Consider the following 70,938-nt stretch of genomic DNA (forward strand, 5'->3'; position numbering starts at 1 on the left):
CCATATCGAAGCGCCGTGCCCAAAAATACCATCAACAAATCCAGCCAATCAGCACAGCTGGATGGTAACCTCTGCAAGTTGGTACCCAGGGCAGTTGCCCTGCTCATCTGCCCCTATAAAATGGCCATGAGTGCTTGGTGGTGCTCAGTATGGAACCCTTTGAGGAACAAGTGAGGGTAGGAGGTTGGGAGAAGAGATGGGTCTCTCAAGATGCAGCATCTAAGCAGATAAAAAGTTTAGCAAGCCCCTTGCTGAGCAAGTGTGAAAACCACATCTGGTAACCAATTGTGCAGAAGCTCAACTGGTGTCTACCCTGGTGGGTGCTCCAGACTAGGTTAGCCTGGCAGCTTTATCACAGGGCACATAGCCCAGATGGTGGTTAGGGGAAGGTGGAAAGCTCCCCTGTATTTTTAAGCAGTACCTCCACACATTGTGGAAATACACACGCAAACAGCACATACACTGCAAGCAGAATGTTTAAGGTAGACATCTGAGCATGAATGCAAACACCATGTATTCTTTACCTTAAAAAAAAATCCAAACCCTCCTCCCTCTCTCAAAACCACTCCAGCAGACTTGTTTGAAAAATTCCACTTTATTTCTCTCCATTATAAAAGCAGGGTTTTGTTTTTACATTTCTGTTAAGTGTCCAGAATGTTTTCATTATGTTTTCACAGTATCTCTGCAAGACCCCAAGGACGGTTCATATTGCTGCGGCATGAATGTGGGCAGAATGCTAGAGAAGAACCTCTGCTACGGGGTCTAAGGTAACCCTTCTCTCCCCCCAAAGCACCATCCTAATCCGACTGCTTTTCTCTGAGCTGCCCTGGGTTGAACTGGTCTTCCTTCCCCTTGTTCTTGAGCAGCATTGCAGGCTCTCTGCTGCTTCTTGCCATGCTCGCTGGTGCATACAATGGAGGAATGGAATCCACGTGCCATTGCTCACGTGGGGTTCTTGTTCACTAGCACACATGAAGTCCTGCCTCCTTTCAGTGTGTGAGAGATGGAAGTTAACGTGAGGGACCCCTTGCTATTTCCATCTTGGTCCCTCCGCAGCTCTGCCCATCCTCTCTCTCCTGACCTGCAGCAGAGACTGACCCAATCCTTCCCCAGCAGAGACTGGCACATTTCAGCTCATGCAGTGGTTTGGGGCTGTAGAGAACTGCCCATCATGAGAGGAGTAAGATGGGACCACCAGAGCTACCACACTCGTGTTGTGCACCAGATCTGAACCGAGAGTTGCAATGGCTCATGTTTTCAGCAGTACCCAACGTTAGCGCTGCACTTTCTTCAGGACACGTCCGTCATACAGTCCCATCAATTGCTTGGCTCCAGAGCACCCAAATAGGGAGGTCGCTGTATTTCCTTCTGCTGATTGCAGCCACTTAGTGCAGCATGAGCTGGTGCCCTGAACATTCAAGTACCAAAGGAGAGGCTAAGTGCTATCCACAGCAATTCTAAATATATGGCTATTGAGTTATTAACCAGCCATATAAATAGTGGTGTGCATAGCACTTTCCATTTCCAGCAGCCACCTCTTTTGTGTTGGCTCAATCTGTCCTCGGCAGGTTTGTAATGAAGCAACATTGGAAAAACATCACTATTTAATCACAAAGCATGAAGTCTCTAAAAAGGCAGTGTCCTTTTTCTACCCCCGCGTCTGACAGCACAAAGGGAGGAGGGAAGGATGTTTCCAACAAGGAAACGGGAGAGGCATTCTTGGGATGGAGTGAGAGTTAAAGGCCTTGCAAAGGTCATGCAAAACTCTGACCCCTGACATGAACCTTCATTCTCACATTTACGGCACAGCCAGGTCTACTCAGTGCAGCAGGACAGTCTTTGCAAAGAGGTTAATGTCAAATTGCAGGGGTGTATCCAATCCAGCAAGATAGGCGGTAGGAATCTGGCTTGTTTAATGTACCCAGAGACTAAGCCTAACGCCATGCTAAATGGAATACGACCTGAGGATTCCCTGAATGTGATTTCTGGTGAGCAGGAGAAGAAATCTTTCCTCCGAACACTCCTTCATATAGCTAGTTAAGACAGTGGGTTCTGATTTTTTGTTCCAGAGGTGCTGAGAACCCACAACCTGTACTGAAGTCAAAAGGAGCTGTAAATACTCAGCACTTCAGAAACAGGCTCAAAACAATGCCAGGCCTGAAGAACACCTCCCCACACGCGCGCACCAAACTTTGGGGCTGCTGAGAAATGGATGCAAGCTTCACCACTTGCGTCCATCCCAACTATCACCAGTCCGGCCGCAGCAGGAAGAGGTTTTGCTGTATTCAGTGATTTGCTATTGCATGGTATTGCCCAGGGGAGGATATGGATAAGTCTCAAGGGTCTGTACAAGTCAAGCTATAGCTGGGAGCTGATTAGACATAAGAAAGGGGAACTCAAGAATGGTGGAGGCAGTTGCCGTGCACACCACAAGGTCTCACAAGCTTGATTCATCATCCTCTCTAGATCTAGGGCCTGGGTTTAAGCCTTCTTCGGCTGTTCATTGGCAAACTGCTTCTCATGAATGGCTCCCTGAGTCAAATATCTGCCTGCTGGGAAGAGTGCAGGCATCCGTGGACAATCCCATCCGGAGCAGTCTCTCCCAGAATGCCCATAAACACTGTTGCTGTTGGGAATAAACTCTGAGTCTGGTGGTGTGGAGGATGACTCTGGGTGCTGTCATGTGGGATGCCGGGGCTTTGAAGCAGACACTGAGGCCTCTGGTCCCTGGGTGGGAGGGTGGCATTTGAGCATCCTGCCAAAATAAAGTGGTTGGACACAACTAGGGAGGGTCCTGGTATATCTAAGGCTGTCTTGCTGGTGAGCTCTTTAAAGAGCGTGCATGGAGGCTGGCTGCAATGCTAGCAGCTAGCAGATGAGTGGGGGGGAGAGACAGCTGCTTGGAGCATAGCGTGGGAAATGGCAGATCCAAATGGGAGTCTTGGGGAGTCCCAGTGAAATCAGCTGAGCAGGGACCAGCCAGGTACAGAACATTTGAGCACTCTTAGTCCCTAAGCAGTTCCTCCGTAAGGGGAAGTGTCACTATCTCCATTTTACAGGTGCAGAGGAGAGGTGAGGTGACATCCCTGAGGCTATACAACAAGAGCTGAAAACATAAGGTAGGTCTTCTCATCCCATCCCAGTTCCAAACAGACCTGACTTCCCGGAGCATGCTCCCCGCAGGATGCAGATTTTGCAATATTTACACCTTCTTTTGGGTTGCCTGCTTACACATGTATGCTTCTACCATATCTCTGCAGCTATGTCATCACCTACAACCCTTATCACTGAAAGCCATCTGAATCCGGTGGGACCATGAGGCTGGTTCTCCATCAGCACAGGTGAGCACTAAAGCTATAGTAAGAGGAGACTTTTTTGTTTTCACTGTTAATAGGAAGGGTGCATATTATTTTCACAGGTATAATTCTTCCTGAGTCAGAGACTCCAGTGGACAACAGCTTTCCTCATTTACACCCATACAGCCCCAGTGATTTTAGATGGGTCCCTCTGTATCTTGCTTCTCTCACCCCACCCTGTTATGAATTCATTGGGGTTTCGTGGGAGTAACCGATGGCAGAATTTGACCCCACGTATATTACAGCTTGTGTGTGACCCACCAGTCACGATGCCCTAGGGGAAAATAATTGTGTGCTAGTTTGGAAGGCGAAAGTCATCTCCTCAGGACAAGCAACATGAAACTAATTCCCCTGATTTGCATTTCTTTTTGAGTACCACATCTCCAGTCGTTCCCACCACTGGCTGGATTGTTCCGTATTCTCGTGCCAAAAGAGGCTCAGCTCAGAAGGCTTAAGCAATGCAAGGTTGTGACGACCCCTTCTATCGAGCAGCGAGGGGCCCGGCAGCTCTCGTCCGAAGACATTTCTATAACACACTTGTTACTTGCATTGCAACTTTGTGTGCAATACTAGTCCCATTTCTGCTCATACAGCAAAACAACGGGTTTTGAGCTGGGTTAATTCCATGCTTGCTTCTTCCATGTTTAAAACCAGGAAGGTTTTCTTTTTAATCTGGTTTCTTCCATTATCATTCCTTCCTCCTCATCCCTTGATACACTGACAATCTATCCCTCGCTCCAGAATGCTTCCCCTGACCCTCCCTAAAATCCTGTAGAAAAGAGATTCTGCTTGGTGAGATTAAATTTTCTTTCAAACACAGCTTTAAGGCAAAAGTTTGGCAATGCAAAGCAAAGTCTACATAAGGCCGCATGACTTAAGTTTGCAACTCAGAACCTTTTATCATTTAAAAAAACCCCATAATAAATAAATAGCATTTAGCTCCAGGAACTTGAGTTTCATTCTGGAGAGAAAAAAAATCCCTTTCCTCCCACCAAATATAATAAAATCCCAGATAAAAACCTTGTTTTGTTCTGGACAATCTGGGTGAGCTAATGAGACTGAAGTTCAAACAATAACTAAAGTCAAGAAGAAAAGAAAGCTACGGAGCTGGAAATAAAGTTTAGTTTGTTGATTCCTCCCTTAGGAATCAGGTGACGATACAGACCCTGGTCAAGGTCTTCTCTTTAGCTTTAGCACAGTGAGATCCGTCCCAATGGGAGAAGGTAGAATGGTTGCATTTCTGTTGAATGAATAAAAAGTGCATCTCAATTTTGCTTAGATTCTAAACGTATCTAAGTGCAGGGTTATTTTCTTCCCTTCTGGTGCCAGGATGCCGGGTTGCTATTACCGATACTTGGAAGGGATCACCACTAGTGGTGGCCCATCCTTTGGCCTCCACATGAGTACCTGAGCATCATTGGCATTGGGTTTCACAAGGGCACTGGGTGGTATTGGCTCATTCTTGTTAAGGACCTGGGGCTGCTCTTGAGCAAAGGGTTGCCCCAGCGTGGCACGCTGCCCCAAGGGTCTGCTGGGATTCACCTCTATGCCCAACCTCATGCGCCACTTGATAGTCTGCAGGGTCACCATCTCGCTGGTGGCTGTGTTGGTGGCAACCAACCAGGTGGTGAAGCTTTGATCCCGGTGGATGCTCGTGAGTTTCGCCACGTTGCTCTCGCTCACAGGTACCGCCCACGTGACGCTTGGGTAGAAGTTATCATTCATACTGATGGTGAACTTGGATTCCTTCCTGGTGGGCCCCACAATCATGCACGTTTCTGTGGTGTTGCCGTACCAGGGGTAGTTCACGCCATCTGAGTCACTTATGGCCTGGATCTTGCCATCTTGCAGATCCGGGAGCTCCCAACTCGACCTGCCGCAACCAAGAAGGAATCACAGTAATTGATTAGTGCAGGGACTCACTGGGCTGGGTTTTTTCATTGTACTGCCTGAGAGCGGGGGCGGCTTTGAGTGTGGCTTCCCTGTATCTTCCTCTATCGGGATTTGTGCTCACAATGTTCCTCTGCAATGAGAGCTCATCCCTTCTGTTAAAACAGCATTGCAAATGCCAAGGCCCAATCCTAGAGGTGGGGGGCACCACTACACTGGTATCACACAGGATTGGAAACTCAGTCTCTAGGCTTGGTACCAGTGTGGTCACAACTTAACTACTGGGTGTGCTCTCAAATATATTGGTGTCTCTAAACTCCTACAGGTGGCCCATTATATCACTATCAGAGCCATGAGACCCATCCCAGTTCTCTTTTCTCCTGTCCCTTAAAAACCCTTTATTGCAACCGATCTTGTGCTGCTCCTTACTCAGCCTCTTACTCACTCCCTGCCTCCAGGACAAATAAGCTGCCTCCAGTTTCCTGGCCTCTGCTGGTTTTAAGTAAGAGCAGGAGTCAAACCCAAGTCTCCCAAATAGGCAGAGCTGCTGCCAAGAAGGCAGGCAGGCAGACTCCCAATCCTAGGGGACAGGTGGAGCAGCCTCAAGTGGTGGGGAGAGGAGGTCCCCAGTCTAATAGCTTTCAGCGGGCCCTGCCGCTTGCTAAGTCCTGAAATAAATACTTGAGTTTAGCAGGGACCTTCCTATCTTCATTCAGTCTCTAACCACACACCACTGTTCAACGTTCTGGACAAGCCACTGTCCTCTCCATCTGCCCCTGCTATATACCAGTCATAGGTAGGGCCCTCCAAATTCACAGTCCATTTTGGTTAATTTCACGGTCATAGGATTTTAAAAATCATAAATTTCATGATTTCATATATTTAAATCTGAAACTTCTCAGTGTTGTAACTGTAGGGGTCCTGACCCAAAAGGGCATTGTGGGGGGTGGAGTTGCAAGGTTATTGTTGGGGGGTCTTGGTATTGCCAGCCTTACTTCTGCGGTTCTGGTGGTGGGGTGCTGCCTTCAGAGCTGGGCACCTGGCCAGCAGCCACTGCTCTCCGGCCGCCTAGCTCTGAAGGCAGCACAGAAGTAAAGGTGGCAATACCATGACCCCCACCCCCACACACAATAACCTTGCAACCCCCTTTTGGGTCAGGACCTCCTGTTTGAGAAATGCTGGTTTCGCATGTGAAATCTGTATAATAAGGGGTAAAAATACACAAAAGACCAGATTTCACGGCCGTCAATTTGGTAGAGCACTAGTCATGGGCAAGGATTGCCTTGTCCAGCATCCAGCACAATGGGGTTCTGATACGGACCAGGGGCTCTGGACACTACTTCAATACAAATTACATTAAATAAGGCCCAGCCTCTCCCTCTACCCCTTCCCCAGTCCCTCCACTTTAATCTAGGGCAACTTTCTTACAGCGCAAGACTTGATTGTGCAGCTAAAAACCCAACCAAACCAATAATAATGAGGCAAGTTGTTCCAGTGACCCTTGGGCTGTTACTTTTGCAGTTCAGCTACAACAGAGCAGCCTTCCCTGTGGGGGTGGGGGAGTGGTACAGCTGGGCCGATTGTTCTTAATTAGGCAGCTGGAGAGTGCAGGGAGGTAAATGGCCCCACTGGCAAATTAAAAGGTGAGGTGTGTCTGTTCTGCATTCAAAAGGACCCCCCCCACCCCCATCAGAGCAGGAGGGCAAATGTCACTCAAGGGAAGCCCCACCTCCTCCACCTCTGCCCCCCACCCCCGTCACTCCCAGAGTGTTGCCATTTATTTTATTGTGGCCAATCAAAATGCAGAAATTCAGCCCACACCCCCATCACCCCATTTCCTCATACGCCAAGTCTGCTAAAACATCTCAAAACTCATCACAAGAGAAGCAACACTAGCATTTAAAATATTACACCACTGGCTGGAGGGTTGCATGCATGCTGGCTTTTGTGGTTTGTGCGTTTTGGTTTTTTTTAAGTCTGTGGATTGACTTACACGTCTAGAGGATCTGAGTAGAATACTTTGCATTTCTAAATTCAGGGTGCTCACTGCATTTTCCAAACGCTAATAAGCACCGTAGCCCGCCTCCCACCTACCTTGTGTTTTATCCATTTTACAGATGTTGAAGCTCAGAGGGGTGAATGGTCTGATTTTCCCCCCTCCAAGTTGCAGAGCACTTGCAGAGCCCACTGATGTTAGTGGCGTCTGGGAGTGCTCAATGCTTCTGAGAATCTGGCCCTAAATGCCTGACCCAACATCACAGCAAGTTAGAGCGGTGAGAGAGAGAGTGCAGTCCAGCAGTTAGGCCCCTAGAGTGGGACTCAGGAGACCCGGATTCTGTTCCTCCGCTCCACTGCTGACCTCATGGCTGAGCTTGGACAAGTCCGTTCCCCTCCCACCTTTTTGTGTATTTAGCCTGTAAGCTGTTCAGAGCAGAGACCTCACGTCTGTGTGGTGCCAGGTACAAGGTGGGTCCAATTTTGGTTGGACCCTCAGGCACTACCTACCAAAATACAAATGATAAATGTTAGTGGCAGAGCTGGGAAAAGCACCTAGACGTTCTGACTCCTCATCACCTGCTGTCACTGTTAGACAAAAGTGCCACACCGCACACCCAAGGGTTTGCAGGCTATCACAGTAACCACAAAAGCAAAGGCTAGGTGGTTCAATGCCCTCTAAACTGGGAGGGGGAGGGGAAAGCAGCTGCAGTCTTTCTGATTGCGAGTTTAAACATAATCACAGGACTCCAACCAAAAGGCTAGTGCTTTCTATTGAGGAGATGAACAAAAATGTTCCTGCCCCATCTGCACATCTGACGTCAAATGCTGGAGTTTTGACGCTTCCAGTTGGATTTTTCAAGCCCATTATGAGAAGCTGATTATTGGGTAAGAGGGACATGATGCCAGAAATAGCTTAGCTCAGCTGAGAGCCCGTTTTTTGGCAAAGTAAACCCCACTCGAGTGACCACAAATGCTGACAGGAGCCCAAAGGCCAAGATGAATTCTGGAGGCATGCTTTTACAAATTGGGCTGGCAACGCTGGTTCTCCTGTGCACACTGAATTCCTACTGGCTATCACACGCCAGAATTACTGTGTTTTGGGGGGATTTTCTTGCACTTCAGTACAAGTCCTATGTCCCAGCCTTAAAACAGCCTTTGGAGTAAATCAGAGAAATATGCTTTGAGCACAGCACTGGGAGAGGGAGACTCTACAGTCTAATCCAGGGGTGGCCAACCTGGGGCTCCGGAGCCGCATGCGGCTCTTCAGAAGTTAATACGCGGCTCCTTGTATAGGCATAGACTCCGGGGCTGGACCTACAGGCACCAACTTTCCAATGTGCTGGGGGGTGCTCTCTGCCACAGGCCCGGCCCCCACTCGCCGCCTGCCATGCCCTCGCTCCTCCTCCTCTCCCTGCTCCCAGAGCCTCCTGCACGCCACAAAGCAGCTGATGGGAGGGGGAGGCGCTGATTGGGGGGGGGCACTGGGAGCAGGGTGGGGGAGCTGAAGGGGGGCTGCTGACGTATTACTGTGGCTCTTTGGCAATGTACACTGGTAAATTCTGGCTCCTTAGGCTCAGGTTGGCCACCCCTGGTCTAATCCAAGCTTTGGTATTGACTCACTGTGTGGTTTTGGGCTAGTCACTGAACCTCTCCTTGCCTCAGTTTCCCAATCTGTAATGTGGGAATAATACAAGCTACCTCTCAAAGCTGTTCTGAGGACTAATTAGTTTAGAGGGAAGTGATAACTCACTGGTTTGAGCATTGGCCTGCTAAACCCAGGATTGTGAGTTCAATCCTTAAGGGGGCCATTTAGGGATCTGGAGCAAAGCTTGGGGCTTGGTCCTGCTTTGAGCAGGGGGTTGGACTAGATGACCTCCTGAGGTCCCTTCTAACCCTGATATTCTATGATTAATGTTTGGAAAGCCCTATGAGATTTCTCTTTCACTAGTTAGCAGCAGACGTTTGACTCTAACCATCCTGCGGGGTATCTTTTACGATCCGAGGTTAGTTGTGGTCTCCTTGGTTAAAAGCCTTGCACTTGTGGTGCTGCAGCATGCTGTATATGGCGTGGCTGCATGTCTAGTGCTGTAGTCTGTACAGTCTACAGGGGTGTTGCAGGATGGAAGACACGACATCAAAGGAAAATATTCAGTGCAAAGCATTATTTTAGGAAACTGCATAGGGCGTGAAGATCTGGGGTCAAGATCTTAAAAAGGGACTAGCAACTTTGGGTGCCCACCTTCAAGGAGCCTCATTCGCAGAAGGCAGGTGCTCATTACTTCCTGGAAATCAGGCCCCTTTAAGGTGTCTCAAGTTGGGCCCCTAAAAATCACTAGTCACTTCTTTCAGAGTAGCGGCTGTGTTAGTCTGTATTCGCAAAAAGAAAAGGAGTACTTGTGGCACCTTAGAGACTAACCAATTTATTTGAGCATAAGCTTTTGTGAGCTACAGCTCACTTCATCGGATGCATTCAGTGTATTTTCCACTGAATGCATCCGATGAAGTGAGCTGTAGCTCACGAAAGCTTATGCTCAAATAAACTGGTTAGTCTCTAATTTGAGCATAAGCTTTCGTGAGCTACAGCTCACTTCATCGGATGCATTCAGTGGAAAATACACTGAATGCATCCGATGAAGTGAGCTGTAGCTCACAAAAGCTTATGCTCAAATAAATTGGTTAGTCTCTAAGGTGCCACAAGTACTCCTTTTCTTTTTACTAGTCACTTCTGAACATCCTGGCCTCAAAATGTCCAGGCCACAGAAACCTGGCATCCTGACCCCTGCCTGGTAAGTTCAGTGCCATGTGATGTTATCAGAGCCTGTAGGGGTATATAGCCTGATTCGGTTTTTCATGTGCTACAAACCTACTGGCTAACATACTGTCTGCGGCAGTTCTTGTTCTTCCAAGTATATTGCCAACGGACAGAGGGAGTCCTTTTCCCGAGAGCCACTTCTGACCTAAAACTGTAAAAAGAAAACCCGAGTGGATTCTAGCCATAACCCCTGTGGCACAGGGGAGACTGATTATGAGTGTCTCAAACAGCAAGGAGTCATTTCTCCCCTATGCTCCTCAACAAGGGATGAGAAAGAAAAGCTCTAGGGATTTTTCAGTGAACTCTTCCCTGCAAGGGAAGATGAATTGGAGGTCATGTACTATAGCAACAGGTTTAGCCCTTGCAGCAGAGTCTCATCAAGTGTGATCTCTGAAATACTATATGGGAATCCTTTCTCTCCCTTTCAGCAGATGATTTAGGATTACTTTCCATTCACATCATTGCTGATGCTCAGCTTGATTGAGGCCTGGGGACGAGATGTGACAATTTCCTGGACATTCCTATACATTATGGATGTGCCCACCGCTGAGACGCTGGGGCTGTATAAACGTGGGCGTGCCACACTGGGACATCTCGTTTGGGACTCCGTCCGCTACTTAAGGTTTGTAACTGAATCCTGAGCTGTTTTGCCCTACCCTTGCCACAGGCCAGTGGAAAAACAGTCTGGCTGAGGATGCCACTGGAACTGTGAAAACGAGTTAATTGGTTCCACCTTAGTGTCTGATGGATCTTTTGTCTGCATCCCAAAACCATTATGTAAGAGTCTCTGGTCAGGAGCAGCTTTGCAAAGGTTGTTGCAAGTCAGGACTGAGAGGCCTAGACAGATCGGTGAGAGGTTTTTCGCAGGGGTGCGTGAGATTCTATGGCCTGCGTTGTGCAGGAGGTCGGACTAGATGATCATAATGGTCCCTTCTGACCTTAGTATCTATGAATCTGTGCTGGGCCCTGGATTAGACCAGTAAGGAGTGTTGCCAATCAAGAGGTGCATCTGCAGAGTTTAGGGAGAAGGCTAAGGACTCAAATGGCAAGGGGTTCTATATGGCTAAGGTGCATCGGTTTAACTTTATAGACGGACTCGGGCTAGGGGTGGGGGATTAGGAGTGGATGCTGCAGGGCAGGTGAGAGGTTTGGGGAGGAAATTTGCACAACACCTTATGGCTCCATTCTTAATTCTAGCAAGCGTGACTAATCCTGAGGATTTCAATGAGCATCAAATTTACTCGCAACTGTTAGCGAGAGGAAGAAGTAGGCCTTCGTCATCATCCTGTTACTGGAGCAAAGGGAAACTAAATAGCATAGCTCATGAACCACAAACCCTGGACTTCCTGCCCCTTGCCTGCTTTTATCAAAGATCCCTTGCCACGAGGGGTCATGACCTTTGCTTGTGTGGCTTGTCCATATGAAGTCAAATAATTCTCCCCCGACCAGCCATTTTGACGTGATCAGAAGATGGTGCTGCAGAATGCCCAGTTGCTGCAAACGGATCTCTCTGGGATTAAAACGGTGCCATGGAAAGCCCAGAAACTTGCACTGTAAATTCTTCGACCCCAGGGAAGCTGTGTGAACTCCCAAGCCTGTCTGATTTCAGGCTGAGCTGCTCCAGAATCAGTGGTTCTGGTTTGTAATGCTGACAGGTTTGTGGTTTACTCTGCTGCTCGGTTGTCCAGAATCACCAGAAACTAGGGTAGCTGAAAAGCCTGCTTTAATTTACCACGGGCCCTTTACGAACACACACATACTCTTTCAGCTACATCTCCGTGGAACAATGGTGCCCAGGCTGTAGCCTGTCAAGCCATATTTTCCAGCCTTCCTAATCTGGGTTCTGACCCCCTCCCAATTTCCTTTTGAGGCATGTTTCTTTCTATTCCCTAACGAGGGGACCTAGTCGCTGGTTTATACAATCCCTCTGGATGTTCCCCTGCAGTATAACATGAGGCCATAAGTACAGCATTGTGTGCAGTGACAGCAAATTCAAGCAAAGTGACCTCCAGCTTTCCGCAGCAAGCAGGATGACATGGGTGCATTAAATTTAACCTTTTCAGACAGGCATAAGGTGCCATCAGTAAACACTCGGATGCTTGCTCATCCTCGGACCTCAGTGCTTGAAGCCAGACCTTAATTAGTCACAGGACATTATGGCCTTGCATATTGTTTTTATGATAAAAGGGGTGCAGCTTGCATCAGATCTAGACTTTGCTCTGCACGGATGCTCAAGGAATCCATTTCGGGGAGCGGGGGGGCAATGCAAAGCCATCCTGGGCTTTCCACCCATCCTTCCCCATGATTCATTGTGACTAACATCACCAGCTAACCAAGTCTGTGCTGGTGACAGAAACAGACTGGCAGCACTGTCCATTAGCAACAAGCGGGAATGATCCTGAACTGGATTTTTATGGATTTATACCCCTGATCCTCCATGTTCAATACAACGCCCTTTATAAATTGGCTTTTACCCTCTACCTCACCTACTTCAGCACTGCAAAGCAATTCAGTAGAGCTCCTGGTAAAGAACAAGAAGTGAATGAGAAAGTGGAATGGGGACAGACTTTCATGCATGAGAGTAGCAGAGCTGTTACCGCTTCTAGACTTTGGGGGAACCTCAATGAGGTTTTTTTTTTTTTTTAAACAAATGTTGGTTTGCTGCACTCCAAAAATGTCACCGTTCTTTTAGTGGATTAGTCTCCAATCACATTTCTCCTCCTGGGGTCTTGGAAGTTTATTCTTCATATAGGCCTGTTTTTATAGCAGAGATGAGTTTAATTCTATTTCTGTTGTAGGCCCTGGAAGATGCAATCTTTAAGGCATCTCTCTTTTAAAATTTCAGGGGACATTGTAGAGATAAAAATCTATATACAATTTTATTTTGAAAAGCCTTCGCAGATGACTCGAAAAGTCTGATTTATTTATCACAGTCTGTGTTTTGCTTATCACCATCTGTGCTGTTACCTGCACTTTACTCCATGGAGACAGTAAAAATAACCTGGTTAACTTCACATAAGTTTTATATTCTTATTTGTATAGTGGTAGCACCTAGGAGATACAGTCATGGCCAGGACCCCACTGTGCTAAGCACTGTACCAACACAGAGCAAAGAGATGGTCCCTGCCTCAAAGAGCTTACAATTTAAGTAGGGCCTGACCTTGCCGTCTCTGCTTAAGCAAAGCTTTCACTGCCTGATTCTGATCACCCAGTTGAGTAGCACCTTGCTCGACGAGTAGTCCCTCCTACAAATAGTGCTACTCCGGGTAAGCAATGGTATCAGAACTGGGCTCTCAATGCAACCTAATAAGCAAGTTGTCTGCAAAAGGACAGCAGAATAGGAACAGCAGGCAGTTTCACTTCGTAGTCCTTGTGCTCTGTTGCTCTGCTGTTTGTTTTCAGCTCATGACACTGCAGGAGGAATCTTCATGGCCAAGGAAGAGTTCAGTGACTTTTTAAGCAATGGCATTTCTCTTAGCATTAGGTTTTTCAAAAGACCACCTTTGTCTGTGTGTAAAACCTAAAAATGTGGCACCTAATCCCCGAGCTGCAGACATCCTTTTAAACAAGCGTGTGTTTGAAGGACTGCCTCTCTACCTCTCCTCCATCTAGTACTGAGGGGTACGCACAGCTCAGTCTGTTCCTGCGGTCCCCAGCCATGCCTTCCTTTTTCAGTGCAATGGGCAGTGTATCGATGACTGAGTGACAACTTCAGGATGTAAAAGCAAAAATGCTTCAGAGCCTGGTGCGAAGATGAGGCTCCCATTCTCAACCTGAATCCTTCCCGTGCCATCAGACTTCATTCAGGGCATGGACATTAATTTTTGTATTCAGTCATTAGAGCCTGTTTTAATGGTCCGTTGCAACAGTGATTTTAAAAAAAATCCAGTTGTCCCTATTTAAGAGGGAGTGTTCCTTGAGCCAAATTCTCCACTGCTGTAAAACTCCAAAAATGGAACTCTGCTGATGTACACCAGCAGACGACCTGGCCCGTTCTTTCAGCCAGATTTCCATTGGCAAAAAACTCTTGCAGTCCAATGTACTGCAGTGGCATTAAGAGGTCTTTCTCCCCAAATGCCCTTTTTATAGCCTTATCATGTGGCAGGTCTGGGGGCAACCCTCTAAGGAAATGGCACGGAGAGGCCAACAAACTTTTAATCATGTTTTTGTAATGTATAAAATCAGCTAAATATGGCTGACCCCAGAGAAAAGCATCTCTTTGCACACATACAATGATATTTTCATCCCTAAATTTGCATTGTTTACTGAATTATAGTTCATTGTTCCTCTGTATGTGCTGAGCTTAATTCCAGCTGCTCTGATAATACTTAGCTCTTATACAGAACTTTTAATCTACAGCTATAACAGCATTTTAGAAAGGAAGGTCAACATCATTATCCTCAATGTACAGATGGGGAAACTGAGGCACAGAGACAAAGTGACTTGCCCCAGTTCTATGTGTGTGAGTGACAGTCGGGTATAGAATCCAGCTGCCCTGTTAGTTTTGTTTTACTGAATACCCACCTATATTTATGTACCAGTGGATTTTGCACCTGATCATCTAGGCTAAGATTGTCAAATGTGGCTATGGGAGTTAGGCACCCAATTTGTTTCAGCTCCTTTGAAACCCCCAGCCCTAATTTCCTGTTGCTGGGCACTACCCTGCAGAACCCCTTTTAAAGAGCAGACAGTGAGCCCAACCTTCCAGGGCTCAAGGCCCACTGTGTGCTTTAGAATCAGTAAAATCTTACCCCTTCCCCATCCAACCTAACTCCCAACATTTGGCTGTTGCCCATGTGTTGGTGAGGGAGCGCTTTCTGCTTGGGCAATGAACTGGGAAAGGAAATGGGGACAGAAAGCAGGAACTGTTCTCCTTGGCAATCTGCTCCCCTGGGGCACTGGGCCTGTCAGGCACATATTCGCTTCATGCCTGAAATATCAAACTTGTGTCATTAGGCTGGGCAAATACTGTATGTAAGCTTGCTCTCTCTGGGTCCTGCAGTGCTCCTGGAGGGGAGAGGCACTGGAAGGTAGAGTACAGCAGAGATGCAGTTGGACCTTTTGGGAAGGCAATATGTTAGGTTCATCTGCTCTCTTGTTCTATCCTCTGTCCCCCTTCTTTTCCCTCCTCCCCACCTTTCATTTTGTAGTTGGCCTGTCTTTCCCCCAGCTAGGCAAGCATTTCCCTCATGCGGTGTTCGTTGAATTAGCAATCAGGAAAGTTGCTTAAGCCTGACCTTTCCATCCCATCTTCCTCTGTGAGACTGGACAGCATCAGTGTGTCCAGTCACCAAGCCATCTGCCTCTCCTAGCCTACGCTATGTTCCAACTTCAGGCTCTTGTACTGCTGGCTGGGCAAACCACTTCCGCTGCACCATGAGTCTTCTACTAGTTTTACCCATGAGCCACACACTTGCTATTCTGTGTGGGGGTGTGTGTGTAATAGTTATTTATATATATATATATAGGTGGAGCTGCATTTCCACTTACATCACAATTTGGAGGTAGAGAGGTGTGTGTGTTTTTCCCCCGTTCTTTTCGCTTCTTGTTCTTACATGGTGTGGATGGGGATGTACATTTTTAACCGCAGGCCCAGGGTGATGCACAGTGTTAACCCTTCACTCTTGCAGCCAAATCCTGCTTGCCTCACCCATGCAGACAGCCTGTTGCAATGAGCAAAGCAAACAGGATTCAGCCCCCTAATGCTGCTGTACATTCATAGTTGGTGTAATGTCAAGCACTCAGCCCTGCTGATAGCACATTGCAGGAATAGCAACCCAACTTGTTTACAACAGCAGAACGCTGTAAGTGTCAGCATTTGTTTGCATTCTGATTTGTAAAAAAAGCACCCTTTCCTTTTTTTAAAGGGGGGGAGCATCGGCAAAGATCTGGCATGGAAGGGACTCCCTTTTCATATGAAAAGCAACACCCTTGTCTTCTACCATATCTGCAATCTCGTGGCAGGGGTGACTTCTGCTTTCAGGATTTACAGTGTTGCTGGAACCCTCGGACTACCCTCTGTATAAATGGTATTGCATTTGGGTGGCTACCAAACCAAGCGTTTCTGTTTTAGGACCTGATTTTGTTCCCCTGGGAGTCAATGGAAAAACACCCACTGCCTTTAAGGGGGCAAGTTCAAGCTTTTATCTCTCTTTTAAAGAAGTTGTACAGTTTTAATATTAGAGAAGCTAAATCAAATGGGCTAAATGGTGCTTCACCAACCAAGTCCTGCTTCCCCTGCTTCAATACACACACACACACGCTCTCGCACTCACTGGAAATACTTACATTCCCTGCTCCCCGTAGTGGTTGTAAAACTCCATATGGCTACACGCCTGAATCCAACCCACAATCCAGGTCTCTTTCTTAGGGATAGGGGGTACCAAGACCTGGGCAGAGGCTCGAAAGTGAGGGGTCCGGTATCGCAGAACCACGCTGGATGACTCGTCAATGCTGGTGGGAACGGGATCGATGGAGGCTTTCACTTCAATCACTGAAATACTTTCCCGGAAAACTTTGGATTTGCAGCTAATACTCTGAATACAGCCCATGGCATACAACACCAGTGCAATTCCTAGGACACTCCAGCAATCCTGGGGAAGATTAGGCATTGAAATGATAAGGTGCTAGATCAAATATAGATCTTCCTGCTTTGTAATCTCAAAATTGATATCCATAGGATAGAAAATTCATCATATAAAGTCTTTATTTGAATTTCAGTATTATCGCTGCTGCTTCGGCTCTTATGGAGTTAGCTGCACTTCAGAAGCAGAGGGGCCTTTTCTTATTCTCCCGTTAATGACACAAGAAATCTTTCATTCATATCTTCTTTGGATTAAAAAAAGTCTTGAGTTCAATAAATAATCCTCTCCTTTTTTAAAGATGAGATATTTAGTCCTTCCTTTTTCTTGAATGCCATCTGTTCACCATGAAACATCGGCAAAGCGAGCATTTCCCTTTATTCTTTGGATGAAAAAGCAGAATGCTGATAGACACATCTATATAAATAATAAAATACTTCTGGTCACAGCTCCTGTAGATTTCCACTTCCGGACTTGCAGTTGTTCATAACTTCCTTTTGCAAAGAAAAATAGTACTGTAATTAAAAAATCAAGGTGGAAAATGTTAAATCAGCCACACATCTCTGATTTGCAGGCTTTTGTAGGTGGCGGAGATATGGGTGTTGCTGATATATATATTTTTTTTAAGTAATAGCTTAAATAATAAACCACAGGTCTTTGTCACACATCACATTCCCCCAGCTTTGCATTTAGAAATAAAACAGGAGGGGAAATGACGAAAATGAGAGCAGTTCCCAAGGAGATATTTTAGCTTTTCTGTTGCACCACTTCGCTGATTTCTGTTTCAACGTTGCTCTCCCTTCTTCCCTCAATCACTGCGGATTCCAACTGCAAAAACATCACTGGAAGCCCGGCAGACGCCCTGTCTCCTCCCCTCCTGGGCTTTCCGCGAGCTGTGGGGAGGGGGGCTACCCCGCCTGGGTTTAGTCCTTCCACCTCTCCTCTCCGGACCTGGCTGCGGGATGGGGAGGAGCCGGCTCTGAGATCTCTAGAAGTTTTGTCAAACTTTCTCTGAGGCTACTGGTAGTTGGAGCTGCTTCCTGGCTGCTCTCCCCCAGGTCACGATCCGCCGCGCTGACCCAGCCTGCAGCGAACAATCGCCTCCCGTGACATCGCCACTCACCCGCCACCTGGGCTGGGGAAGGATGCGAAGCCGGGAGGATGCGAGCCCGGCGGTGGCTTCGCAGCTTGCCCCCACCCCTCCTCCTCCTCTTCCAGCGCTGGGCTTTTAGTTCGCTGTTGCAGTGGATCGCATGTCACGCCGCCTGTGTCCTCGGATGTCTCGGCAGCCCTGGCTCCGCAGCCCGCCCTCCTCCGTCTTGTCTCTGGGGACCAGGCTCGCCGTCACCCCCAGGGAATCACCTGCAGGCATGGGGCGAGGGTCCTTTGCATGTGTGTGAACAGAGAGAGAGAGAACAGCCTTCCCCCCAGTCTGTGCTTCCGGATCCTTGTGTCTTCAGAGCTTCACAGCATCCTGCACCCTGGGGGGACTTTGCATTTTCACAAATGCACCTCCCCTCTTCCCCCCCCCCCCGGATAAATGTCATTCACAGTCTCAGATCGCTTCGGAGCTGCAGCTGCTGGGGGCTTCTTGGTGCCGGGACAGCAGCTTCTTCGTGCATCCGTTTGCCAGGCTTTTCCAGCCAGATCTGTATTTGCGTGTGTGTGTGTGTAGGGTCGGGTTTTTTGTTTTTTTTGCTTTGTCTCGGAAGGTGAGAAAAGCAGGAGCGATTCCCCCTCGCTGCTGCAAGCTTCCTCTTGTTGCAAGAAATAAATCAGGGGGCAGGATCTGAATTGTATTTCAGCCTCTCCAGTGGATCAGTCCTTTGGACGGTGGGGGAACAAAATCCTGCTTCAGTTTCTGCTGCAGCATCAGAAAGACAGCCAGGTCAAACTTTGCAAGAAACTCATTTTCATGCCCGTGGCATTCTCATGCAGCCCAGCTGTTCTTGCAGGCTTTCCAGGGAGGGAGCTCTGTGCATGACAGCTTCTTTCCCTCCGCCCCAGTCCAACTGCAGTATTATTAGCAGGTCTCTCTCTGCCGCTCATACCTCCCTCCCTCTCTCTCCCAACCCTCCCCCTGTATTCCTCGCTTAAACTGCAGCTGTTGGAGCGAAACCTCTTTGCAAAACGGCATTTCCTTTCAACAGCTTCAGGCATTCTGGGTAATGTAGTTTTGGTTTTTTAATTCCACCTATTTAAAAAAAATGCAACGCATTTTCTGTCACTTTAATTTTGGCCCTTTTCTTTCCTCTGGAATATTTGCTGGCTGAAGTTTGGTAGGTGGATTCAATCAGGGGTATGATATTCCTTTAGTCCTAGGCTCTCTGGGCTGGGTGGGGATTCTGGCAATGGAAAATCGAAGGCTTTCTCTAGTGGGAAAAGGACTGAGGAGTAGCTGGCACAGACAGAAAATTGAAAGTGGTTGTGAGGAAGCAATGGCTGGTGGAAAATTATTACCTTGTATTATTGATACTTGCCATGGTCTTGTTGTATAGCCAATGGCTAAGGTTGAGAGTTTTCCTCACTGTGTTGGGTGCAGAGCTCTGTGAAGATCTGAGCATGAACCCTGCTGGGTGCTAAACACAGCTGCAAACCTGGCGGGGGGGGGGAAAGGGGGTGTGCACACGTGTTTATAGAATTATTATAGGTCTTAGTGCTTTTCATCTGTAGTGCTCAAAGCTCTTTACGAAGAGGGTCAGTATTATTATGCACATTTTATAGCTGGGGAAACTGAGGCACAGAAATGTGAAATGACTTGCCCAAGGTCAACCAGCAGTATAGTGTATTATATCAATATAATAAGACGGACACTTGTGTGTTATTTACATACACAATTTAGCTCAGACAATGTGCTTTGCACTGCAATCTACCCAGGTACAATCTCTGCCCTTGACTCTACAGTCTTCTAATAGATACACGGAAGGTTAGGAGGCAGAGGGAAATTCAGACACGCAGATGCCTTCGGGACAGGGCGAGGTTGTATCTGCTCCTTGTGGGCAGTGCTGGAATTGCAATGGAGCCCATTGGATCTGAGACCTGAGTGAGAACACAAGAATTTCCCTGGGGTGTGCTGGCATAAAGTCCTGCCTCCAATACTCAGTCGGACCAATCATGTTCAGCCTTTCCCCACTCCTCCTCCTTTTCAGCCAGGCTCCCTCCTTCTACCTTTCTGCTCTGGAGAACAGAATGAGGTGCCTCAGCATGGGTGGGATGCTGAGCCCACGCCCCTTCCTTGGCCTGCTCCCCCTCTTCATGCACCTTCCACTCTTCATGCAGAATGGAGCAGAACTGGCCACCACACTCAATAGGTTGGGGCAGAAAGAGCCAGGGAGGGACAAACAGGCCCAGAGACCACCACAGAAGGAATTTCCCTAGCTGACAGGGTGATGGGCTGATGGGGAGGGGAGTGGTGAGCTGCTAAGCAAGCCCATAACTGTACAGGAGTGGGGAGCAGAGACCAGCCCCAGATGGAGCAGGCGAGATCGTGAGGTTGCTCCTATTTGACTTTAAAAGTCATTTACAGTCTACTCTCTCAGCAGAGATCACCTACAGATTAGCTAGGCATGAACACAGGCTTCCACGTTTTGCAGCCACACCCTGTTGTCTTGTGAAATTGTCAAATTAAGCTAAGCCGGATCAGAGCTGGTCAGTCTTTGGATGGAAGCTTCCAGGGAAACAGCTGCTAGAAGGGGGATTCATTGATCATTCAGCAAGTGGTAATATTTTCTTGCTTTACATTTTTCAAAGTGCCATGCAAACATTGGATTCATTACTGATTATTACTATCCCTGCAACAGACAGGGAAACAGAGCCGCACAGAGCATGCAAGGGAGTGATTTGCCCATGAGCTCACATCAAGTCTGGTGGAGGGGGAAGTAGAACTCAGAAGTTCTTGACTCCCAAGAGACTTCTTTCTACCAAGTCAGTACTGAACCAGTGCTCTGGACATTGTGATTCTGGGACTGATGTTCTGCAGACAAGACTTAAAACAAGGTAATTCAAAATCCCATTGCACTTTTTGCAATAATTGAGTAGAGCTGTGTGGCCAACAGAAGTTCTGTTTTGTGCAGGATTTTAAAATCTGGCTTCGTTCTGAAGGGGAACAGAAACTGAAAATTTCAAAATATATTATAAAATTAAAAAAAAGTTGAAATAAAACCAAAATGATTCCATTGACCCAATCCTAATTTTGGGGGGAATTTTTCTGCACTAAGAATCTCCAATTTTTGAATATCTATTCCAATGCAGAACTATAATTTCAAAACAAAAAACTGAAATGTTTCATTCTGAAAATGTTGACAAGGGGACATTTCGACCTTGTTAGATTCCACCCCCCCCCCCAAGTGTTCTTCTGAAATGAACCCAGTTTTCAAGAAGCATTTTGATTTCAATAGAATCTGGTTCTGTTACAATTTCGCTGAGCCTGTTTAACTTTGCTGTCTTCGTTGATTTCTAATTTGGGTCATTATAGTCTACCTATAACTCCAAATCATCTCTGCAGCTTCAGTGGGATTCTTCTTCACGTTTAGTGGTACGTGGCTGCGTAGCATGCTGGGGACTGTTAAACAATTGCCATGTTCCACTCCAGCAGTGGCTGCGTGTGAGGACTGGGTAAAGCAATCCCTGTGCTACAGTGTGGAGAAGAGCTTGAAGGTGAAAATGTTCACGCTGAAGGCCAGCCTTTGAGGCCCAGCCATAACCCAACATAATGTGGCGCTTGGGGATATTTGCTGATCCCTTCGGTTGTCTATGCTTTTCCTTCTTAAATCTGTTTAAGTGTTTGTGTGCCCCAGTCTCACATTATAACATGCCCACTCTCCACTCCTCCTGGGGCTATTTTCTCCTAGCAGCAGGGCTGATATACTGCACTATCACCTTGTTTCAGCAGAGGATGACGGAAATATAGCACCTTCTTTTATGGGGTGGGGGGAGGAAATACTGCAGTATTCTCCACTAAAGGACTCAAATACTGCAGCTGGAGCCAGCGTTGCTGTAGCATTTCGGGTTAATATTCCAGAATACTGTCATGTATTTTAAATAAGGTTCCTTCCCCCACCTCCCATTCATCACCACCACCACCTCCTTCACTGCCACCTCCAAATCAAAAGCCTACTGAAAACCAGTCCTATCGTAGGAAGGCAGAAGGTTTTGCTGTTGAGCAGTTTGGCTGCAAGTGTCTGCTGCTGCTTCTTGGCTGTGGCTGCTGGAGCTTGGGGTGTGCTGAAGGTGTCGGTGATGCTGGTGTGGGTGGGGATGGGGAGGTTTCCAGAATCATGGGGACAGAGGCATTGCTGTTCTTCCCTGACTGCATCTCCAGTGCAGGCTGCGCAGCTGGGATTGCCAACTGAGCTGATAGGCAGCAACAGCTATGCAGGGGGTTTGGGCCGTCAGACCCCACCAGCCCAGGGGAATGTTGGGCCAGCCTGGGAGGACGAGCCTGCTGGTTGGGGAGGGAGCTGGCAAGGAGGGGAAATGTGCTGGGCCTGGGCAGAGGCCACTCACAGCAATCGGCCACCTTAGGCAAAACTTCAGTCTGCTGCCCTCAACCTACTCTCCTAGAAGTTTGCAACAGCCCCTCTGCGCCTCCCCCACTGCTGCTACCTCCCAGCCCTGAGCCTCATGCAGCCGGGTCAGAGGCCTCTGGGACAGACCCCAATCTGACATCCCAGTGGGTTGAGCTGGGCCAGGCCACCATGAAAGTCCCCTCAGGCCTGTGCCCTAGGCCCTGCAAGCTGCCAAGACCTGCTCTTTGGGCCCGCAGTATCCCTGCCTGCACCACCCAGCCCACCCCCTGCACTTTTCTGGATTTGCATCTCAGTGTTGGGCTCGTAGCCGTGTCAGTCTCTCCAGAGCCCACACATGGGGGAGTTGAAGCAGAAGGTGGAGCAGGAGCCAGGCACTGCGTGGGCAGCAGGGGGGTTAGCTGCCAACCTGAAGCCGGGTGGGGCATTGCACTTGTGGCTGAAGGCCTAGCAGAACCTGCGGTGCTGCCAGGAGCAGCCCCAAGCCGCTCAGCACCGAAGCCACTGCTGTGACCACTATCTTACCTGAACTGGGCTCAGGGAATAGCGGAGTGAGGGCAGGAACACTTCCCCAGCAGCTCAGCTGGGGACCGCTTCCTGCTTCGTGGAGCCACGGCTGGTGGCTGCCCACATGTCTGGGCAGCCCCTCTGCCGCCACCACCAGTCTGCCGCCTTCCAAAACCTGCCATCCTAGCCAGCTGCCTAGTCTGCTATAGCTAGCAAGGCCTCTGAACTGTGGCCTCAGAGAAGGGATCTGGGGAAGGGAGCTGGAATCCATCAGCCTGGGAGTTCTCCAAGGTGCTAAAATAAACCCAGTGTGGATCAGATTGCAAGACCAAAATAACCCAGCAGCAGCCTTGGAAATCTGAGCAGGGAGCACAGCGTTCAGCGGAACGTGTGTGAGGGAGGGAAGGCACATTTTAATGGTTTATTAATAATATTTCAAAGCCGTGTATTTCTGGTTAGCTTCCAAAACATGGTGTGCCTCTGAGAACCCTGCTTCACCTCTCCTGACATGCAACATGCAGGTGCAACATGTGTCGGTGCTCAGGGCAATCTGTGAATGATGCAGCCTCAGTGTGATCTGTAGGAAACCCAAAACTTTTCTCTTGAACTCTCCTTCCCCTCCCAGGCGATGGACCATTGCAGCCTTCCTAGTTGTAGGGCTGCTAGCAACAAGCTGCTAAAAGCAGAGTTCCCTGCCCAGTCCAGTCTTACCCCTGAAAAGGGGGGAAAGGGATGAGTTGCCGCCTCTCCTCCCTTTAGGAAGAGTGGGAACCGGACAGATAATTGCCTTCCTCTCCCATCAAGCTGCTAGGAGGAGGACATTGGGAAATAAGCTGCTAAATCTGTGGGGTACCCTAGTTAACCACTTGTGCTTATGTTTAAGGCTGGGACCCTGATTAGAGCTTGTGAAATGTGTGTATGTGTGAGAGAGAAAGAATGTCCCCCCGTGTACTGGAAAGTAGTTGGCAGGAGAGAGACCCGTCAGATTTAAAATTAACCCCAAGTGTTTGCTTTCAAAGTATTTTTCCCTGTGATTACTCCACTGGGGAAACTGCCCAGTAACAACGTCCTCCTCCCCACCCCACCCCCCCGCCATGGCTCAGAGAGTCAGAACTCTTCCTCCTGATTGTTAGGACCATTGCTACAAAAACAACACTTAATTGCAAATGGACACCCCCCCTCCCAGAGCAACACCCTTGCAGCAGGCAGTAGGAGTGTGTGGGCCATTCAGAGCAAAAGTGACAGCTGTCATAAAGTTAAAGCAGTGACCTGTCTAGCCTATGGCACGTGGGTGGTGATTTTCCCATGCCATGGAACCTCAGCACAGGGTAATGGCAGACCAGTAGTAACAGGGATATTGACCGCTCTGATAGCGTAAGAATGCAGCTGCATGACTCTGATCAAATGGGACCTACTGCGTGCCTGTGGTGTACTACTAACAGCCCTCCTGTGCTGCCTCTTGTCTGTGTCTGCACGAGTGTGTGGTTGTGTGTATTGTATATGCATATAAGTAGTAGCTGTCTTTACAAGTCAAGCTGGGGTGTGGCTCCTGGGATGGGATAGGTGTGTTTGGAGAGGGGAGGGGACAGAAAAGTTTGCTGCAACGCAGTGAAAGAGCTCTGTCCTCAGCTGGTCATCACATAGCAGTGGTAGATCCCTGGGGCAACAGAGGCTGAGAAGCTGCATTAGACTGAAATACATTCCCTCTCTATGGATAACAGGTAAAAATATATCTGGTGGTCTGAGAAAGAGGCTAGGAGTTTGGACTCCTGGGTCCCTTTATTACCTCTGCCACTGATTTGCTTGGGCACATCATGGGCTAACCTCTCTGTGTCAGTTTGTCTGTAACAAGGTCTTATACCGCCTCCCTCCACAGGGCTGTTGTGATGCTTAATTAATTCGTGTGACACACTTTGAAAGACTCAGATGCAAGGTGCAATAGATGTGTAAAGTTTTATTATTTATTTTATTATCCTCCAAAGCCAAAACCACCTCCTACAGATGGTTTCAGCTCTCCCATGCAATGTATGACTTAATGCTTGTATTGATAAATAGCACTGGAACCAAGGAATGTGCGTGCCATAGGGCAATGGTAATCTTTAATTGCACTGCCTATCATCTGAGGATTTCAAGGCCCGTGACAAAGATGGGTGTGTATTATATCCACTTGACAAATGTGGAAACTGAGGCATGCAAAGAGGCCTTGTGGCTTGAAGGGCAATCCTGAATACTGTCAATATTTCTCCTGTCACCATCTGGAGGGGTCAAAGTAGCAAAGGCATCTCCTCCAAAAGACTCAGCCTGGCCTACAGGGCTGCAGAGAAATGTCCCTGGAGACACCCCCTGTTCCTTTCCAAGCAGTGCCAGATTAAGCACAGATCCATTGAGCTGTAGATCCAAATCTTACATGGCAAAGGCTCTAGTCCCAAGAGCATTTAGATCTACTGAGGTGTGGCTACCACCCGCACAAGGGAAGGGGGGGACTTGGTTGGGGGCTGGCCCAAGCTGTCCTCTGCTGTCCTGTTTGTATTGCATTAGGGAGCTTGATCTGAGCCCCTATGCAGATGTGGCCTGAAGCAAGAGTAGGGAGCTTGCTGTTGACATCTGTCGGTGAACAGGGAGAACAGCAGCCCAGAGCTGCATGAGAACTCCAGTTGGACAGGAGATCTAAAGGGCAGGGAGCTCTCTGCTGGCATCTGTCCGTGAGCAAGGGGAAATGATTGAATGGGCCAGGCCTCATTTGCATTTCAGTTATGTGGCAGGTTGGTGCATTTTGGTTAAGACACAGTTAAGTTTTGAGTTTGGGGGCAGTAAAATGCTGTTGTCCGTGATGGGAAATGAAGGGAAAAGAGAACTGCATCAAATGTGCCTAGGGTGAGAAGTCACCCTAACCGCGATTGTGACCTGGCACAGCTGAATAGCAGTTACTGGACAAAGTCTAAGTAAGTAATTTGAATGGATAGACTGGGCTCTATCTTCTGTTGAGACGCCCTTCCTGGTGGTAGGGGCTTTGTTTAGGGATGCTATATGTCATTGACTTTTCTCTGAAGACTCCTTACGGAGGTAGCTTCAAGACAGTGGTTGGCTTTGAGGTGGTGGACAGAGGTAAACTGAGGTGCTTCAAGGCTGTGCAGGGAGCTGAGGTGGCTTGGGCTGAAGCCACAGAGAGCCGCAGCTTACCGGAGGGACTTTGGTGCAGATATCTCTACCTAGCAATCAAAGCTGAAATCGCTTCCGCTGGGTCAGGCGGTAGAAGACCCTTCCCCCTCCCCCTGGCAACCCAGGCAGCACTTCCCTTAGGGGCTGACGACTGAACTGAACACCTCCAACCCTGGACACCAAACTGCAAGTGGGGGAGCTGCGGAGGAGAGAAGTGGCCAGAGTGCATTAGGAGGACTGAGTTTGGAATTTCTGCGAAGACACCTTGGGGCAGGGGGGAAGAGTCTTGCCTAATACTGTCCATTTATTAACTGCTGCCTTTCCTGAGGTCATTCTGTTGCCCCTCTTTCCTCTCTGCCCCATAAAGTACTCTTTGTTTTAAACTCTGAATTCCCCATCCCTCTCAAAGCTATGCAGCATCTGTTGATCTCCCAGTAACATGCCTGTTACCTATAACCACTTCATCACACGTCTCCGTAATAAATCAATCGCGTCCTATTCCCTGAGCCTGTCAGTTTTCCCATACTCCATGCTTCCCTTTGAATCTCGTGCCTTGTAGTCTCTCTGGTCACACCTTGCTCTGCTACAGATGCTAACTGCATTGCAATCTTCCACGCTGATTTGAGTTTGCAGGTGTCGCCTGCTGGGAATCAGGGTTCTGTGATTCTGTGCGATGCAGTACAAACGTGCTACAATGAGGCGGGCGGGAGAGAAGGGGGAAATCATTAGCAATCCAGCATCTCTCTTAGTCCAAAGACAGGTGCTGCTACACCTATGGCCCAGAGGCGAGCGGGTTGGTGGAGCAGTTACTGCAGGAGTTTAGAAAAGGTGGCTGGGTGTTGGGAATATAGGACTAGTGATATTTGAAGGCAATTAACACCGAGGAGTGATGGGAATTATTTAGGGCAGCACAAAGGGGGACAAGGGGGCCAGTTATGAGCCATGGGCTTGAAACTAAGTGAAGGAAAAGAACCGGAGAAACTCCCTGACAGTGCCCCAAGGAAGCCTCCTCTCCTGAGACTTCAAACGCAGGCTGCACAACAGCCTGCAGGGATCAACCCTGCCCTGGTGGGGTGTCTTTGTGTGTGTGTGTGACGTTTTCCAGCTCTAATTCCTCCATTAAATCAAATGGAAGAGCACGGTGAAAAACTACATTTCCCAGTCTCCCCTGCAGCCCTGGGGATATAAGCAATTGGAAGATTTAAATAGACCAGGCCTGAAGCAACCAACCTTTGGCACATAGAATTTCCCCTCCTCTTCTCTGTATCCATTGGCTGTTTAACCTTTTTTCTGGTGTTGGACTGGCTGCCCAGCCTGGCATTAATTTTTCTTCCAAGCTTGCTAGGCCCATGAAGTAAACAGCCATGTGCATTCCTTGCTCTATATTTAACAGCTGCAGTCTGTGCTGGGGGAGACTGCACAAGAAGGGAATCTGTGTTGCTTACCAAATTCATATCTCTGAAGGGGGGCGGTGGGGAGAGCTGATTGGAAGGGAAGAGGGATTTCTCTCCTGTACGGTTTTTTGAAAGCAGGTTTCATCTAGGGAGACTCCACAATGCCAGCATCCCAAAGCCGGGCCAGAGCCAGAGAGCGGAACAATGTCCTGAACAGGGCTGAGTTCCTCTCGTTGAACCAGCCCATGAAAGGAAACCAGGAGACCAGAAGCTCCAGCAGAAAGCAGGGCAGTCAGTCTGGTCTGGCTCCCACCCAAAACGAAGGCACCAAGGAGCGGAGGCAATCTCAGCAGCTTCCTGAGGAGGACTGTATGCAGCTGAACCCCTCCTTCAAGGGAATTGCCTTCAACTCCCTGCTGGCCATCGATATCTGCATATCCAAGAGGCTGGGGGTCTGTGCCAGCCGCGCCTCATCCTGGGGCAGCGCCCGCTCCATGATCACACTCATTGGGATCACAGGGCATGGTGTACCCTGGATCGGGTGCACACTCATCTGCCTGGTGAAGAGCAGCACGCTGGCGGGACAGGAGGTCCTCATGAACCTGCTGCTAGGTGAGTAAAATACTCCACCTCCTGCACTCAAAGCCCAGCCCCTAGTCACAAGGGACAGCAGGCTTTCCCCCCTCCTCTGTCTTTTTCATCCATCTCCAGGGTTTTTAAAGGAAGAGGGAATGAACTTAAATTCAGAAAACTTATGTTTATGGGGTTTATGGCATTTATTGGCCATCTCTGTAGATCCAGGGTGTGCTGGGATACCCCGTTGATGAGTGCAGTAGGGTGCTCAGATACCATGGTGATGGGCGCAGGAAGGTGCTCTGATACCATGATGATGATGGGCACAGCATAAGGACCTAGCGGGCACGTGCTAGGTTCTGTGTTTTCCTGCCTAAGAAGTCCAGCTGGCTTCCATTTGCCTACTCCTGGAGTAAGGACCTGTGCAATGTGAGACTAGCAGAATGAGACCTGGAACGGTTAATGACCAAACCTGTGGGCAGGAAAACCTTATGGCTTTGATGCTGTCAGCCAGATCCTTTATTTAAACTGCATCTGTCTCCCTCGGAGGCTTAGTTGGGACAGATTTAAAGATGAATTATGATTTCAGTCGAGGGTGGTTAAAGGCAAAATGGGAATCAGTCACCCAAGTTCGGTGCTCTCTCTGCAAATGTTTTGTGTCCCCCTTCCCTCTACCTTGGACAGACTCTGGGTCCTCTTGTCAGCTGCCCCAAGGGGAGTCTCGTCTCCCGCCTGCTCCTGCTTCTTTGATCTTCCTCCAGCAGGTGCCTGCCCTGCACCATCACCTGCTGCTCTGCCTTGCCTTACTGAGCAGAGAGAAGCCCCTTTTAAAAGACTATGAGGACCAACTGGTGAGGAACTAAAGGCCCCTGGCAGGCCTGTACAGATATCCTGTTCAAGGCTAGCCTCTGGGGCCCAGGAAGCCTGCGGCTCTGGGCCTCTAAACATTTGCAATCCAATGAAGATCAAATGCTAATTTCAGCTTTCACATTTTTCCCCCGTTGCTTGCCCTTTTCACTGCAAAGCTACGATTCTAAATACAAAGCAGTCCCTGGGCTGGCCCCCTTCTCACAGGTTATTCACACTTAGCCATGCAGCTGCTAGCACCTGGCCTCTTGGGAACACAAACCCACATTGGTAGGTCCCCTCAGTTCTGAGGTGGTGCCCAAAATAGCCTCTGCTGGGCTTCCCCCAAATCTTAGCTCAGCTCCCAGTGACCCACAAAAAAAATCATTATTTTTGATCTTGTTCTTTTTCATGGGAAACGTAAAGGCTAGTTTCATCCCCTGTTGATCAAAGGATGGTGTACTTTGTCTAACACCCATTGCCATAGTAACTAGGCAGTTTCCAAATAGGGGCATATTAGGGAGATTGCAGGAGACTTGGAACAAGATGCACGGGGACATTTCTGTCCCCTGCGACCCCCTTGTCACATTTCCATCATCTCCCCTCGTAGACTTGCCATTATCATGTACAAGGGGGTGGCTGATACAATAGAAGTGGCCAGTTAAATGCCCAAAATTAGGAGGGCAGAGATTGGCCTATTTATAGAGTGCCCATTGCAATAATATCTAAGTGCTGTCAGGATAAAAGGCCATACTGGGGATGTGTGGTTGGTGGACCTAGCCAGTGACAGCAAGAACCATTGCGCCTAAGAGAATGAGACGGGCATAGTATGGCCAGCGAATGTGTGTCTGCCGGCTCCTCTGTTTCGTGAGTTGCTTCTCACCAAGAGTCTGGGATTTTTCCCCCAAGACGGATCCTTGAATATTTCAGTGACCTTTTAAATTTCTCTGCTCTCCTTCAGAAGGAGACAGGGCTCCCGTCACAGACTTTACCTCCCCGCAAGAAACTTGGTTTGCTGATACTGTCCGACATCCTCTATCACCCTTTTGTTTTGGCTCAGCCCCATATGCAGTTCAAATCCAGCAGTACTTGGTGATAACAAAGCCCTTCTGGGTGGGGATGGGTCCGAGGGAACGAGCTCTTCCCACTCTTGCCCTGACCCTTTGGAAGGGGAAACAGCAAGGCTGTTCACCCCACTTGGCTTTCCTCCCTTCCCCCAGCCCCCTCAGAGTCTGATACAGCGAGCAGAATTTCTGATGCAGTCTCTGGGCAGGGAGCCAGCTCATCACAAAGCGCTTGTTTAGGATTTGTAATCAGGCTTTGCAAAGGGAAGGAGTAAGGAGAATGTTGAAATGGGACTAGGGACCTGGCAGAGGCACAGCTGCAGATGGACAGCAGGCTGCATGCCCCTGAGCTGTGTGCTGGGTGAAAACTTCCCGGTGGTATGATGGTCTATTTGGGTGGGGGTGCTGAAATCTAGCCCTGCGTCATCCTCTTCTCCCTCCCCATAGCATGGATCCCAGCTGTGGATCCCCTCCTTAGGCCCAATGGACCCACGTTGGCCCATACATTTGCCGTCCATGCTGGGATTTATTAATTCACCTCTGTTTCATCCCCAGCCACAAATGCCAAGCAACCAAAGTAAAGAAGCAGAGTCATGGCCTGTCGCTAAGAGGAGCGTATCTGTCCCCATTATAAGGGCTCCGCTGCTAGAACACACTTTCAGGAGAGCGAGGCCTGGGTGCTGCCAATCTCATCTGTTCAAAAATTACGAATCAGGCCCCCAAAATCATGATTGGCTTAAAAATCATGAGATTTAAAACCGTACAATGTGGGTTCATTTTATTTGGAGCATTTAGAGGTCACATTTTCAAGTTTTTCTCTGCAATAAGGAGGGCTAGAAACTTACATTTTTAAAATCAGAGCTGAGATTTTCAGATAATCATCTGACTCCAGCAGCTGGAGAAAATCAAATATCCTGGGACTCACAATAAAATTGCCACAGTTGGCAAGTTGGGGCCAGTGCTCCGATCCAGATCCAAACTTTCCCAAAGCTGAAGGGGGATGGGATCTGGTGTTCTGATTCTAATCCACCTAACAGAAATGGGCCTAAATTCATAGAATCACAGATTATAAAGCCAGAAGGAACCATTATTTAAGCTCAGTACCAATGTGGACACAAGAACAAATGGATATAAACTGGTCATCAGGAAGTTTAGACTTGAAATTAGACGAAGGTTCCAAACCATCAGAGGAGTGAAGTTCTGAAAGAGCCTTCCAAGGGAAGCAGTGGGGGCAAAAGACCTATCTGGCTTCAAGACAAAGCTTGATAAGTTTATGGAGGAGATGGTATGATGGGATAACATAATTTTGGCAATTAATTGATCTTTAACTATTCATGGTAAATAGGCCAAATAGCCTGTGATGGAATGTTAGATGGGGTGGGATCTGAGTTCCTCCAGAGAATTCTTTTCTGGGTGTCTGGCTGGTGAGACTTGCCCACATGCTCAGGGTTTAGCTGATCGCCATATTTGGGGTCGGGAAGGCATTTTACCCCAGGGCAGATTGGCAGAGGCTTTGGGGTTTTTCGCCTTCCTCTGCAGCGTTGGGCACGGGTCACTTGCTGAAGGATTCTCTGCACCTTGAAGTCTTTAAACCATGATTGGAGGACTTCCATAGCTCAGACATAAATTAGCGGTTTGTTACAGGTGTTGCTGGGTGAGACTCCATGGCCTGCGTTGTGCAGGAGGTCAGATTAGACGATCATAATGGTCCCTTCTGACTTTAAAGTCTATGATTCTATGTGATCGTCTTGTCTGACATCTTAAGTACCATTGGACGTCCCTGAATTAATTTCTGTCAGAACTAAAGCAGATCTTTGGAAATGTTGGCAGTTTAAGTGATAGAGAATCCAACACTTCCTTTGGCAAGTTGTTTCAATGGTTAATGACTCACTGTTTAAAAAAAAATGCACCTTTTTTCTAGTGTAAATTTAGTCTTGTCTAAATAATGTCAATAGCTTCAACTTCCAGCCTTTGTATCATCTTATACCTTTGTCTGCTAGACTGAAGAGCCCTCTGTTATCAAATTTCTCTTCCTCATATAGTTACATATAGGTTGTGATCAAGTCATCCCTTAACCTTCCCTTTGTTAAAACCAAACAAATTGAGCTCGATAAACTGATGCTCTTTCTGGATCCAGAAATCTCTTAAGCCTGAAGAGGCTCGGTTCTGCTGCCCAGTGTTGGGCCCCTTTTTGTTCGAATGCAAGCTCTGATTCAAAGGACACTGCCTATTGGGCCCTTATAGTATCCGTTCCATCTTCACCCCTTTCCCCTATTCACAAATCCTCTTTAAGGGTAAGTGCTCCAGCTCCCTGGTAGTGAGTCAGGGAAGGCACTGGTTTTAAATCATTTCTTCCTGCAGAACGCCGTACTTCTGGGGATAATAATAGAATAGTAATAGTGAACCTTCTTGTGGCACCGTTTAATGCAAGGATGTTCAAATGCTGTACCAATATGAGTTTGTTAGTTCTCAACCCGGTTAGGAAGGAAGGAGCTGGTATCATCCCCACTTTATCACTGGGGAAGCTGAGCCGCCAGAGAGAGGGGAGCTGACTTGTCCAAGGCCATACTGAATGGTTGTCAGGGGCCCTGTCCATAAGGGAAGTTTGCTTGGGCCCAGGGAATTAGGTAATTCCCCCAGCACCCAGAAGTGGCTGATTCTGCTCTCGTTTACACTGTTGACTTCAGTGGAGCTACTCCTCATTTACACTGGTGTGAGTGAAAAGAGAATCAGGCCTGAGGTGTTGTGAAGGGTCTGGGCTGGCTGGTACCAGGGCTTATCCCTCTTGGAGATCTGGGGAACACAAAAGTCCTCTTTTGAAGGACTCAGCCTTTGGCTGCACAAAGCCCCCCTTTTGATTAATTTCATTTAGTAACCAGGCTGGGGGAGCCTGATGAACCTTCAATGTAAAACTCTGGCTGTGGGAAACCTGGTTTATTATACTGGGTTCTGTAACATCAGGCTGTTTAGCTTCTGGGGCCTGATTCTCCATTGGCTTGCTCTTGGTGCAGTCCTACACACCTGTGCAAGGCGAGTGGCAAGTGCTACTATGTGGATTTGGTAGCATTTTGCACTCGGCTTGCACAGGCATAAATGCTTATACAAGATGCATGTCAGTGGAGACACCAGCCCCCAGGTTCTGGGGCATCGGTGCCACATCTGATTGTGGCTTGCTGGACGTGCCACAAAAATCCAGGGTCCTGATTCCTAATCCCTTGCTCTGCCCATTAGTCTACACTGTCCTTCCCCCTCCTATCCCTCAGCATTTGCCTCTCAGCCCATTAGGAGTCAACTGGATTGTGTTATTCTTGAATGAGGTTTGGTGGTGGTCAGAGTTTTACCTGGTCCAGAGTGGCATGGCTCCACTGACTTTAGTGAAGCGACAACAGTTGGGGACCAGGCCCTCCGATTTTAAATACGATGTTACCATTCGTTACGAGCCCTGCACGTTGTATCTAAGTCATACGTTGGCTCCTTGGCTTTGTCACAGGGGGTTTATCGCTGTCAAAGAAGCAGCACTGAATAAAGTGGCAACAAAAATGATTAGGGGACTGGAACACATGAGTTATGAGGAGAGGCTGAGGGAGCTGGGATTGTTTAGCCTGCAGAAGAGAAGAATGAGGGGGGATTTGATAGCTGCTTTCAACTACCTGAAAGGGGGTTCCAAAGAGGATGGCTCTAGACTGTTCTCAATGGTAGCAGATGACAGAACGAGGAGTAATGGTCTCAAGTTGCAGTGGGGGAGGTTTAGATTGGATATTAGGAAAAACTTTTTCACTAAGAGGGTGGTGAAACACTGGAATGCTTTACCTAGGGAGGTGGTAGAATCTCCTTCCTTAGAGGTTTTTAAGGTCAGGCTTGACAAAGCCCTGGCTGGGATGATTTAACTGGGAATTGGTCCTGCTTTGAGCAGGGGGTTGGACTAGATGACCTTCTGGGGTCCCTTCCAACCCTGAGATTCTATGATTCTATGAAAGTGGACAGATCCTTCGTTTCTTGGCGTCAGGATGAGGATTCACTGTCTGCCTGAATGAGGGTGAAAGGCTGGGGTGCAGGGATTTCCCCCTTCATAAAAGTAAGCAAAAGGTCAGAGCACGCTCGCTTCAGTCTGTTCCCTGTATACAGAGCCAGCCTTAAGATCTGTGAAGCCCCAAGTAGCCAGGACTGGTGGGGAACCAGGCTGTAACGTCCTGGGGAAATCCCCTACAGATTCCTGACCAGGACTTTGGAACAATCCTACAAATCCATCCCTGACTTTATACTGAGCCCGGTACATGCAGGGACAGGACTCTGGGAGTTTAGAGAGTACTAGGTGAATACCCATGCAGTGCAGACAAGCTCATTGTCCGTGTATCTGTGGGTATGTCTACATTGGAATCAAGGGGTGTGATTGCAGCGCGTGTAGACATACTTTTGCTAGCTTGGGTGCCGGTAGCAGTGAAGCCACGGCCACACAGGCTCCAGAAACTCACTCAGAACCCTGGTTACTCTGCTCCGGGACCTGAGCAAGCTCAGGTATGTCTGCGTGAGGTGGAATCACGCCCTGTGACTGCAGTGTAGACGTATCCTTTCGGTCGAGTCTCAGGGCTCAGTAACCTGGACACATCCCAAGCAATGAGTTACCTCCTCTTCCGCTCTAAGGGGAGTTGCATGGCCAGATGGGCCAAGTCTACACTACAGACCTATGTCACTATAACTACGTCACTCGGGTTTGAAAAATCCACGCCCCGTAGCAACGCAGTTACCTCAACCTAACCCCTCATGGAGACAGCACTATGTCGATGGCAGCGCCTCTCCTGTCAATTTATAACCACTGTCTGTCTGTCGGGGAGGCGGATTAACTCTGCTGATGGGAAAGCTCTCTCCCATCAGTCCAGGAGCATCTTCATTTAAACACTAGAGCAGCGCACCTGCATCGATGCAGTTGCGCCGATGCAGTGTTTTTAGTGTAGACCTGCCCAGGGTCAGTATATAAGCAGCAGAGTTTGTGGGCCCCAGGTGGGATTGCCTGTAGGCCAGACATATTGATTATTATTTTTTAATTATCCCCCCGACATGCTAGGGAGCATCTGAATTAAGCAGAAACAAATTATGTTCCAATGGTGGAGGAAACCGCTTCTGAAGACCCGGCGGCTTGCATGTTCGTTCCCTGCTCAGACACTCTGTTCCGAGGTGGCCCCATCCCCGGCTTGTTACCCTGGTATGCAAGGGAGACCCTTGCTTAGCCTCCCCTCCTGGGATCTGCTCTGCTCGCTGAAATCTTGGCAAGTTTGCAGCCTGTCTGCGCAGTGAGGCGGAAATTTTTAAATGTCAAGTGGGCTAATGTGACTGGCCCATGGTGGCTGTTGATCGGAGGTAACCTCACACACATCCACCTCCAGTGCTCTCTGCATCCCACATCCACACCGCCTCAAACTGGGAGTGAACATTCCTCTTCATCACCCGTCATGCTGCAGATCTCTCTCATTATCCTTCTCAGGCAATGCAGTAAAAGCCCCAGGTCCTTTGCCACGTGTCTCCCTCCCCTCTTGTCCTATCCTCAGTGATGAGTTCAGGCATTGTGGAATGGCAAATTGCATCCAACTTGCTGGCTTCCCCTCCTACTTCTCTCCCCGCCTGCTTTAGTTAGAGCAAATATGTTCTGTTAAAGAGCAACTCTGCAGTGTCCCTGCATATAGTGGCAGGCCTGGTGACACACTGGAACCTGCTCAGCTGCTGCAGGAGCAGAAACCAGGACCTATGTAGGACCCCTGCCAGAGCACTGATCCAGCTAGCTTAGTCAGCTATCTCAGCCATGACTAAGGCCCAGCACTTCAGAAGAAGGTGGTAATGCAGGAGCCTTAATAGCAAGACTCCCAGGGAAAGCTGGCAGGTAAAATGCCCTGAGGCCGAATGTGGATTCAAAGCAAAGGGAAGTGCTGTGGTTGTTAAATGGGGGAGAGGGAAATTGGCTGTATTTCTGTGCTACCCTACAGGGGACAGCTGTCTGGATCTGCCTCACCCAGTTCTGAACTCTAAGAGGCACCCTTGGAAGTAGGTGTTCTCAGCTGAGATGGATCCTGCTCCTGCTGGGAGAAGCCTCAGTGATGGCTCCCGCCCCAGGGGCAATGTGTGTGTGTGTGCCTCTAATGCAGCTTGACAAGAGAAGTAGTTGGGGGAAAGGAGGACAGGAGTGCGGATTCCGATTGCTTTCTTTAAGGCTGCCAGAGAATTGGCTGGGAGTGTTGAGGGGCAGGAGAGAGGGGCTCAGGGACTCTTGCTGTCAGTCTGGAGTAGGAAGTAAAGACAGTATTAGAGGTTTTCTTCTCTTCCTGGCAGAGCCAGGCTGAAAAGCTCCACTTTGTTAGAGGATTTCTTAGATGTGATTTCAGGTATCTGCTCCTGGCTCCCCTTTATCACTCTCCCTGGGGCACTGAGAGGCCCAAGTCCTCAAGGTTCATAAAGTGCTTTGAGATCAACAGGTGGGAGGCACTGTAAATCCTCCAAGGCTATAAAAAAAATCTAAGAGGCTGATTCCACTTTCACTGAAGCCAATGGGACTTAAACGCATGCTTAAGTGCATTGCTGAACAGGGATAAGCTGAAGCATGGCTTCATGTTGAGCACGTGCTTAAGTACTTAGCTGAAGCTGGGCCTTAATCATGACATTATGGGTTCCCCAGGCGCTCGGCGTTGCATCACCAGTGGGTGAGCAGCACAAAGTGCTTCTCTTCCTTCTCCCCACAGGCAAAATGTTCTGCTTTTCTTTCATTTCCACACCTGGCCCAAGCCTTCCCTCCCATGAGAGACACGGACCCCAAGTCAAATCTAGTTACGCTGATGCAATGGTCTCATGCGATATGCTGTCGTTAGGGGTTGCCTGTGCACCATGCTGTCTCATGCTGTATGGTGCCATTACAGGATGCATTAGCACTGTGTTGGTATGGTTGCCATTATGGGATACACCGGTACTATTCTGGTGTCATTATGGGTGCCTGGGTGTTATCACTGCAGTGTTTGTGCAATCTCTATCCAACCTAGTGGCACAGTTGGGAGAGAGGTCTCCTGGCGCGTCAGCTCGCCGCTGCACATAGCTAGCAGGATCTGTAGGCATCAGATCCGCTTCAACCCAATAAACAAGATGTTCAGAGGCAAGTGCCCCGCAGAGGCCTAGCTCCTGCATAGCACAAGGTTTTTTCACTGTGCTCACCCTTTGCTCTTCTCTTCTCCAGAATAGTTGCAGAGCCCGTGCATGGCAGAGCAAATTTGGGAAGCAGCCATGCTAAGTAATTGGTTCTAGGATACAAATTGCCTAGCTCCCAGGGGCATCTTATATCCAAGGGGGGGCTCTCTAGGAAGCCTGTGGTTTCACTCAGGGCTGTTTTCTGATAAGCTAGGAGAGGGAGTCTACTTTTTTAAATTCCAATGACCCCAAATTCCTCTACTATGTTATCCTCCTGGGACCCCATGTTCCAGAATCCTTTGTGTTGTTTTGACTGAAAAATAACCTCCCCAAAATGCTGCAATATATCATTAGTTATTGTTTAAGTTCATTGTGCGATGTGTGGCCACTGTCTCCATTGATGTGTGTGGCAGGTGAACCTGATCATTTCACATGTTAGAAAGAATATTGAGAAGTAGCGGGCTGGACTTTCAGAGTTGCTGAGGGCCTCCCACTCCCACTGACCTCAGGGCTTTAGAACACCAGGCCCATCAATTTATATCCTTGTTGGGAATGGTATAACTTGCACATTCCCCAGGGCTACATGTTCAGGGAAACTAATTTCTACAGCAGCTTACACTTGTGATGTTTTCCACACAAGCAGTAGGTGCTATTGAAATGCTGTGAGTTCCAGAAAACAGCTTTACGAACCATCTTGGAGCCACAACTTCCAGGAGATGAGAATCACAGCCTTGAAAGTGCTTGGTTTGAGCTCCATCTTCGACCTGGTGTATTACCATAGCCGTGGCTCCTATGAGCTCTCCAGGGGGGCAGTTGTCTTTTCCTTTATGTTTGCACAGGGCCTAGCCCAGTGCGGCCCTGATTCAGATTGGAGCCTCTGCGTTCTAGTGTAATACAAGTAATAAATAGGGGTTAGCCATAATGCCCATGCCCTAACATCTGTAGGGATTGGTCTGAGGATAGGGTTTTGTCTGTGGAACTCCCCGGTATTACTCTCTGGCTGTTGTCTGAGCTCATTGTAAGCTCTCCTGCTTGAGTGAGTTTCTCTCCACCCATTTCACTTCCCCTTTTCACATCTACCCCCATGACTGGCAGGTGGTAATGATGCCTGGGGGGTTACTAGCTGAACCATTGGGTCCTGGCTTGTGATTTTTAGTTTGATATTTATCCTAAAGCCCTTACTGCCAAGAGTTGTCCTTGTCATTTGAGTGGTTCCATCTGAGTATCTGCAGGAGCAGCCGAAGCAAAAGGCTTTGGGACTTTGTCTTTTTTTAGTACTACACCCAGGCTGTTCAGCAGTAATCATTTGAGAACTTATTCATATAAACATCTCCCTGGCGCATTGCCGCATCCCTGGAGTCGCTTCTCCAGCTCCAACCTATGGGAGTCAGTCAGCGAGAGCTGCTGCCCCTTTAAGATCATCACTCCTGAATCTACTTCAGAACCCTTTCTTAAAGGGACAGCAGCAGTGTTCACACCTCAGAACATAAGAGAGGACAAAGAGGGAAATCCTTTTATTCAGTCTTCCTTTAATGGTGATATTAGAGGTATAGTTTTTGAAGACATAAATGGAAATATTAACACTTCTAAGTTTGTCCCTAACCTGTCTCTGCAGGAGGTTACCTCTCTGCTGTTACTGAGCTGCAGCTTTTAAGTGGTTCCTGAATGCAGTAGGAACAAGGTAGATATATTTATCCTGTCTCTGTTAGCAGAGCTAATAGCTACCCATGTGACTTCCGTTAATTTCAGTGAGAATCCAGTGGGTGAACATCAGAGGCCAGATTTTAGCAATTTAGATACCACCATGACTTATCATACTAGAACTCCCTAGATAGGTAAGATTTGGCCCTCGGTTTTATGTGCTGAGTAGAGTTGTGAAACCATCTCGTTTCGCACTTTGGGAGATTTTTGCCCAAGAAATCTTAGGTTTTCACACTTTTAAAAAACATTGGGTCACAGGAGAAATTGAGCACACACCATTTTCAAAAAAAAAAAAAGAGGGGGGGGGAGCAAGGGAAGGCTTAAACCTAAAGGGAAGAAAAGGAGAATTGATTCCTTCCCTTGAAATATTTGATGTGCTCCTAACATTATGTAGTGGCACCTAGATGTTCTGCTGATGGGCGCTGTTGCAATAAAAATTCAGCTCTGCAGCCAATCACACTTTTGCCTCAGGTGACATTTTGCCATTTTTGCTATAAACCCGAAAAACTCCTCCCTCTGTAGGGAGCAGGGGCAAGTGCAGTCTGGAGAGCCAGTTTCAGGCTCTCTTCAGAGACCTCTGCCTATCCTGGATAGGGTAGAGTCACAGGGGCCAGATTTTCTACAGTCATCAAGTATCTGGGCCTGAAGATTTTACCTGTGTCTCCATATTGGGTGCACAGGACAGGTGAACTGGGTATGCGGATGCCAGCTTGTAAATCAACAAGTACTCATGCAAAATGGATGTGCTGGAGAAGTGTGCAGGTGCAGTTCAGACAGTCTGTTAGAATCTTAACCCTTTATTTTTGCATTTCCTGTGAACGCAGCTGGCCAGCTCTGGAGAGAGAATCCTACTTGCACTGGGCTGCAAGATTGAAACAGTGATGGGGGAGGGCAATTCAGCCAGCCCACAGCCTAGATCCAACCAAGTACATAGGTTGGGGAATTGCAGGGGGATATGGGCTGGAATATGTGCTCCCTGAGTGACTGCACCATTTGTATCTATTTCTGAAGGCTGGGCTGTTTGCTGACTCTGTCAGAACTATAATAACACCACGCGCTGATTCCCTCTGGCGTAGTGTTTCCCCAGGGCAAGCGGTGGAGGATAAGAGAGCCAGGGAGGGCAAGGTTAGAACCTTTGCTTTGGTGTGTTGTTTAAATGCGCTGATTGGGTATGTGCTCTAGCGCTGGGGTGAGCCGCCCAGCATTGCTTTCAACCCCTTGTGTGGTGCTTCAGAGCCAGGGCACCGCTGAGGCTGCTGCAGCCGCATCATGGAATAAGCTGCTCAGTGGTGGTGACCATGGTGCAGGGGAAGGGGACACCACGCTGTAGTATCTTGTGATAGAGAAGGGACAGGGGTTGGTTGTAATGAATATTATTGAGGCTGCTGGAGAAGGTACAGACAGACCCATTGGCTCTCTGAGGTTCTCTGGCTCCCAGGCCGACTCTCACAACCTCTGCTGCCTAGGTCATTGCTAGGACCTATCAGCTATGGGCCACGGACTGCATTACAAACATCATTTAAATGTGTCTAACTCGCCTCTTCATTAAGTCATGCATAAGTCCAGTGAAGCTAAAACAAGTGTCCATTTCAGAACAAGACAACCCTATCCCAGAGCCTCAGATCTTGTGGCTTATGCCCAGGGAGAGAGATGACCACTTTCTTGGTTCATATGAGAGACCAGCTCTGAGAAATTGTATAATAGGCCCTGATTCAGTCTGTGCTTCAGTACTTTGCTGAATCGGGGCCGTAACAGGCATGATAAGGGTTCCCAAGCTGGTGGCCAGCAGTAGCTCATGAAGCAAAATAAGAGTCCAAGAACATGAGACCACTTGGATCACAGTCAGGGCCAAGCAAGACTTCCCCATAATGACTAGCCAAGCTGAAGGGTGGCCCTCTGCAGCTGTTAGCTTTGCTGACAACATTTGGTTTCTTAACACGAAACAACAGTGAATGGCTTGTTCAAAGATTGAATCTTTTATCCCAGTCTAGTGCCCTTTGATAGTTCTGATAACACGGGATCTGGAGCCAAACCACCCCTCATGTGGGCTTTGCAGAAACAAATTCCAGCCTCTATATGCTACCTCTAAGTTATGCCATTGCACTGTCTATTATCTTGTGGTGCTTAGTTTTGCATGGGCTACAGTTTCCATGGAAGATGCTATTCAAGCTGTATTGAAATGTATATTGGGAGGAGTGTGTATACAAGGTGCATGTATTCATGGTAGACACTATGCAGGGAAGAACACAACTGGCAAAGATGCCATCTTTGCAGGTATCTGGTATAACCCGTGGGTCAGAATTCGCTAGCTAGTTGTGACAAGAATATTACAAAGCAGCAATAGAGTCGAGACCTTCTTATTCCCAATTATCTGAATGTATATTGTGATCCCCTCCATGTGCATTACTGTTTTGCTGTCCCTGGACTAACTAACCTCTCTTAAGGAGAAGCCCCATTTAACCAAATAAATCTCCTGTCCCCTATTCTATTTGGATAAAGAGGGTTTTGTTGTTCTTGTTACTAGGACTGTAGTACTCATCATTCCTACTCAGGGGAGCAGTTCAATTGATGTCAGTGGGATTACTCGCCCAAGTAACACTTTGCAGGATTGGGCCCTTGTTTTTGGCCCCATGGTTGAGGTCTGTTAGTATCTGGGATAACTGCTTACCTTGTTGTTTGCCATCTCCTGTGTACAGAAACCCCCTTCCTCCCCCCCCCTCCAATCTAGGCAAAATCTTGGCAGCTTCAAATAAGAATAGTCTTAGTCAGTCCCTGAGAAAATAGGCAACTGTCTCTCTGACATTCCTGCGGATGGAGCAGGCTGTGCCTGCTATGGTATATATCTGCTGTCACTGCAGCTCCTTCCCAGCAAGGAGTTGAAATCAGCACTCTACCTAATTAGAAATGCTGCAGAAAGGCAGATGAGGGGATTAAACAAATTGAAGAATAAAATCAACAGCACCTGTCTGAGGGAGGGAAATGAGTGAGATGAGGATAAGCTCCACCGGAAATTACTTCCGGACAGGAGCAATTAAGGCAGAGGAGCCAGGAATGACCACCTGTGTGGCATTCGGAAAGCAAGAGCTGTCTGTCTTCAACATTTATACAGGGGAGTATGTGTGTGTCACACACACTCTCTCTCTCTCTCTCTCTCTCTCTTTCGGGGGGGGAGGGGAAATGTCTGTCTGTATCCTCTGGACCATCTCACACTCGTGTACATGAGTTTGTCCTTTCTTTCCTCCAGGCTAGGCCTCAGAAGAAGCAGCTTTTTCCAAATCCAGCACAAATGTCACAAATATTTTCTTTCTTTCTTTCTTTCTTCATTCATTCCAATAGCGAGTTTTCTAAAAACCAAAACAGCCTGACGTGTAAAATTTGCAGCCCTTGCACATGGGACGCAGAAAGTGGAAACGGACTAGAAATCGCAGTGATGTGGATTGCTCTTTTTCCATTGCTCCAGCCCTAGAGAATGCGAAAAGAAAGAAGTGAGAAGTCAATGAGAATTGTGACCACATTTCATTTTCAGTTCACCAAGGTGGTGTGTGTTACGCAGATGAGGCCATTTTCTCAATGATATAATTTTTAACCTGTCGCTATCCCTTAATGTCCTCCCACTAGCGGAATCCATCAGTTCACTAGAATTCTGTGGGTGTGGGGAGGAAGAGGCTGTTGTATTTGTGAGTGTGTGTTGTTCTTTTTAAAGGCTTACGAGAACAAGGAATTAAATAGCTCTGGCATGAGCTAAGCCTACTTTAAGGCAGAGATTGCGTAAACTTTCCCCAGCCAGTTCTGCTACAGCAGTGCAGTCCTCCTGACTTGCAGCCTCAACCATCTGTACAGCAGAATGTGCTGTACTGTGGGATAGTTTCATTGGCACACAATTGGGGACAAAGCTAGAGAGCCATTGTCTAAGCATAGGGCTAGGAACTCTGGAGTTTTAATCTACCACTGACTCGCTCTGTGATCTTGGGGTGAGTCCCTTGTCTTCTCTGTGCTGCAGCCCCTCCCTCCTCTGAGAAGGGGATAACACAATATTTGCCTACCTCACGGGGGACTGGGAGGGTCAATTCATGTTTGCAGAATGCTTTGGCGATGACCAGGGCTGAGGGAACCCATACTCATTTTCATCTAGGCTGAGATTTGAACTCAGGTCTTCTGTGCAAAGACAATTATTGCCCCAGCACAGATGCTGCCCCGAGATCCTCCCTTTCCTTTGCTGAACATCTCATAACAGTGACCTGTCTGCTTGTCTCCATGACCTTTCCCGCTTTCTCCCTTGTTTTGCAGCTTTGCTCCTGGACGTCATGATTGTGGCAGGATTGCAGAAGCTGGCCAAGCGACGAGGCCCATACGATGTCCACCCAGGCCTCTTGGACTATCTGACCATGGACATCTATGCTTTCCCAGCCGGCCACGCCAGCCGAGCTGCCATGGTGTCCAAATTCTTTCTCAATCACCTGGTTTTGGCCATCCCACTCCGGATCCTGCTGGTCCTCTGGGCCTTCTGTGTGGGGCTTTCCCGCATCATGATTGGACGTCACCACATCACAGATGTCCTCTCCGGCTTTGTCTTTGGCTACTTGCAGTTCAGGCTGGTGGAGTTGATGTGGATGTCTTCCAACACGTGTCAGATGATAATATCAATCTGGTGAACACAAGAATCCCTGACGGAAACTAGCAGACACTTTAAGATTTTCTCTCTCTCTCATATTTTTTTTTTAAATACAATTCTTCATATTTATTGGAAAAAACTTTAACTTCCATAAGTAGTAGTAGTCTTTTTACTGTTGCTCCCCTGCCTGAAAAAAAATGTTTCTTGCAGATGGTTAGGCTTCAGCAATCAAGGGCCAGCCATCACAGTATTTTGGTCACTTTTTAAAATCCCATTTGGATAGTAACCAAACTAAGCAGTACAGATAACAAAATGTCAGGTTTCAGAGTAGCAGCCGTGTTAGTCTGTATCCGCAAAAAGAACAGGAGTGCTTGTGGCACCTTAGAGACTAACAAATTTATTAGAGCATGAGCTTTCATGGGCTACACAAAATGAGTTCTCTTTGGGTGGTGCACATCTGACGCCCAGGTGTGTTCTCAGAAAGCCTGTTATCCCTTTGGGATGCGTTAATTAGCTTCTTGGAGGCAAAATGTTTTGGGGCAAAGTACTACAGCACTTTTTCTGTCTGCCAGCCCAACGATTGTGTCTTGTACCTGGCCAGGCGCACTGCTGATGCCTCACAGATAATAAATAATCATAAAACTTCTGCCATGTTTTTCTTATCATATATTGGGGGGATCTCCCAAGGGAAAGTGGTGGAAACCCATCAATTGTGACTTTTAATAAAGGCTGAACAATGCCATGCAGGGAACAGTTCTGCACTGCCCCTTGGGTAACAGAACAGTGGCCCTGATTAGAGCACTTAAACACGTGCTTAACTTTGAGTGTGTGCTTAAGTCTTTTTAACTCCAATGGGACTTAAGCACGTGCTTACATGTTTTGCTAAATAGGAATGAATTTCTGCACATACTTAAAGCTAAATCTTTTCTTAAGTAGTTTGCTGAATTAGGCCCTAGATCAGCTATTCAAAATTCTACTCAGGTTGGGAGAATGTGTGTGTGTGTGTGGGGGGGTTGTTTTTTGGAAGGACTAATAAAATGCACACTTTCCTCATGGTCAAGGGTGGGTGATTTGATTGCGTCTGTTCATGACAATTTTGAAAGACTGGACTAGATGAGACCCCATGAGTCTTTTCTGTCTCTTAACTGTATGATTTTAGATTCATGCCAATAAATAAAATGTGATGAGGTGATTTTCATGGCAGCTCCAGTCTCAGGTGGAATGCAATCCAGCACATAGGTGTACTAGCCAGAGCAAGAGATTGGGAGCCTAGAGTTGTCATTTCTACTCCTGGGCACGGCTTACTTCCTTTGTGACCTGGGTAAGTAACTTCATTACTCCATGCCTCAGTTTCCCCATCTATAAAATGGGGATAATGATCTTAGCCTTCCTGGGTTGTGAGGCTGAGTTAACTGATGTTTGTGAACTCTCTTGAGATTATGGGATGGCAAGTGCAGCACAAGTGCACAGCATTGTTGTTCTGAGCTATCATTGTGAAAACTGGCCAGTTCATCTCAGAATTGACTGTATTTGATAAACGTGATCCATCTCAGATGCATAATGCAACGACCGTATGGGGAAGCCCCAGGTTTTGAAAACTGTCTCCTTTCCTTTCAGAAAAGGGGTCCTGGCATTTGGTGGAGGTTGGGTCTCCCATGGTTGGGTGCTTCTTCCCTGCTCCGGGTTGGAGTTCTGTCTTTCTCCCACTTCTGAGTCCTTGATGGCCCCCACCCTTCATTAAGTCATACAAACCAGCCAAACCTGGCCCGCATGGTGCTGCATTCCCATCCGCTCCTGTGCGTCACTACCTGTGGGGAAAATGTGGGGTCTGGATCCCAAAGATGTAAGTATCTGCCCACTCCCTCTGACCCGCCTACCAAATGGAGAGACCAGACCACCGATTCCGTAGGATCCAGGTAAGAGTACTGTAATTTGTGTAGAAACTGCCCGGTGAGAAAGAGAAAGCATTTTAGCTAAACGCTGTTGCTGGTGTTCAACATTTGTTGTTGTTGTGTGATAATTTGTATGAAGCACCTATCCCAGGCAGACATCTCTAGCTGGGGAAGACCACAAAGAGCCTTCAAAGGCATCAACTGAATGCTCTCCCCATGCTGAAATTACATCAGGCAGAGCGTAGCGAGAGATACATTTAAAGATGATTGAATCTTATGGAGTTTTCCCTGTGAGCAGTTCCTAAGGAAGTCTCTTCTGGGAAAAACCTGTGATTGTAGTGAGTGTGACACGGAAGGGGAGGTGCGAATGCTGAGTCCGGATCCCCTTTCTTTTCCAGGAAAGCAGCACCCGTGTTCTTGGAGAGCACCCAAGCGGCTGGAGGGTTGGTCTGTCTGTTGTTTGAGCAGTAGTGAGTTAGGTGTGTATAGGGGATGGGGAGATAAGGCCGGCTTCAGCTCCCATTGCGCTCACTGGCAATACATCTGTTGATTTTTGTGGGAGACATTACCGCACTTCGGAAGAGAGGCTCTGATCTGATGTCTGGTTTTGCTGCTGGGTGAGGAAGGAGAACCAGCGTTTCCTATGCCTCCTAGGACTGGAAGGGTCTTTGCAAACACCCACGGGTGCTGATTCATGCACAGAATTGAGCTGTTGTGTCTCTCGCCTCTTTTTCTTCCAGGTTTCCCTGCTCTCAAGACAACTGACCTCCACCTTCAGGGAAGATTGAGGCATGGGTGGAAGCATCCCAAGGTGAGTGTATGTAGCTGCCTGTCAGATGGACAATGGCTGTCTGAACAGGAAGGGAGCAGTCGATTCCTCTGTCCTGGTTTCCATGAGGAAACTCATCACTTTTAGGAACATTTAATCCCAAGCCCCAGATTTTCTCACCCCTTTGCTAATGGGCTGGATGCTTCTATAGCTGCACTCCAGGCATCCATTGCTAGGGCCTGAATCTCTTCTCACTTACTCCAGTTTCATGCTGGAGTGTCTCTGCCGGCTTCCGCAGAGTGAGATTCACAGTGGTATAAACAGGAGGCCTATTAGGCCCCGAGAGTGCAGCACAGACTTGCTTACTAACCTCCGTGCCCAGGCTGCTCTCCAGCACCCTCTGGATGGTCGTGAAGTGAGGAGGGGGACAATTTGAGGCCCCAGCTGCCTCCGGGTGGACACTTATTTCCCTGTGAGTGGCTGGCACAGCCTGGCTGGCCCCTTCTGTTGCCCAGGTGGGAAAATGATTTTGGTCATGTGACAGGAAGGCAGTTCAGGCCAGGCCTCGGGCTCTGGACACTCCAGCGAGGATGGGCTGGGCGTGCCAGGTGGGACAAAAGCCTGGGAAACTGCAGCTGGACTGAGGAAGCAGCTGCCGGTGAGGGCTGAGGGGACCAAGGCTGGCTGTGGCAGAGAGCAAGGGGCTGTCTGGCACTCTGGGAAGTGGGGCTGAGGACCCCTGACTCAGGAGGAGAGAACTAGCTGAACTTTGAAATGGGTGCCTGGGGCCAGCCGGGTGAAGCCGGTATGAAGTGCCACATGGTTTGGGAAGCAGGGCTGTGGGCTCCCTGGATTAGAGGGAAGGGCTGGGGCCTGGAGAGCCAACATGTGTATGGACTAACTAGACTGGGTCCCCCTCCAGAAGGGCAATGTCATAAAATGATAGGGACTGGGTGTTGTTTTTGAGGAGCTCTGTGAGAGATGCAGAGCCATCCCAGGCCACGAGGGGGTGCTCTGGGGGTGACAGCCCGTTTATAGTGGTTTGTTTTGGTTTCCCTTAGACCTTCACCAATCAACCTAAGCTAAAGTGAAATAAACCTGGTTTATATGGAAATAAGTGTCCGCACAGGGATTTGCACCAATTTAATTAAATTACTTCAGAAATCACACCTTTGGTGAAGCTGGTACAGCTCTGTGAGGAGGCCAGTCCTAAATCAGTTTAGAAATCAATGTAGCTTGATAGCGCCATGCTGACACAACAAGGCCAGAGGGCACAGAGCACTGGGAGGAAGGTGAATTTGTTCTACTCTGCTCTTTATTTCCTCATTGTCCTGAGGCATGCAGGGATAGAGGGCCCCCACTGGCTGAGCTGTCATTGGCCGAGGGAACACAGGGCTGCGACTGAACTCAGGGACGCACAGAAAATCCATTTGCAGAGGCTAAGTCAGCTCTCGAAGGATGTGATCGTGCCGCTCGGTTAGAAAACAACCAGTGGAGCTGTGTGCAGTTCTAGCCTCAGCGGAACAAGAGGATCCTACCTCTGTCACTATAGCAACAGACCGGGATCGCAGGATACCCATGTGTTCCCTGGTCAGTGTTGCTCAACTTCTGCACCAGGGCTGAGCGGAGCTCCTTGAGCTTGCTTGTCCAATGGCTCTGTCATGAGCTTCAGCGGGCACCGGGGCAGGTCTCTTCCAGGAGAGCCACTCCACTGCAGCCCCTTGGGAGGCAGGTGCCTTGGATCACCATTATAAATCACTGCTGTCTTACAAGCGGGCATGCAGGGCAGGGAATGGATGGGTTACTGATTAGCTCCTGGGGGCGAGAAGGGAGGGAGGCATGAAATTCACAGACTTACAGAAACAGCTTTGAAGCAGTGTTCTCTGATTGTAGTTTAGAATCGTGTGGGTGGTGGTGGCTGGGAGACCACAGTGCTGCAGCCTATAAGATACAATCTAAGGGGATTTGTTGTAGCTCTAAGCTTTGGTATAAATAATACAGACCTACTTTTATGATGATTGCTGTTTGTGCTGGTGATAAGCCAGGATGGCAGTGGGGAGATGGGATTGGATGGTGTGGCACTGCAGTCACAGAAATTCAGGGCCTGATTTGCCCCTCATCCTGGTGTAAATCAGGAATCACTCCACTGAACTCCGTGGGGTTTACACTGGTGTAAGTAACAGGAGAATCTGCCCCCTCCCTCCCCCGCATTTGTATTTCAGACACTAGCGAGAAGTAAGCGCCTGTGGTGTATGATTTCTGCTCACTGCTCAGAACTGAGATACAGGCATGGTTGTTTTTAAAAGCAGGGCTTTCCAGTCAGGGGCAGAGTGTGAGTTTCTCTGCCTCTCCGCAGGTCTCAAAGGGCTGTCAGTAGCATATAGAGCCTTTGGGCCTGGTTCTCCTTACAACCTGTGTTGTCATTCACACCTCTGCAACATGGGGGTAAAGGCCACCGTTCTGGTTTGGTAACATCTGACACCCACTGTGCACAGGTGTCGATATCTCTACAAGTAAAGGATGGTGGCGAATCAGATCCTTCAACTGCTAAATCATAAGTTCAAATCTAACCTGGGTGCATAATGTCCAGCAAATTGCTGCTCCACAGCTGTGTGGAAAACAAGTTTGGTGTCCCCAGTCCAGTGTTCAGAGGGTAGGGTCCCCGTCACATCAATCACCCCAACTGGCACCTTGGTGGGGAGTTTGAGTAGAGGCAAAGGGCAGAAGGAGCCACAGGCACTGAACTCCTACAGGTCATGGTTGATGCCCATGGATGTAGGAGCCCGCCCTGCAGATGTCCGTGCGCTCTATGGTGGCCTCCAGAACAGTGAGACTGGCACCTTTCACCAGCACCTAATTCACATGTAAAGCATTTTCAATACATGGGAGGGAGGAGGGTTGGTGAGGCCTGATCCGTGGTTAGAGACAGACTCTGCTCTACAAGACAAGGCCAGGAAGCCAGGCTGTTCTGGGCTCTTCCTGTTTCCTGAGCTATTTTTCATCTGTGCTGAGCAGCAGCGGTGTTTCTTGTGATAAGAGCAGGGGAGGAAAGGGTGTGTGTGTCAGTCAGTCAGTGTTCCCTCAGAAGCCCAGGAGGGCCCAGGCCTCCCTGGATAACTGAGAACCACCAGCCCACAAGAAGTGGGGACAGGGCTGTAAAAGCTGGGATGTACATGAAGCCCCTGGGGGCTTTCCTTGGCAGAGAGGCCGGGTGGGGTGATGTGCTGCCTCTGTGTGGGGATGGAGAGGGTTGGTGCCAGCTTTGGAGCAGCAGAATCACGTGTGAGATGTGGAGGCTCCACATACAGAAGGGATCAGAGGGTAGAGGCCGGACCTGTGCAAGGTGTCTGCTGGGACTGAAGGACAGAGAGCTTGCCATCAGATGAGGCTTTAATAAAAGGAGGTGTGTGTTGGTAGCATGCATTGCATTGTTGTGTGGTCCTGTGGGCCCAGCCCTCATGGAGTAGCCGAGGGCTCTCCCTCTGCAGTAGAAGTTTCCCAACAGACAGCTTTGTGTCTTGGGGGGGTGCGGATCCATTCAGGCAACACCAACAATCTGGTGACACCCATGGTGCTACTGTTTAGCCACTTGACCCCATGGTGCAGCTGCTTGACTTCTTTTCCAGCCTAGGCAGAGTAGCTTGGGGTGGGGGGGTGTAGGAAGCCACCCAAGCATGAGGCCTCCAACTGGAGGCCCTCGCCCCCTTCACCTCCCACCGGAGCTGGGGGTAGAATCGCTGCCCACGCTGCAGGGGAGGAGGCGTCCCCTTACCCCCTGCCACCAAGCAATTTGGGGTGCAGTGTTTTCCTGTAGATTTATCTGTGGGAGGGGGCTGTTCTGGGCGAGCTGCCCGTCCGCTAGAAGGGCCTAGGACAGTGGCTGTGGAACAGTGCAGGACCCCTCGTTACGGGTAGTGTTGCCCTAGCGTCGCCAGAGGGAATGAGTCCCAACTGCAGCCAGGCAGCGCCGGCATCTTCACTGAACACACACTCAGCACAACAAATGCCCCAGAGGAGGCAACTGCTTCATGCCGAGCTGTGGGCGTGGGCTGCTCCCGCTGACGCTGAGCGCCTCCTAAGGAAGCCAATGCGTTGTGGAGATGAGGAGGAGGAAGATTTCATTTTTATTTTTGGTGGGAGTGATAACATGCCTCCAAGCTTTTAATGCTGATTAAATTCAGCTGCAAAAAGAGGTTTTAATTTATAAAAATGAAGAGCACTGGGTAAGTAGCAAATCTGGATTATAACTTCAGGCATATGGGGGAATAGGAGCTGGGCTGTTTGTCTCTCTTCCCCTCCCACACCCCCTAAGCTTGTGTTTTATTTGAACAAGCTGTTTGGTTTATTTTTGGCCTCTGATGATTGGATCTGTGGGGAAGAAAGAGGGAGACCCATCCCTTCTCGATAGGGCTGTGTGGAGTCTCGGCCCTGGTCTGTGCTTTGCTCTCTCACCGCCCTCTTTCATGATGGGTCCCTTTCTGTTCTCCCCCAAGGCGGAAGGGGAGAGGAGGAGGGAATGGGACCCCCCCGAGACCAGAGAAGATGGTTTGAGTTTGGTGAGGAGAAGCTCAGGCTTGCAGAATGTTGGAGTGATATGGCTAAAGCTGACTCCTCTGGAGGGGGCAAAGACCCAGCAGGTGGGTGAGGAGAGGAGGGAAGGTTATTTTCCTTTCGATGTCATTGGAGCTGGGCGAAGACCAGACTTTTTTCAGTCACTAACAGTAGTTCTGAAAAACCAGGGGGAAAATTGTGTTGGGTTGTACTAACCGTTTCCTTTCCATTTTGAATGTTTGCTCACACTTCTCATTCTTCCAAATAAAATTCAAAGCCATTTCAAAATGAAAAGTCCCTTCAGATAAGAAAATCAAAATGTTTCCTTTCGAAATGGTCCAAACCAAATATTTTGATTTTATTTGGAATTTTTTAAAGTTGTTTTTTTTAAGGTGTTTTTTTGTTGTTTTTTTTTTTTGATTTGGCAAAATCAGCACCAAGTCATGAAACATTTTGTTGTGGCCAAATCTGCACTTGTCACCAAAAAAAATGTTTAGGTTGAAAATTTTCACCTAGTGCTGTGTGCAATGGAGTCAGCAGAGAGCTGGAGGAGCAGTGAGGGTCTTGGAACTCTGAAGTGCCGCACACAACCTCCTACCACACCTGCTTGTGCTGCAGCTGATTGGGTTTTTGTATCTCAACAGTCACAAAACAGCTTCAGACAAGTGTGGGTGCATGTCATGGGGTGTGCATGGTGTTTGTGCATGGCATGGACATCTGTGCCAAGAGTGCGTGGTGTGTATTCATAAAGTGCATGTCTGTGTGGTGTTTGTATGTGTGTGGCATGTATGCATAAGGGGGAGGGGCTTATTTTGTGTGTGTGCGCGTGCAGTTGTGCTGTTTGTATGTGTTCAAATGGCAGACGGTTCCCACCACATCTGATTATACTGTTGAACTGGGGTGTAATTCTGCCTCCTACAGAGACACCATAATCCCATAGAGCTGTTCTGCGGATTTGAGGACTCGGGGGTGTTATTAACACTGTTATGCAAGACTTCATTTTGGTAGAGCTTAAGGAAAGGCACCTTTCAGTGCCCCTTTCCCTGGCTGTGTTCAGCTGGTGCTGGTCTCTCCGCTATGGAAGGACCAGCTGGCAGGAATGCCAGCAGCAGGTGAGCAGCTACACAGGTCTAGTTCTCCGGCGGGATGGCCAGCCATTCCCTAATGCATGGCCTTAAATGCCTGTCTCCTAGAGTCAAGATGTGATCTTGGAAGAGTCTTTCCTGGAATGCCGTGATGTGGCTCTAGCCTCTTATTAGATTTCCTTAGAAAAATGCTTCCCCTTTATTAATTCAAGAGAAAGGCTCTAACAAATTATAAGAGATCCATAGACCAGCTTAAACAGCTTTCAGCAGCTCTCTGAATCCGGAAGAATCTATCAAGTGTAGCTGTGTTAAACTACTTAAACACAGGTGTGTGCTAGAACATCTGTTGCAACAATACACAATCTTCTTCTATGCTCAGAGACTTCTAGCCCACAAGGACAATAGTAGTTCATGTGAACTCCAGTTTAGCCTATGTACATAAATTGGTGGTGATTAAGCCTTTAGTCACTGGACTGAAAAAAAGATGTATGTGCACAGCACATATATCTAAGATGGCACATCCCCTCTCAGAGACTAGACCAGTTACTGGCAACTTGGTGGCAGAGGGAGGCTTCAAATAAGAGATAAATGACCCTTTCCCCTTGACACACAGACCACAGTGACCTGGTGTTGCTGGGCTGTCAGGGTCACCCAAGAGTGAATGCTATAGATAGAGTCCTTTGTCCTAAGACCTGCTACTTTGTGGGTGTCAGCATATCTGGGAATGTGTCTCTGTTCTGCACTGTGGACTGCATCCCTGTCTTAGCTTTGGGGGAACCAGAAAGTCAGGAGAGTGAGCCTTGACTGCAGTCTCTGATATTGCGCTTTCATGCTGAAGGACTGGGGAGGTGTTTTTTCTCCCATGCTGACGTTAGTTACTCAGGAGTCCCCCTTTGACACCCTTTGTCAGAGGTAGGGCTGGCCCACGGATATTTCTCATTAGTGCTTTTGGGCAATATTAGGGTGTGGGGCATTATTTAACTTGGCATTTCCTCAGCTTTCATCTGAGGATTTCGGAGCACTCTGTGAACACACTGATTTCCCCTCTCAACACCCCTGTCTTTTTAAAGGGGTGGGAAACTGAGGCACATACCTTTCTCCAAGGTGAATCAGTGGCAGAGCTGGCCATAAAACCCAGGTGTCCTGACTCCCATTTCACTGATCCAGCCATCAGAATACACTTCCCCTCTGCAGGTTTGAGCATGTTAACCTGGCACTTGGTGTGCATGGGCCCTCTGCTGGATGGATTTCTATCATTGGCTGATTGGAACTCCAAGAGATCTTTGCTGCTTTCTGAGTTCATTCCCCAGGATGCAGGAATCAAGGCGGATTAAGAGTCCCTTATCTGATCACATTTATTTCATTATTTGAGTGAAATCCCTCGGTAAATACCTCCTTTCCCCGCTCCTATCCCGTTCGCCCTTCATCAGAATAGAAGGCAAAGAAGAATTGCAGAATTAGGAGAAGTTAATCACAAAAATGGCATTAAAATCACCTAGATGCATCCTTAATCTCTCCTGGCCCAGCTGCACAGAGCCAGGAGGGAGGCTTGGCTGTTGCTGGGAGATGCTAAACAGGCAAAGGATACCAGCAGATTCTGCCTGCCTGCATGGTCCTCCTGCTTAGCGGGAGAGATATGCTCCAGCAATTAACGAGGGATTTCCCAGCAGCCACTAAGTGGAGCTGCAGCTACTTCCTTTGCAACAGCATCACAGCAATAAACCTTGGTGGTGGTTTGACAAATTGGCTCACATGCCATAGTAATTAACATCAAAGGCCATGGATTAGCGCAGCATTTGGGTCCTCAGTATTGTGACACGCATCATACGCAGGGGGCCTGAATAGGAGGCGTTTACATCCAGAGTTTGGAGTCGAATACAATTAGAAATGTCATTGCCCCTCGAGTTACAGTAAGGTCTTGGATCTGCCCTGTGCTCTTGAGGGCATGAACACAAAGACATTGCTAATACACCTGGTGCTTGGACAGGAACCTCCCCAGGGACCTTCAAGACGTACAGAGTGGGTTTGATTTTCTGTGGCCTTCAGATTCTGGGCTGTTACTGGAGCGAAACAGCTCCCAGCACATGTTACAGCAGCTCCCTGCTTATGGGCAGCAGCACAACATGGGACATGTATAGCCCCCAGGTAGGGCCCTCCCACCTCTAACACCCCCCCACACCCCCCATGCCAGGGCTTGGCAGCGTGTAGGGCTGTGTGCCTGCATTGGGGCATTTTCCCTGGGCCACTTCCAGGCCCCTACATGGCACTGGAGCAAGGGAAGGACAGAACTTGGTCCAATACATCCACTGATGCACTGGCTTGCAGTTCGTTCCTGAGGGCAGTTTCAGGCATTGGTTTTCACCGGTACAGCCCCTTATGGTTTAGGCCCTGGCTCCCTTAGAGGTGTCCCTCTGTATTTGTGCTGAAGTCTGCGGGTGCACTTGAGCTCACAGCCCCCACCCGAGCTTCCTCCCTGAAAGGCAGGCCCTGTGCTCTGCCCAGCAGCTCCCCACCCTAGCCTGCAGCCCTTGAAGGCACGCTGCCGTGCCCTGCTATTGAGAGACGCCTGTCCATGAAAGGAGAGTTCGGGTTTGCAGAAGCCCTTTCAGGCATGGGGATTTTTATAGGGGGTTGACTTTAACTGATGGGGTGTTGCTCCGAGATCCTGTTTAGCGAGATTTAGAAGCAATTTCAGATAGATGCCTTGACCCTCAGAAACTCCCCTGCTCCTCCAGACACCCCACACACCGACCCTTCCACACACATGGACATTACTTGATAGCGGGGAGCAAACATGGAGAAACTCCCTCTTTTCATGCTGCTTATCCTCTTCATCGGGTCCTAGCCTGCATTCCTTGCACAACCAAGGATCCCACTGAAATCAGCAGTGAACAAGGGCTGCAGGATCAGACCCACAGGATTAATTCAAATAAAATAGTGGGGAAGAAAAGCTCAGATAACTGCAAATAGATGATGGACGTAAACTAAACGTTCTCCTTGAGACACGGGTGCATTGTCCTTATACTGCCTCCATGACCCTGCCTGGCAGAGCAGCAGTGAAAGCGTTTTCCTTGACAGTTTGTTTAGGAATTAGCTTCTTGCACATCTGGCTGCAGAGGTCAGCTGCAAAAAGACATGATCCGGTTAGTGCTGATTCCCCAGCCTTGTTGAGATTTTGACCTTGAAGCTGCCAGGCTTGTTATTTTTAAAAGGGTTTTTGCGGTGTGTGTGATTTTGTTTTAACCCAATTGCTAAAGACGTACAACGGCAGCATATTACCACGTCGGTTTCGTGTCCGGCACACATGGGGGGTTACATAAAGCAGATTAATGGGATAGCAGGAACAGAAAGAAATACGTTGGGCCATGTGATGAGAGTTGCGTAGGAAGGGATGCGGCAGGAGGAGCCCGTCAGGTACCAGATCAAAAATATGGCTGGTCTGATGGTTTGGATGATCTGAGTTGAGCCAAAGCAGTTCCTGGAAGTATTCAGCTATTCCTCTACATTCCTTGTTTCAGGATGTTTCATATATTCTTTTCTCTTGCTCCTAAATCAGCGTGAGGTCATGTGTGCTTGGCTGATTTCTCTAAAGCCCTTCCAGAGCTGAATCAGAACCAGGCTAGATGTGAACAGAGAATTTCAGTCTGCAGGGCCCTCAGCCCAGGAGCATTGAATTAGTCCATTTATTATATACTTCAAACAGGAGAAATAATATGAACTCTTCCATTTTCAACTTCCCTGAGTTTGGTTGGTAGGGTGGGGGCAGAATGGGAGGCACAAGCTAGAGAGCGGGCAGGGAAGCTTTATATTTTGGATCCTGGTGACCTAATCTACCAACCTCCTGTTTCCACCCTCCTGCTAAAACAAGTCACTACAATATGTCTAGCACTCAGAGAGCTCAGCAGCTCTCACCTGGGGAGGTGCCTCTCTACTGCTTTGGGAAGGTGCGGCTGGAGTCTGACCCGGAAGTGTCTAGATCAGAAAAGGAATTTGGAGGGGAAAGATTTGTACGGTTCACAAGATTTCCGGTGTTTGTTTGGTTTTTTTCAGTCTCCTGTAACAACAACGCCAGCTGCTCAGCTTCCTTTCTAGATAAACTTCTTCCTGTTACCCAGCATGCTTATTATCTACTACAGACAGACTGGCAAGAGTAACCGGAAAACTGATACCTTATCTCTACCTCTGAAGGAGCTTATTGAGGAGTTGGAATGTGTTGCAATGGTAATTGATTGTATAAATACAAGTGATATAATATATATATATATGGATATGAGGCTACACCTTTGACAGAGACAGCACCTGCTAGACAGGAACCAGGCTGTAGGCACCAGGGTTTGTGCCTACAAAAAACCCACCATTTAAAATCAGAGTCAGAAAAGCAGCGGCTCAGGCTTAGCAGCTGATTGGGGATTGGCAATCAGGACTCCTGGTTTCTATTCCCAGTTCTGCCACTGCCTTGCTGTGTTGTTAGCCAAGTCTTGACCCCTTTGGGCCTGGGTTTCCCCATCTGTGGAAAAGGATTCACCATACATACCTGCCTTGCAAAGGATGTTATGAGGATGAATTAGTTTGTTTGAGTGGGGGTTTTCCATGAAATGTCTTTAGTCTGGGCGTGGATTTAGAACAAGGTAATATGTAAACACAACAATAAGAGTAAATAGGATTTTCAAGCTAATAGACTAGTTGAAATGAATGGACTCAGCAGTGAAGGCAGGCTGTGAGAGCTGAACCAGAACTGATGAGTGACCGGAGTCAAGCAGTGCTGCAGCACTTCGCTCATTTCCCTCTTGGTAAGTTACAGACATGACTGTAGCAGTTGCAGTAGCCCTGTCTTGGTGGTGATGAAAGAGGAAGGAACAGAACAAGCCAGCTTGGCAGGGGGGATTAGGTTAACAGCTGCTGGAGAGGGGCGGGGGTGGGGGTGGGGGTGTCTATTTTGGTCCTGTTCTGGTTGGGGAAAATAGACAAGAGGCACTTGTGAAATGTCGGCTCTTGGGGTCAGCCTTGAGGAGGAACCTGATAAATAATCAGCACTTCCACTTGCCTGCAATTTAGAAAGCTGGGGAAGGTGCAGAGATGGAGCTGGGTGAGCCTGGATCAGCCAGGCAAGGTAATTCCAAATGGCCAAGGGAGCAAGAAGCCCTTTTGCCCAGGTCACTTTCTAGGGCCGTCATTCAGTTGTGCTGCCCAGCTGCAGCTGTTAGGACTGCATTGTCTTTGACCGTATCTGGACCAACTAGTAAGGAGACTTGGATATTGACTGTAACGTTGCTATCTGACTGTAACTGCTACTGTGACCCTACCTGTACTAGTAAGTCACCCTGCCTACGTGTGCAATATACCAGCACTTGAGACTTCCACCATACTGACTCTAGAGACTAAGGCCCACATCTTCAAAGGTCTTATGCTCTTAACTTTCATTGGGAGTTAGGAGCTTAAATACCTTTGAGGATCTGGATCTGTGACTAGAACTGCTCTTCTGCCTATACTTGCACTCTCATTGTAGTTGCCAGAGTAACAGTGCCTTGAAAAGATACTGCTACTACTGATGACGACTGGATCTGCAAAATAATCTGTTCCACATCATTGGCATAGGAATTTCCAAACCAGATCAGACTCTGGCTCTCATAGTTCAGTAATCGTGTCTCTGACAGTGGCCAGCACCAGCAGTTTCAGAGGGAGGTGCAAGAAACCTTGCAGTCAACTGATAGGGGATAATCTACCGCACATGAAGGTCTCATCCTACTCCCTAACAGGGCCTGTTTTAAACCCTGAAGTTTGAGGCTTTATATCTTTTCCAACACTCTCGTTTTGCATTAACAATTAAAACCCCGGCTGTTTCTGCTATCTCTGTGAACATCTGAACCGTCTCTGAATCATGCTAAATTCTTGGCCTCAGTGACATCTTGTGGCAATGAGTTCCAGAGTCTAATTACATGAGTACTAGATCCCTGACCACTTCTGATGATGTATGTGTCACCACAGGGGGATTATGGTCATATGGACCAGGCGTGACAGCTGCTAACACAAACACCTAAAGCCAGCAGCACTTATTTCTGCCCGCCACTGTAATCTGATCACTTCTGGGATGGGGTTGCGAAGTGAGGGTGTTGAGTAGGGGCTAGCTGCCACCAATGATCTCTATCTTGTTGACAGCCTCAGTGGAGTCTAATGATTGAACAGGCCATGGAGGCTGAATTCCCCCAGCAGAAGGTAGAAGCACATTAGCAGGGCAATGTGCCATACATTGATACCTGTGGATAAAGGGAAGGCTTCAGTTTGCAGGGCTGTCAATCCTGCTGCTTTTGCCAGCGCTATATTCACTTAAGAGTTGGGAGGGAAAGCAATGCATTACTGTAATCAATTCTGCAAGCCAGCTTGCCTGTCCGTGGACCAGCTGTAGCTATATTTGCTTAGCAGCTTTGTTCCTTTATTGGCTATTGTTTTTGGAGGCTTTCCAGTCCACTGGAGATTGGGATAAACCCTTGTGCTGTTTCCACCACTTGTATTCCTGTAAGCAGACATCGCTCCCTGGATCAGGACAGAGCAGCCTCTGCGCCTGGCTGGCTGGGGAAGGGCACCGTGCAGCCCAGCTCTGGCACGGCATCACAGTTCTCTCCGTCAGTGTTTTAAGAAAAAAAAAATGTGAAGGAGTGTTAAAAATCTAACCAATCCACCCGGCATCTGCATCTTGTGATCCTGAAACCCAAGAGCCTCCCTGACTCAGCAGGTTAATAATAACCCCCTGGCTGTCTTCCCAGGGCAGCGACTGCCAGCCCCAGCTTCTCCTTCCTCTCCTCTGGGACAAGGCAATGCATACGCCAGGCAAGGTTAGAGGTTCCTGCCCACCTCCAGGCCCCTGGGCGTTGTAGTGTAGCCAGTGGGCTGCTGGCTTTCCAGCGCTGCACGGGCCGAGCCCTAGCGGATGTGTGTGGTGGCACGAGTTATTGGAGGCTTTGCTAGTCAGGGCTCCAGAGAAGATTTGAGGGTCCATCTGTGCCCAGCAACCCTAATGAGGAGTCACTCTTGAAATTCATAGCACCAGGATCTGTGCCTGTGAGAACACTGTGCAGCCCAACCCACTGCTTTGGGACCTAAGGGGTTTTGGCTAGTGAGGTCACAGGAGCAGAACAGGGTTCTTGGGCCCCTGGGTCTCCCCTCCTCTGTCTCTGTGCATCCCCTTGCAGGCAGGGCCATCTCTAGCCATTTTGGTGCCCTACGCAGCCCCCTAGCCTCCGTGGGGGGGAGCTGACCCCAGGCCTCCACGGGAGGGGGCAGGGGGGAACCTCCCCCTGTCTCCAGCCCGCTCTGCTCCCCTGGCTCCCAGCCTTGGGGGGGCAGAGGGGAACCGGGGGGCGAAGCAGGCTGGGGCTGGGTTGCTCCACTTACCAGGTGGTGAGTGCAGGCCTGACCCCTGCAGCAGTCCTCAGGGGAGTGGGGGTGGGGCTGGGGCGGAGCAGGGGCGGGGGTAGGGCGGACAGGGTGGGGGCTTTGGGGAAGGGGTGGGGTGGGGCTCGGGCGGGGACCATGGGGAAGAGGCGGAGCAGGGGCTGGAACCAGCACACAGCTGTGCAGGGCAGCAGGAAAGGTGGTACCCCAAATTTCCTGGTGCCCTACGCAGCTGCATACTTTGCATATGAGTAGGGACAGCCCTGCTTGCAGGGCCTTGCTGTGTTCGTGCCCCTCACACCCTCCCTTTGTATCTGTGACCAGGAGAACAAGACAGGCAAATCTTAGGCCCTGGTGCAGGCATGACCCTGTTGTTACCCGTGTGAACCTGGCAGGAGGGGATGTTCTTAACAAGACCAAAGCAACAAAGACCAAAAAGCCCTGGCTCTACTCCTCCAGCTGTGGGGAGATGACGTAACCTGGGGTTGGGATACTCTGGCTCTAAGCCCCAGGTGAACACAGTCTACTGAGGCACCTGTATTCCCCAGGTAAGTATTGTACTGGGGGTTGTCACTAACAGCCTCACCGATTTCTTGGCCTATAGAAATATGGCTATATCCTAGGGAAGCCCATTGCCAGCCTGTGCCTCCAGTTTGCACCCACGCTTTGCCCATTTTCAGGTGACATGGACTCCAGTGAATCAGGTCCTATCTACAGGGCACAGAGACCCAGTTACCCCATCATCGCATTCATGGGCAGACAGCACCGTTCAGCCTGGCAGTGAAGAGCACATTGTGATCAGGCCCCAGCCCTGTGTTAAGGACTTTGGCTTTGAAGGGCTGCAGCATGATTTGGTACCGTGGGTCAGTCTGGTCCAGGCAGCAGGAGAGCCCATCCTGTTGGTCCCAAGCTCCCTCGACCCATTGGATTTGAATAGCAAAGAGGAAGCCTGGCTTGTGCCTGGTTACACAACCATCCTAGCAGCTGGAGCTCTGATTTCTTTTCTTCCCCTTTTCTGTTTTGCCCTCCCCGCTCTGCGTTCCTCTTTTCTGCTCTCCCTCTAAGTATTTTACAACATGAGGGCAGGAGGGGGGGGCAGGAGCTTAGGCTGCAAACCACAAACAGGAAAGGAACAGTAACCTCCTCCTAACCCCTTACGCAACGGAGATGAGGTCTGCACCATCTCCAGTACCTGACGGAGGGCATTATTAGTCACATGCGGCTAGGAATAGAGCCCAAATCTCCTCACGCTCTCCCCTCCCAAGCTGTCAAGGTTCCTTCCCCACTCTGAACTATAGGGTACAGATGTGGGGACCTGCATGAAAAAACCCCTAAGCTTATTTTTACCAGCTTAGATTAAAACTTCCCCAAGGTACAAACTATTTTACCTTTCACCCCTGGACTTTATTGCTGCCACCACCAAGCGTCTAACAAATATAGAACAGGGAAAGAGCCTGCTTGGAAACATCTTTCCCCCCAAAATCCTCCCAAACTCTACACTCCCTTTCCTGGGGAAGGCTTGATAAAAATCCTCACCAATTTACATAGGTGAACACAGGCCCAAACCCTTAGATCTTAAGAACAATGAAAAAGCGATCGGGTTCTTAAACGAAGAATTTTAATAGAAGAAAAAGTAAAAGAATCACCTCTATAAAATCAGGATGGTAAATACCTTATAGGGTAATCAGATTCAAAACATAGAGAATCCCTCTAGGAAAAACCTTAAGTTACAAAAACAGGAATATACATTCCATTCAGCACAACTTATTTTATCAGCCATTTAAACAAAACAGAATCTAACGCACATCTAACTAGATTGCTTATTAACCCTTTACAGGAGTTCTGACCTGCATTCCTGCTCTGGTCCCAGCAAAGGCAACACACAGAGAGAACCTTTGTTTCTCCACCCCCTCCAGGTTTGAAAGTAACTTGTCTCCTCATTGGTCATTTTGGTTAGGTGCCAGCGAGGTTATCCTAGCTTCTTAACCCTTTACAGGTGAAAGGGTTTTTCCTCTGGCCAGGAGGGATTTAAAGGTGTTTACCCTTCCCTTTATATTTGTGACACAAACACAATGCCCTTTCCAGCCCAGCAAGCCCGTGCAGGCTGCTGTACCACTCTGCAATGTTCCGGCTGTTTGCTGCGCTCTGCTTTCTGAAGAGGGGACCTCTTGGCCACAGCAGATGTTCCCAGCAGCCATTGCTCATGGGGATTGTTTAGACTCTCAGTGAGCCTCATGCCCCCTTTTGTTTCCTGACCCTCCCCTGTTCCTTTCCTTTAGTTTCTGATTCTCAGCCTCCCGCCCCCCCCCCCAACCCACTTCCCTGTGGTTGGGGCAGGTGCAGGGGAAGAGGGCAACAGTGGGTTTTAAGTCCCCTTTGTGCTGCCTGTATTCTGGGGCCTGAGCAGCCCCCAATGAAGTTAGAGCAGCTCCAGGGCTGCTCCAATTTATCTCCTGTCTCTGCCCCATGGGCTTGTGAGCACAGCAGATCCCAAACGCAATGTGTTCTGGCCTCAGCCTTGACATGACTGGAGCAGGGCTTACACCAGCTCTACATTGCCTGTACTAAGGTAATTTCTTCACCTATAGGGCCTCTTTACAGTAACAGCGTGGTGTAAGGGGGCCTTACAATGACCGAGAATCCGACCCAATAGCTTCGTCCTGCCCTTCTGCTCCCCTGCTTCTCTTCTGCCTCCCTGTCTTGCTATTCCTGCCACATCTTCCCCAGTCTCTCTCAGCTTCCCTTCCTCTTCCCTCTCGCATCTGTCTGCTCCCAGTTTCCCTTTCCTCCTCCTCCCTACCCCTTGGGCACTGCCCCCGCTCTCTGCCTCGCTGTTCTGCTTTTCTCTCCTTCTCCTGGGCCTCTCTAGGACAGGATTTCCCAGAACACTGACTCAGTCCTAAGGTGAGCAAAGGGTCTTTGGTGCCCTCACACTAGCCATTTCAACGGCTCCCTCCTCCAAGCCAGAAATCCCTGGAGATACCACTTCACTGACTCATGGGGTATCCCCTCAGGCACTCTGGTATTTGAAGCTGTGGCCGGGTATCTGAGGCTAGCTGAGGTAGGTGCTTTTCGGCAGTGTCTACTGCTCCCATGCACTGCTGCAGACCCCCCACAAATGCCACCATGCTGATGTGGTTATAGAGAGGCTTCCCCTCGGAAAGGGAGGGTGGGAGGCTGTGCCACACCATGATGTGAACATAAAAATCCTCAAGGCAGGCAAGCCCCATGTGGGTCTAGTAGCTGTAGCATGTTTGGCTACATTTAGACGATAATGCAAACCCCAGAATGCTCTACAGAGTGTGAAGCGGCAGGGATGGGGGTTACAGTCTCGAGCACTTGCCTCTCCCTTCGACTTCAGCTAGAATTCTGGAAAATAGGTGCAAACCCAGTGGCACTTTGGGAAACACTGACTCCATTGGCTGGGCTTCTGGGTAGTGTTTACCTGTGGAGATGGACATAAAAGCCTTTCCTTCACGCCTATCCTCCAGAAATCAACACCCTACACCAGTGGTTTTCAACCTTTTTTTTGGTTGTGAACCCCTAACATATTTTGAATGGAGGTGTGGACCCCTTTGGAAATTTTAGACTGGGGTCTACAGACCATGGGCTGAAAACAACTGTTCTATGGTAACGACAACCTTCCACAGACTCTTTAGACATAGTCCGCGGACAACCACAGGTTGAAAAACCACTGTGCCAGATCCAGCCCTGATGGCTAATGATGCAGGCTGAACTGCTAACTTTCTGGGTTATTTTGTGTGCTCTTAGGATGTGATCCCAGCCACCTCTTTATGGATGGTTTTTGTCACACAGTACCCTCTGGTGGGGAAAGTGTGCACATGTCACATAAATAGACACTAGGTATCCAAATCCCACATCCGTTGATGTGACATCTCTTGGAAATGGTGTATTAAGGTGTATTTATTGATGACTTTAACAAAAATGTGTACATCATATTTTCTCTCATATACACACAAATTATATGTATTGGGCTGCATCCTTGACCCCCCTCTTTCATGTGTCACTTGTCTTTCTAGAGGGGGAGTTCATCCCTGCACTGTTGTCAGAACATGGCCATCAGGGAGCCATTGCATCTCTCCACTTCCAAGGTTGGCGGGGGTAGGTCAGCCTCAGGCTCAATTTAGGGCAGCCCTGAAAGTTACCCTAAATTGCACCCCAGCTGCAGAGTGCAGAATAGCTGGGGCATAAGAATGTTCTGGCCATTCCCCCTAGAGCCCTTATGGCAGAGGAGGGGGCAGAGCTGGCTCTGCAGCTCCCACAGAAGCCCTTTTGTGCCCAGATTATTCCTTGTTGGTCCTAGGCAGCTGCCATGCAGCCCCTTTATGCCAGTGCCAAAGGGGCTGCAGGGCAATAGTGAATCTTACCCTTAGATTGTAAGCTCCTTAGGGCAGAGACTGTTTTTGTGGCTGTATACAACTGGGAGTATCAGCAGGCACGATCTTTAGAGATTGCATTAATTAAGGAAACACTGAGTTTGGAACAGAAGCTTACTTCTCACTTTATTAAAAGTGGACAGGTTGTGTGTCATGGTACAAAACTACGGCTTCAAGCATTCCTTTTTAAAACATTTACAAAAAATTACTTACAAATCTGAAAGTTCCAAACAAAGATCTTTGCCTTGGGTTTCCTGAAGTGAGTTCTGTACATCAGTCTTGTCCTTGTGTACATGTAAAATCACATGCTGTCTGAGGTGTGATTGCCTACTTGAGGCCATGATTTACTATGATGTAGAACACTGAAATGATGCTCAGCTTCACCCCTTTGGAAAGCAGCCAGCGTTCACGCTGGCTGAGTGAACTGAGATATTTCTGTATGGACTTCAGTGATCTTTCTGTAAGCTGACAGCTGGCTTGCGAGAGATGAGGCTGAGTAATCAGTTGATCATGGTTGAACTTGAAAGCCTACACCTGAAGGAAGTCTTGAACTTTTGTTTCTATTGCATTTGGAGTTATGAGAGTTTCAAGATTTTGAATAATTTTGTAGCCTTTTTGTTCACATCTTGATTGAATACTGGCCATTGTAAAATCAGTTACTTATAAAATTCCTTTGCTGAATTTGGGAAACAGGGTTCATGTGTCCTTATTTACATTTTCTTGGGAACTTGTCCCTGGAAGCTCAGGCATTCCATCTATCTCCAACTTTACTGGTGGATTTGCTCCCAGAATAAGTCATAGCTTTTATCTGATTGGATGGATTGAACTAAACTAAGTGTTGTTTTCATACTAGATTGGCCTTCTGTTGATTAAATGTCTGACCTTTGCAGAGTTTCAGAAAGTTTCTCTATCATGTTTAGGACTTTCTGACCTAGTTCAAATACCAAACAGGTAGCTAAACTTTTCCATTTGAGCTGCTATGTCAACGATTTAAGATCTTATTTCAGTATCTTTTTTGTTGCATCCTTCACAACTTCCCAAGTTGCACACAATCAAGGTAGGTCTCAGAAACTGAAGCCAATGCTTTTTCTTGGAGAGTCCATCTTCTTGGACAGAGGACACAGATACCTAGTGGTGTATTTAACATTTCATGTTTTGTCCTGAAATATTGCAATTGTTTGGGTGATTTATTTATATTTTTTGTAAGCAGTTCCAAGAATATCTCTTAGAAAAGCATTTTGAATAGTGTCCTGCCATGCCAAATTCAAAGCATGTCCAAAGCAATGAGTATATGTAGCTTGGGGTTCCCTCTGGTGCACTCTGCTTGCTACACTTGATACTCAGCTAAGCTTCACAGTCATAGCATTGCCTGTGACAGTTGTTATTCCCCAGAGTTAGACACAATGATATATAGCTAATTACTGATATGATTACCTCAGTGGATGTACAGGCCATATTGTTCATGAAGAGTTGATTGTACAAGCCATTTGTGTCATCACCCACATAACAGGCAAAAGCCAATTGCTTTTTGTTGAAGAATGTTATTTAATTTACCATAATTGTATAGCCTTGATCCTTGTATAGCACTTCCCAGAAACTCCCTCAGAAATCCCCCTCAATGCCATTGAGACACAATTTCCATTGTTTCATTTTGAATAACTGGACTTGTGAATTTCTCTTCACTCTTTTTCAGCTACTTTGAAGTATCGATCATAATCTGCGGCAAACAAAGCAGATTAATAAAGTTGCAGTCAACCTCTCCACTTAAAGGTATATTTTCAGCTCGTTCAGTATAATGGCCTCTCAGTGCAAGTCCTTGGCTGGCAAGACATGTACTACTATAATTTTCATTAGGATCTTCCTGTTTTCTTCTGAGAGAACTGAAAACTTAGCATGTCACCAGCATTCTTTGTGGTCATTTGACACACTTCAGCTGCTTTGTGGCGACACAGGGACGCTTGGTGCCTCTCAAATTTGTCTCGAGTCTTTTTCCAAGTAGGAAATTCAGACTCAGTGACAGTTTCACCTGCGCACTTAGTCAAAAGTATTTTGCATCTAAAAGGCGTACAACAGACGCAACAAAGTGCTTTATCGCTAGCTTCAAAATAATGGAGCTGTTGATAGTCCTCAACCAGGACGAGCAGGAAAAATGGCCCCTGTTTTCTAACATGAGGAAAGACTTGTGTCATGAAGTGGTTGACCAGGTGTCTCAGAAGTACCAACAGTATCAGGTAACTGGCATTTGGTTCTTGTTGAGGGGGGTGAAAGAGAGAGGTCAGGGCTATAACTGCAGGAGTAGATTCACTTGTTGGAAGCGTAGTAGCGTCCTCCTGTTTAATCAGCCATGTTCCAAGTGATTTCATGTTAGCATCTTGAAAATGGACCCTTGGGTTTTGTGCTTTGCTCAGTCACTGCTCACTTAGGAAGAATGGTGTGGGGTTGCAGAATTAAAAAACATACTCTGGCAACCTCAAACATTGAGCTGCCTTCTTGGTTTTATACAGTTGCTTTCTTTATAAGGCAGTCTAGAATGTCGTAGAGTGAAGAAAGGGAACAGCCAACAACTGATCTGTGGTTTACACTGGGAAATAATTGCTTTTATCTTCTGCTTTTGTAACTGTAACATGCTGTAGGGGATACGCAGAGTTGGGAGCCACTGTGTTACCCTTCTGCCTCAGCAAGCATGTGCTTTGCTGGAGAGTAGATTAGGTGTTAGCTCCCTGCCATGCCAATCTGTCTTTCTCGTCAACAAACTCCTCATGCCTCTCACAGCCCAAACCTTGCCTAGTAGTTAACAGTTGTGAATTCCAGTCCTGAGCTCCTCAGAGATGTTTCTGGTCATTCACAGGAGGTATTGAGTTTGCTGCTCTTTTAAAGAGTCAGTACATTACCGCTTATTAACTTAACTTGGGTAAATACACACTTCCCTTCAAGCACAGCACTGAATTGGTTTATAGTCAAAAATAAAACAAGTTTATTAACAGAGGGACATAGGCTAAAGCAATGGTTCTCAACCTTTATTCATTTGTGGACCCGTAAAAATTGTCAAATGGAGGTGCAGACCCTTTTGCAAATCTTAGACATAATCTGTGGACCACAGGTTGAGAACCACTGGGCTAAGGGATACCGAGTAGCAGGAGTAAAGGTAGAAATAGTTACAAACAAAAGTGAAAACACACATCTCACTGACTAAAACAACCTCACAAGATGCAATCTGTGGTTAAGATGGTTTCTCTCACCCCCAGTCTCCTTTCCAGCCTGGCCAGGATCCATCAGAGATCAGGTCACTTGGTTCCTTTGTTTCCTAAGGTGAAGGATCAAGATGGAGTCTCTCTCTGTTCCTTATATCTCCAAAGGGAATGTCTTTGTCCTACAAGTCAGGAAGCCCTCTTGGGTGCTCAGGTTGGCTCTGCTTGCTGTGTCCCCCAGGGAGCTGACCCCATGTCAATTTTGAAGTCTCCTGTGATTTTACAATGCCCATGTCTTTCCTACAACCGTCAAGGCAAATGAATTGTTCATTGTCCGTATCTCCAGTCACATCTGGCTCAGTTAGCCTGTAAGCCAGAGATGTTTGCCTTCCCCTTTGTCTTGAAAAAAACTGATATGCCTCTTTTGTCTGTTTACAGTCTCCAAAACATAATATCAATGAGTATTAATAATTTCATCTACAATGTTTTTACAAACATTTCACAAGGATATGAATGACCAGTGTGGTATTCAGAGTAACAGCCGTGTTAGTCTGTAAGGTGTCACAAGTACTCCTTTCCAGTGTGGTATTAGTTTTATAATGATTCATTACACGACACCTTTCAGATATAAATTATAATAACAGGGAGTTGGGGTACACTGAGCTGGTCAGCCCAGCTGAAACTCACTGCTACATATGAGCCCCTTGCCTTCTGGCATAGGGATGCTCTTCAGGTCACAGTGACTCCCCTGGTTCATCTCTCACCCAGTGACTTCAGCAAGGAGAAGATTACAAATCAGGTGGCAGCTGGAGGCCCTTTGACTCCCAAACACGATGGAATTGGGGTCAGAGGTTGCCAAAGGACAGCCAAAAAATTCTGGACTCCATGATGCCTCGTCTCCCCCTCCCCCATGTGAAAAGAGCACATAGAACTTCCCATTCTCTGGCACATCAGGACACCCTGGGAGTCAGCCCCAGAGGAGTCCAGTTGGCTGGACTCATCCCAGGTCTCTCTAGAGACAGGGGATCAGAAGTCGTCCTGCACAGAAAGAGAGAAGGTGGGAAACAACCAACCTGACTAAAGAAAGAGCAGGAGAAGCACAGGCAGCTGGGCCTCACCCAGACATGCAGAATTCCCCTTCACAAGAAGAGGAGACCTTGCTTGATGAGTCATTTCCAAGCTAGGAAAGAAAGGAGCCAGAGCCTGCTGCAGGGGAGACCTTCAACTCAACCCTGGTTACCAAGAGCCAGCAGCATGCCGTCTGTGTATGCAAAGCATGCATTGCATGCCCAAGAATTCAAAAACTTGGTCCATCCGAGTGGCCAATGAGCTGGAGCTGGCCCATAGGACAGTGCATATGAAATTTTTCAAGTTGCTTGATGTGTCTGCAATAAACTGACCCCACCACCGTATAAAAGGGATGGTATCACTGCTGCATTGTGTATCATCAGTTTTGTTGGCCGTTTGATGGTATACAGGTTGAGTATCGTACGGTGAAATCACCAAAAGCCAGGGTTGCCTTTCATATTCTGTTTGATATTTTTCGATCCAGAAAATCGTCACTTGAGATGGTACTGTCATGATATGTTAAGTGATTGTTGATCTTTAATTTATACCATTGATGATGATGATGGCTCAGTGGTAATGGTTAATGGGGCTGGTTGGAGGAGGACTTCATTTTTTTCCCCCAGGCTGATAGTGAGTCCATTTCTTTCTTTTTGTCTCCGCCCATCTTCCTCTCCCTGGGATGGCAAAGTAAACACAATCTCACTCACTTGCCTCTGAGAACCTATGAAGGATAAGCTCACTTTTACTGAGTAAATAGAGCTCAATCATCTGCAAAAAAACAGTTTCACGTACGAGTTCCTCAAAGACTTTTGTCTTTGCAGTAAGCCTCTGGGACGGAACAGTTTTTCATCCGTTCTATATATTATGTAGATGCCCTTTTGAAGGTGGTCAGTTGCATTATTCAGAATGGGTGTGAAGAAGAGACCAAAAAGGATCAGTGCCAACCCACAGCCTTGTTTCACCCTATTAGATATGGGAGTTGGTTTAGGGAGGCTACCATCTGAGAGTACTTGACCAGGCATGTCTTTGTGGAATTGATGTATGGGGTGTAGAAGCAGAGGTAGTACCTCTGAAAGTCACGACTGCACTCTTTTGAGTGGTTCTTCCAGTCTTCACTTCACACCCAGCTTTCATCTTACCAGTACCACACTGTCTCAGCAGTGGCCCTGACATTTCTGACCGCTACATAAGAGTGGATGGATGAGCAATGAGTTTAAGTGCTGTGGCAGAGGAGGACACTATATAAATGAATGTATTATGTTTTGCTTGTTTATTTCGCCGCCTTGAACTCTACACTGGGGTTTATTAATTGGCATTTATATTCCCAGGCCTTGAAATGTTTCCTTGGAGATGAACAGTAGACCTTTGGAGAATTGCTTATTATAGTATCAGGTGTGCATGAAAGTGAGTACATTCTAGTGCAGCCCAAGTGAGTCACTCTTCTAAAGTTTGGGTGCTGGTGACTGCAATAGTGATCACAGAGTGATGGCTCTAAGAGGGACACTGATGTTACAAAGTGCAGAGTTGTGGGCTTTGCTTATTTTTTATAATGTGACATCAATATGTTATGACATTAAGTAACACGAGGTGTTTCGTTCCTCTCTTCCTCATCAATCAGCTAATGTTGGCCTTGATTCTGCAAAAGCCCTTGCTCTGCGCACAGCTGGGCATGCAAATGTGAGCAGATGCTACATGTGCCCACACTAAGGCTAAGCACTCTGTACTGAGCATTCGTGAATCTCAAGACCTGACACTTCCACTCTCTTACTCATAAGAGTCCAGGGTAAAAAGGGCAGGGAGAGGGTAGGGAACAGGCATGGATTTAAGAACAATCCTCATCCTATTAAGAGGTATTTAGTAGGGATGTCAATTAATCACAGTTAACTCACGTGCAATCGCACTGTTAAACAATAGAATACCAATCTAAATTTATTAAATATTTGTGGATGTTTTTCTGCATTTTCAAATATATTGATTTCTATTACAACACAGAATACAAAGTGTACACTGCTTACTTTATATTATATTTATTACAAATATTTGCACTGTAATAATGATAAAAGAAATGGCATTTTTCAATTCACCTCATACAAGTACTGTAGTGTGATCTCTTTATCACGAAAGTGTAACTTACAAATGTAGTTTTTTTTGTTACTCAAAAACAAAACAATGTAAAACTTTAGAGCCTATTAGTCCTACTTCTTGTTCAGCCAATTGCTAAGACAAACAAGTTTGTTGACATTCACAGGAGATAATGCTGCCTGCTTCTTATTTACAATGTCACCTGAAAGTGAGAACAGGTGTTCACCTGGCATTTTTGTGGTCAGCATTGCAAGGTATTTATATGCCAGGTATGCAAAATATCCATATGCCCCTTCATGCTTCAGCCACCATTCTAGAGGACATGCTTCCATGCTGATGACGCTCATTAAAATATAATGCGTTAATAAAATTTGCAACTGAACTCCTTGGGGGAGAACTGTACGTCTCCTGTTCTGTTTTACCCGCATTCTGCAATATCTATTTCATGTTATAGTAGTCTTGGATGATGGCCCAGCACATGTTTGTTTTAAGAACACTTTCACTGCAGATTTGTCAAAATGCAAAGAAGGTACCAATGTGAGATTTCTAAAAATAGCTATAACACTCGACCCAAGATTTAAGAATCTGAAGTGCCGTCCAAAATCTGAGAGGGACGAGGTATGGAGCATGCTTTCAGAAGTCTTAAAAGAGCAACATTCAGATGCGGAAACTACAGAACCCGAACCACCAAAAAAGAAAATCAGCCTTCTGCTGGTTGCATCTGACTCAGATGATGAAAATGAACATGTCAGTCTGCACTGCTTTGGATTGTTATCGAACAAAACCCGTCATCAGCATGGATGCATGTCCTCTGGAATGGTGTATTTTTGAATACAGTTATTTTTTGTACAGAATTCTACATTTGTAAGTTCAACTTTTATGATAAAAAGATTACACTACAGTACTTGTATTAAGTGAATTGAAAAATACTATTTCTTTTGTTTTTTACAGTGCAAGTATTTGTAATAAAAACAAATAAAGTGATCACTGTACACTTTGCATTCTGTGTTGTAATTGAGATAAATGTATTTTAAAATGTAGAAAACATACAAAAATATTTAAATGAATGGTACTCTATTATTAACAGTGCAATTAATCACTATTAATTTTTTTAATCATGTGATTAATCACAATTAATTTTTTAAATCACTTTAAAGCCCTAGTATTTAGCCTCATGCTGCTAACAAGGTTGGAGCAACCAGGGGGCAGCATACTCATTATTGCAGTAGAGCATTACCCTATGCTCTCTGCCCTGTTTGGATCTGTAAGATATTCTATACCAGTGCTCAGAAGGATCAAGCTCTTTGGGGAAACAAGATAGAAAATATATTCATCTGC

At 47.8% G+C, this 70,938-nt stretch overlaps 2 protein-coding genes across 3 annotated transcripts; one reads left to right on the top strand and one right to left on the bottom strand.

Moving 5' to 3' along the window:
• Positions 1-607: 607 nt before the first annotated feature.
• Positions 608-44,339, top strand: PLPP7 (phospholipid phosphatase 7 (inactive)). Of its 2 annotated transcripts, XR_014714346.1 has the most exons (3): positions 608-3,341; positions 10,488-10,678; positions 42,855-42,977. XR_014714346.1 is itself a non-coding variant. In XM_084650457.1 (2 exons), the coding sequence occupies exons 1-2, from the start codon at positions 27,384-27,386 to the stop codon at positions 43,217-43,219; spliced, it is 816 nt and encodes a 271-aa protein (XP_084506583.1). In that variant the 5' UTR covers positions 27,192-27,383; the 3' UTR covers positions 43,220-44,339. The 2 variants fall into 2 exon arrangements, 1 of the variants encoding a protein (XP_084506583.1); XM_084650457.1 differs by lacking the exons at positions 608-3,341; positions 10,488-10,678 and adding an exon at positions 27,192-27,834 and having other exon boundaries at positions 42,855-44,339.
• FAM78A (family with sequence similarity 78 member A) lies at positions 4,306-16,937 on the bottom strand. Its single transcript, XM_084650456.1, has 2 exons — positions 16,345-16,937; positions 4,306-5,229 (listed from the first exon to the last, which is right to left on the bottom strand). The coding sequence occupies exons 1-2, from the start codon at positions 16,665-16,667 to the stop codon at positions 4,701-4,703; spliced, it is 852 nt and encodes a 283-aa protein (XP_084506582.1). The 5' UTR covers positions 16,668-16,937; the 3' UTR covers positions 4,306-4,700.
• Positions 44,340-70,938: the final 26,599 nt, after the last annotated feature.

This window comes from Lepidochelys olivacea (assembly GCF_965140295.1).
Source record: "Lepidochelys olivacea isolate rLepOli2 genome assembly, chromosome: 16".
NCBI classification, from domain to species: domain Eukaryota; kingdom Metazoa; phylum Chordata; order Testudines; family Cheloniidae; genus Lepidochelys; species Lepidochelys olivacea.

Coding starts and splice junctions, on each gene's coding strand:
- FAM78A (XM_084650456.1), bottom strand. CDS start 16,667: ATGCCTAATCTTCCCCAGGATTGCTGGAGTGTCCTAGGAATTGCACTG. Junction 5,230..16,344: donor CACTACGGGGAGCAGGGAAT/GTAAGTATTTCC, acceptor TGGTTGCGGCAG/GTCGAGTTGGGAGCTCCCGG.
- PLPP7 (XM_084650457.1), top strand. CDS start 27,384: ATGCCAGCATCCCAAAGCCGGGCCAGAGCCAGAGAGCGGAACAATGTC. Junction 27,835..42,854: donor CCTCATGAACCTGCTGCTAG/GTGAGTAAAATA, acceptor CTTGTTTTGCAG/CTTTGCTCCTGGACGTCATG.